Source organism: Nycticebus coucang, chromosome X, assembly GCF_027406575.1.
Source record: "Nycticebus coucang isolate mNycCou1 chromosome X, mNycCou1.pri, whole genome shotgun sequence".
Classification (NCBI taxonomy): Eukaryota; Metazoa; Chordata; class Mammalia; order Primates; family Lorisidae; genus Nycticebus; species Nycticebus coucang.
The window spans coordinates 65,923,302-65,995,390 of NC_069804.1; the positions used below are offsets into that span (position 1 = coordinate 65,923,302).

The window sequence follows — 72,089 nt, forward strand, 5'->3', positions numbered from 1 at the left end:
GGGGATTAATGGGGTTACACCTGCAAGGCAGCTTACAAGGGTTTATGTGAATCCTAGTAAATGTGTAATGTAAAGGTCTCGGCAAAATTACTAAGAAAATGCTATGAAAGCTATGTTAACTAGTGTGATGAAAATGTGTCAAACAATCTATGAACCAAGTGTATGGTGGCCCATGATCATATTAATGTACACAGCTATGATTTAATAATAATAAAAGAAAGGAAAAAGAAAAACAAAACAAAAATAAATAAAATGTGCAATCCAAAAAAAAAATGCTCAACATCACTAACCATCAAGGAAATGCACATTAAAACCACAATAAGATATCGCCTCAATATGATATTTGTTGTGGGTTTGCTGTAGATAGCCTCTATCAGTTTAAGAACTGTCACTTCTACACCAATTTCCTTAAGAGTTCTGATCATGAAGGATGCTGGATATTGTCACAAGCTTTTTCTGCATCAATTGAGAGAATAATATGGTTTTTGTTTTTTAATTTGTTTATTTGCTCAGTTATACTTATAGATTTACATATATTAAACCAGCCTTGAGACCCTGGGGACAAAACCGTCTTGGTCATGATGTATAATTTGTTTGATGTTTTGCTTTATTCTGTTTGTTAAGATCTTGTTGAATATTTTTGCATCTATATTCATTAGTGATATTGGTCTATAATTTTCTTTTCTTGTTGGGTCTTTTCCTGGTTTGGGGGTCAGAGTGATGTTTGCTCCCTAGAGCGTGTTTCGTAGTCTTCCTTCTTTTTCTACATTTTGGACAGGTTGAGAAATATAGGTACTAGTTCCTCTTTAAAGGTTTGGTAAAATACTGAAGTGAAGACTTCTGGTCTGGGGCTTTTCTCTTTAGGTAGATTTCGTATGGTTGATGCTATTTAAGAACTTCATATTGGCCTGTCCAACATTTCCACTCGATTTTGGCTAAGTCTTGGAAGGTCACGTGCTTTGAAGTTTTGGTAAATTTCCTTCAGATTTTCATATTTCTGAGAGTAAAGTTTCTTGTAATATACATTAAGGATTTTTTTAATTTCTGAGGAGTATGTTGTTATTTCGTTTTTGTCGTTTTTGTGTGATGAAATTAGAGGTTTTACTTTTTTTTCTCGTTATGTTAGCCAAATTTTTATCTGTTTTATGGACCTTTTCAAAAAACAAACTTTGATTTATTGATCTCTTGTATAATTCTTTTGTTTTCAATTTCATATAATTGTGGTCTAATTTTGGTTATTTATTATTATTTTTTTTTTACTGGGTTTTGGGTTGGAATGTTCTTCCTTTTCTAGTTGCTTGAGATGTTCCGTTAACTTGGTAACATCATCTTTTTTTGTTCTTTTGAGGAAGACTTGCAGTGCTATAAATTTACCTCTTAGGATGGCCTTTGCAGTATACCAGAGGTTCTGATTATTTGTTTCTTCATTGTTGTTTTGTTCCAAAAATTTGGCAATTTTGTTTTTGATCTCATCTTTAACTCAGCTATCATTGAGCATAAGGTTATTTAACTTCTATGTTTTTGTATGAGTATGCACGTTCCTGTTACTGAGTTCAAGTTTTATTCCATGGTGGTCCAAGAGGATGCAAGGAATAATTTCTATTCCTTTAACTTTACTGAGGTTAGACTTGTGACCTAAGATGTGATTGATTTTGGAGGATGTTCTGTGGGCTGATGAGAAGTATGTGTATTCACTTTGCTTTGGATGAAATGTTCTGTAGATGTCTGCTAAATCCAAATGTTGGATGGTTACATTTAAATCTAAAATTTCTTTGTTCAGATTCTTCTTTTTTTTTTTTCTTTGCTTAGCTTTTTATTGGAGGATCTATCCAACACTGCCAAAGGAATGTTGAAATCTCCTATTATGGAGCTGGATGAAATCAAGTTGCTCATGTCTGTTAGAATTTCTCTCATAAATTGAGGCACATTCTGGTTAGGTGCATAAATATTCATAATTGAAATCTAATTATGTTGAGTATTACTCTAAACAAATATGAAGTGACCTTTCTTATTTTTCCTTAGTTTTGTTGGTTTAAAGGGTATTGTGTCTGCAAATAGAACTGCAACACCTGCTTTTTTCTGATTACCATTTGCCTGAAATATGGACGACCATCCTTTCACCCTGAGTCTATATTTATCTCTTAAGGTAAGATGTGACTCTTGAATGCAGCCAATATCTGGCCTGAGTTTTTATATCCAGTCAGGTAACCTGTGCCTCTTTAGAGGACAGTTTAAGTCATTCACATTAATGGTGAATATTGATAAGTCTGGTAAAATGTTTGGTATCGAGCTTTTCAAAAGTGCAGTGGACATTTTTAATTTTTTCACCACTGTGGAAGGCGGAGTTTGATCCAAAGTTTCTGAGTGAATTTACTTTTGTTGTAGAGAATTGGGCTGGTCATTATGGAGGATAGGTCTGATAATATCCTGATTAGCTGGTTGGTCATGGCAAATTCCTTCAACATATGAATGTCTTTAAAGTATTTAGTTTTTTTTATCATAAATGAAACTCAGTTTAGCTTGATATGGGATCCAGGATGGAAAGTTATTTTGTTTTATGAGATGAAAAGTCGATGATCACCCTCTTCTGTCTTGAAAAGTTTCAGCGGAGAGATCTGCAGTCATTCTGATATTCTTCCCATTGTAGGTAATGGATATCTTACATCTGGCTCCTTTTAGAATTTTCTCCTTCATATTAACTTTAGTGAAGTTAATTATGATATGCCTCAGGGATGTCTTATTGGGATTGAGTCATGCTGGGGTTCCGAAAATGTCTGCTATCTGAATTTCAGAATCTCTAGGCGTGTCTGGAAATTTCTCTTTCATAACTTCATGGAGAAGGGCTACTGTGCCAGGCGAGGCCACTTCGTTGGTTACAGGGATTCCAATGAGGCAGATATTAGCCTTCTTCGAATTATCCCAGAGTAGTCTGAGAGAATGATCTGTTTTTGCTCTCCATTTCTCTTCCTCTTTGAGAGTTTGGGAGTGTTCAAAATCTTTGTCTTCAGTGTCAGAAATTCTTTCTTCTGCTTGCTCCACTCTGCTACTGCTGGATTGTACTGTATTTTTCAATCTTTGAAGGCTGCAAATTCTTGCTTCAGTGCATCAAAATCTTTTGTTGTTTTTTCTTTAAATTCACTAAATTCTTGAGACAACTTTTGCATTTCTCCTCGAATTTCTAATTCTGACTTTTGAATTGCTCCTTAAATTTCTAATTCCAAATTTTCCTCCATTCTATTCATCTTGTTTGCTATCCAAATTCTGAATTCGATTTCTGACATCTCAGCTATCTGTTTATGAATGAGACCTTCAGTTACATCTGTCATATCTTTCCTTGGGGGGGAGGGTTGATCTATTCTGGTTATTCATGTTACCACAATTTTTCTGCTGATTCCACCCCATGGTTATTTTACACTGTTTGACATTTCCCCTGCAACTTTGTCGAGGACCCGTATAGTGCTATTGACTGAGAAACTGGGGACCTTTTTGGTGTGGTGGAGCTAAGTGGTTCTGTCTTGTTTTCTGCTGGTCTCTGTCCGACCCTATTGAAACTGTTACTCTGGGTTAACATCTCAGCTGTGGAGAAATAACATCAATTATGCCACCACACCCCCCTCAGATAATAAGGAAAATTGGAAAAGGAATATCAAATCTTCCTACCATCACACACCTATTGCACCCCTTGAATAATCCTCGTGCGATTGGCTCAGTTCAAAAGGTCGAAATCATTTGTCTGAGTCAGCACCTGTCTCAGGCGGGAGAGTTTAAAATGTCTCTGGCACCTGGATTACAGAGGTCTGGGGACAACTCAAGTATGACTTCCTCCGGAGCTCTGTGAATTCAGGAGGCCCCACCCAGCAAATAGATAAGTCTTGGAAAATTGATGCCTCTTTCCCCACTTTGCACCTCTGTCACACCCAGTCACTGATAACCACATAGGGCTTTAACCCAGTTGCCTTCAGTGAGCAGATACTCCAGCTGTTTGCACCTGCCTGAATCACAAGGAAATCTATATCTGCTCTGCCTCTCTATCCAACAAGAAGTGGTGAGGCCTGACAACCTCGGGTGCTTGATGTAGGCTGGAGGGTGTTCACTCAGTTCCAGCCCTGCCCCTGATTAATGTTACTGAAGGAACAGAACAACTTGTGGGAATTTGTTTCTGTCCCTGCTAAATTCACCTGCAGAAGTGAAGCTATTTTGAGACCCCCAAACCTGCACCTTAGGCCCTGTCTTTGCTCATGCAGGTTTGTATTCGCAGCATGGTTAGGTGTCACTTCTAGCCTCTCGCCTTCTTTTGTCTATAGGCTGACGATCCCCTGAGGGCCAGTTGCATCTTAGGTTCAGCAAAGCAGTCCTCTGGGTTAGCCCCACCTTGGGAATTCCCTGGCTTTGCCTGCCTGTTTTCTAGTCCCCGTACTCCACCCAGGCTGGAACTGCCTCAGGCAAATGCTTTACTCATGGGGCCTGCGTTTCATTGCCAGATCTGTTCCACAGTGTTTGCCACCTGAGAAGATGCCCGAAAAGTCTGGTTGCCCAGGGAGACAGGGAGTGTGGCTTCAGAATATCTGGGGGTGAGCCCTACTGTTGCCAAAAATGGCTACTGCTCTGTGCCTTGGAACACCACCTCTCTGGTGTGGTTCCCCCTCAGCCAACCATCATCTCCTTACTTCCATGCCACAGAATCAGCACTGAACTGCTGCAGTCTAGGCCCTGTCCATAGCCATAGGGAAATCACCCAGGAATCTGGACTCTTGGGAGGAAGGCCTCAGATTGAGAGTGGAGGAGAGTGCTTGGAGCTCAGAATTGTAGGTAGAGATTATATACAGTTTTCTACAGTTATATGCCTGGAAGGAGAATGTCATGGCACCCTAGCAGGGGAGATAGGTCCAGTTTTTAGAGGGTCTCACCCATGAAGTGTAGTGGGAGGACCTTTGAACTCTGCTCGTTTGTTTGTGGGGCACTCTGAGCTGTTCTCATGGGGGAGGGTACTCCTGTCTGCTTGGTTATGAATTTTGTACCTTTTGTTTGTATCCTTGGGGTCACAACTCGCCTCAGTGGGTTTGATGTGCGTTCTTCAATCTTCTCTCTTGGTGAAGCTCTAATCCACCAGGTTACTTGTTAAATTTATGTCCTTTAACTCTCCTTCTGGACAGGAGCCTATTGTGTTTGTCACTCTCCATCTTTCTCTTATACTGAGAATTGACTCTCTCTCCAATTCCTCTTCAAGATACTGCTTCCTATGGTCCGAACAGGTGTCCCTGATTGCGGTTTTGGCCAGCCACCCCTGTCCTAATTTTCAGTTAACACAACAAACAGGGCAGTGGTGGTGAATGCTTGGGGTCCCTGCAGATGCTGCTTCCCCGGTAATGTATTTTTGATGCTGCTTCAATTGCCTAGGGTGTCTTCCTCAAGAAGAATTCTCCCAGGCCAATTTTCTCAAGCATTTTCCCTGCACTCTCTCTAAGAATGTTTGTAGTTTCATGTCTTAAGTTTAAGTCCTTTAACCAGTGAGAGTCAATTTTTGTTAGAGGATAAAGGTGTAGGTCCAGTTTCAGTCTTCTACAAGTTGCCAGCCAATTCGTCCAACACCATTTATTGAATAGAGAATCTCTCCCCCTATTTATATTTTTAATAGGCTTATCAAAATTCAGATGACAATAAGTGTCTAAGTGTCCTTCCTTCCTTCCTTCCTTCCTTCCTTCCTTCCTTCCTTCCTTCCTTCCTTCCTTCCTTCCTTCCTTCCTTCCTTCCTTCAAGACCAAGAGCTGGACCCTCTATTTTTGTGCCAGTACCCCTCTATTTTTGTGCCAGTACCATGCTGTTTTGATCACTATTGATTTATAATATAGTCTAAAGACTAGAAGCGTGATTTCTCCCAATTTGTTTTTATTTTTGAGTAATGTATTGGCTATTTGAGGATCTTTCTATTTTTATATAAAATGAAGTATTAATTTTTCCAGGTCTTTAAAATATGAGACATGTGCTTTAATAGGGATCATGTTAAATCAGTAGATTCCTTTAGATAGTATAGAAATTTTAACAATGTTGGTTCTTGCCAGCAATGAGCATGGCATATTTTTTCAATTTGTTAACATCTTCAGCTATTTCTTTTCTCAGAGTTTCATAGTTTTCTTTATAGAGATCTTTCATGTCCTTAGTTAGATACACTCCCAGATATTTCATCTTCTTTGGCACTATTGTAAAGGGAATAGAATCCTTGATTGTTTTTTTGCCTTGACTAATGTTGATGTATATAAAGGCTACAGATTTATGATAATTTTGTATCCTGCTAAATTAGTATATTCCATGATCACTTCTAGGAGTTTTGTAGTTGATTCCCTGGGGTTTTCCAGATAAATAGTCATATCGTCTGTGAAGAGTGACAGTTTGATCTCCTCTGGTCCTATTTAGATCCCCTTGATTGCCTTCTCTTGTCTGATTGCCATGGCTACAACTTCCATTATAATGCTAAAAAGCAGTGGGGACAGTGGGCACCCTTGCATGGGTCCTGATCTGAGCGGAAATTATTTCAATTATACTCCATTCACTATGATATTGGCTGTGGGTTTGCTGTAGATGGCCTCTATCAATTTATGAAATGTTCCATCTATACCTAATTTCTTAAGCGTTCTGATCAAGAAAGGGTGCTGGATATTGTCAAAAGCTTTTTCTGCATCAATTGAGAGAATCATATGGTCTTTGTTTTTTAACTTTTTTATGTCATGTATTTTTTTTCCTGTATTATGTTTATGGATTTACATATTTTGAACAATCCTTGGGACTCTGGGATGAAACCCACCTGGTTGTGGTTTATAATTTTTTTGATGAGTTGTTGTATTCTGTTTGCTAGGATCTTAATGAATTTATTTGCATCAATATTCATTAGAGATATTGGTCTATAATTTTCTTTTCTTGTTGGATCTTTTCCTGGTTTGGGTATCAGGGTGATATTTGCTTCATAGAATGAGTTGTGAAGTATTCCCTTTTTTTTCTATGTTTTGGAAAATATTAAGTAATATATGTACTAGTCCCTCGTTAAATAATTCTGATGTGAAGCCATCTGGTCCTGGGCTTTGCTTTTCGGGGAGATTTCTTATAGTCGTTGCTAGTTCAGAGCTTGTTATAGGCTTGTTCAACATTTCCACTTCTTTCTGGCTACGTCTAGGAGAGTGGCATGTTTCCAAGTATTGATCTATTTCCTTCAGATTTTCGTACTTCTGAGAGTAGAGTTTTATGTAGTATTCATTAAGGATGTGTTGAATTTCTGAGGAGTCTGTTGTTATTTGGTCTTCATCATTTCTGATTGAGGAAATTAGAGATTTTACTCTTCTACTTCTTGTTAGGTTAGCCAAAGGTTATCTATTTTATTGACCTTTTCAAAAAACCTACTCTTTGATTGGTTGATTTGTTGTATGATTCTTTTCTTTAAAATTTCATTTAGTTCTGCTCAAATTTTTGTTATTTTTTCTCTTCTGTTTGGTTTAGGGTTGGAAAAGTCTTCCTTTATCAGTTGCTTGAAATGTACTATTAAGTTACTGACTTCCTCTCTTTCCATTCTCATGAGGAAGCCTTGCCACACAATAAGGTTTTTTCTTAGGACTGCCTTTACTGTATTCCAGAGGTTCTGATAGTTCATTTCTTCATTATTCTTTTGTTCCAAAAATTTGGTAATTTCCTTCTTAATCTCGTCTATGACCCATCTATCATTCAGCATGTCATTATTTAATTTCCAGGTTTTTGCATGCCTGTGGAGATTCCTGTTTTTACTGAGTTCAACTTTTATTCAGTGGTGGTCTGAGAATATACAAGGATAAGTTTCTATTCTTTTAAATTTTCTGAAGTTAGACTTGTGACCTAAGATGTGATCAATTTTGGAGGATGATCTATGGGCTGATGAGAAGAATGTGTATTCAGTTTTGTGAGAATGAAATGTTCTATAGATGTCTGTTGGATACAAATGTTGAAAGGTTAAGTTAATTCTAAAATTTCTTTGCTTAGCTTCTTTTTTGAGATCTATCCAACACTGTCAGAGGAGTGTTAATGTCTCCAATAATTATTGTGCTGGGGTTCTGAGAATATCCAGAAGAGCTGGTTTAGTTATGGCAAATTTCTTCAACATGTGAATGTCATTAGAGTATTTAATTTCTCCATTATAGATGAAACTCAGTTTATCTGGATACAGGATCCTGGGTAGAAAGTTATTTTGTTTAAGGAGATTAAAGCTCTATGACAACACTCTTCTAGCTTGAAAAGTTTCAGCTGAGAGAACTGCACTCATTCCAATGTTCTTCCCTTTGTATGTAATGGTTTTCTTACATCTTACAGCTTTCAGAATTTTCTCCTTCATATTAACTTCAGTGAAATTAATTATAATCGGTCTATGAGAATTTTTATTTGGTTTGGGTCATGCCACTGTTTTGAAACTGTCTGGTATCTGAATTTCAGAATCTTTGGGAATGTGTGGACAATTGTCTTTAATTATTTCATGAAGCCAAGCATCTGTATCCTTTGCAGGAAGTTTATCACATTCAGGTATTCCTATAAGGCGAATATTAGACCTCTTTGAGTTATCCCAGAGATCTCTGAGAGAATGATTCGTTTTTGTTCTCCATTTTTTCCTCTTTGAGTGTTTGGGAGTGTTCAAAAGCTTTGATTTCAATATCAGAGATCCTTTCTTCTCCCTGCTCCATTCTGTTTCTCAGGGATTCTACTGTATTTTTTAGATCATAGAGGGCTGCAAATTCTTGCTTTCATGTGTCAGTATCTTTGTTCATTTTTCTTTTTCTTTTTTTTTTTTTAATTTTTTTGGCCGGGGCTGGGTTTGAACCCACCACCTCGGGACCAGCGCCCTACTCCTTGAGCCACAGGTGCCGCCCTGTTCATTTTTCTTTAAATTCATTGAAATCTTGAGACATATTTTGAATTTCTGCTTTAAATTCTAATTTCATCATTTCCTCCATTTTGTTGATCTTATTTGTTATCTAAACTCTTAAATTGATTTCTGACATCTCAGCCCTTTTTTGTGAATAGGATCTTTTGCTGTGTCTGCTTTACAAAGAAAACCTGAGCAGACCTGAAAAAATTGATATCTTCTTGCAATATAAGTTGGAAATTTGAGCACCCCTTTGGAAAGTTTGAATAGCTGCTCCAAGAAGAAAACTCAGAAATAAAAACAAAGCAGGAGGAATCATGCTACCAGACCTCAGACTATACTAGAAATTGATAGAGATCAAAACAGTATGGTACTGGCACAAAAACAGAAAAGTAGATGTCTGGAACAGAATAGAGAATCAAGAGATGAATCCAGCTACTTACCATTATCTGATCTTTGACAAGTCAATTAAAAACATTCAGTGAGGAAAAGATTCCCTATTTAACAAGTGGTGCTGTGTGAACTGGCTGGTAACCTGTAGAAGACTGAAACTGGACCCAGACATTTCAACATTAACTAAGATAGACTCTCACTGGATTAAAGATTTAAACTTAAGACATGAAACTATAAAATACTAGAAGAGAGCACAGGGAAAACTTGAATTAATCGGTCTTGGTGAGTATTTTATGAGGAGGACCCCTCGGGCAATTGAGGCAGCTTTAAAAATACACTACTGGGACCTGATCAAACTAAAAACTTTCTGCACAGTCAAGAACAGAGTAGAGGTAGGTCCAGTTTTTAGAGGGTTTCTCCCAAGGAATGTAGTTACAGGACCTTTGAACTCTGCTCGTTTGTTTGTGGGGCACTCCAAGCCGTTCTCATGGGGGAGGGGACTCCTGTTTGCTTGGTGATGGATTTTGTACCTTTTGTTTTTATCCTTGGGGTCACAGATTGCCTCAGCATGGTTGATGTGCGGTCTTCAACCTTCTCTTTTGGTGCAGCTCTAATCCACCAGGTTGCTTGCTAATTTCTGTCCTTTTACTCTCCTTCTGGATGGGAGCCTCTGTGGAAAGCTGGCTTCAGTCAGCCATCTTGTCTCCACCCCCCCAAGAATTTAATTTCATCTCACGGATTTCTATGCAGTTCCAAAAGTCTATGCCCCTATTTTTGTTACAGTACCATGCTGTTTTGATTGATTTGACCTTGTAGTATAGCCTAAAGTCTCCTAGGCTCATGCCCCCAGCTTTGTTTTTATTACTAAGAATGCCTTGGTTATCCTTTTTTTTTTCCACTTCAATACAAAATGAATATTTTTTTCCAAACCTTGAAAGTATGACGTTGGTATTTTAATGGGGATTGCAAGGATTCTGTAGAAAGCTTTGAGAGTTATAGGAATTTTGACAATGTTGATTCTTCCCAGCCACGAGCATGGTGTTATTCATTGGTTAATGTCATCTTCTACTTCTTTTATCAAGGTTTCATAATTTTCTTTACAGAGGTCTTTCACCTCTTTCATTAGGTATATTCGTGGTAATTTTTTTTGAAGGTACTGTGAAGGGAATTTTTTCTCTGATTAGATTCTCAACTTTACTGTTATTGGTATATAAAGGCTACTTAATTGTGAATATTGATTTTATATCTCGAGACATTATGGTATACTTTATCACTTGTAGGAGTCATGTGGCTGAGTCTTTGTTTATCTCTAAGATTATATCATTGGCAAACAGCGAAAGTTTGACCTCCTCAGACTCTACACTGTTTCCCCAAAAGTAAGACAGTGTCTTATTTTAAGGTGTACTCCCAAAGATGGGCTAGGTCTTATTTTCAGGGGCATCTTATATTTCCTGTAATTAGGTCTTATTTTCAAAGGATGTCTTATTTTAGGGGAAACAGGGTATTTGGATCCTCTTCATTTTCTTCTTTTACCTTATTTTATTGGCTAGAAATTCCCGCACTGTTTTGAACAGTAGTGCAGATAGTGGACATTCTTCTCTTGTTCCAGTTCTAAAGTGAAAAAGTTTCAGTTTTACTGCTTCTGTATAACATTAGCTGTGGTTTTTTTGTAGATGGCTTGGTAAAATTAAGAAATGTGCCACCGGAGGTGGAGCAAGATGGCAGCCGAGTAACAGCTTCCTTGCATCTGGGCACCGTGAGTCTGGGGAGATAGGACTCCAGGCATCTCTGGCTGGTGGGATCTGCCTATCATCACTCCTGTGAGGATACAGGGAGTCAGTGAGAGACTTCTAGAGCCCAAGAGGAGATCTAAAACAGTGGAAAAATGGCAAGTGGTCGTGTGTGTTCAATCCGTCTAAACCCACCCGCAACTGTAAGTTCAGTAGCAGTGAGACTGCAAATCAGAAAGGCCTTACCTGTGAACTGTTTTGGTGTCTTTGGACTTGGCACTCAGTTGAACTGCCTTGGGGAGAGCCTGAGTGGGAGTGCGGAGAACTTTGGCCTTTGCCTAGGGCCGCAGTCTGAGACTCTGAGCCAGACGGAGCTAACAGTGTTTGGCTGTGGGTCACAGGGAGCCATTGTGAGCGATCTGCCCTGGGAAGCTCTGCCCTCAGGGTCGCAGAGCTAGAATCGGGTGGGAGCTGGTAACCCAGCGACTGAGTAGCCTAAGGATGGGGTCTGAGCCAGCTTGCAACCCTAACCCTCAGGGTCAAAGAGAGATCGGTTTTGGCACACTGGGTAAGTGGATAGCCACTTCAGCAGTGATTCCAGCGACAAGCACTTTCCTGGGAAAGCTTCTGCTCAGCAAGTTTACAAGTTAAAAGTGCCTTTTAAGTGGGCTGAAGAGAGATTTAGGGTGTCTACCTGCTGGGGTTTGAGAAATCAGCAGCCTCCAGTCGTATCAGAACTGTGATTAAAATCTCATACCCCAGAAGACCACGTGTTTCCAGACAATATTCAATAACATATACATACTGCTTTGTTTTTGGTTGTGTTTTTTTTGTTTTTTTGGTTTCGTTGTTTTTTTTTTGTTATTTTTATGTTGCTGATGTTTTTTTGTTTTTAATTTCAAAATTTTCCACACAGATCCTTTTTCTTTCTCAATTTTTCTAGTTTAATTATAATTTCCCATTGCTGCCTTTTGCCTTTTTCAATAACTAGAACTTCATTTTTGCTAGTGTTTCTACTGCTATTATTTGGTTTTTCTCCCAATTTTATCCCGTAAATTTTCTGTTTGCTTGTTTTGGTTTGATTTATAGCATTTTTGTCTTTCCTCTCTACTTGGTGGAAGTGGGGTACTGTGTCTGATCAGGTTAGCAAAGAGCTGCTGACCTCAAGGGAACCACCCAACTGGGCACCCTAGAAGGTGGGGTTTTTTAAGGTTGTTTCAAGGTACCCTACTGTACACCTATATTGCTCTGTCTCCCTCTTTCTGTGCCTCTCTTCTTTTTTTCAGTATCCTTTTACCCACCCTCTCTCCTTTCTCTATTTTTCTTTTTTTTTCTTATCACTCAGTCCTCCTTTCTTTCATCCCTTTTTTGCTCTTCAACCTTCTCACCCTTCTGGTCCTGTAACCCTTAGTCCACAGGCACGAGAACGTAAAGAGCCAGAGGAAGTGAAAGGAAAATTAGCGCAAGGAAACAAATAAATGAAATCACTCATGAAGAAGAATCAGCAGAAAACTAAAGGCAACATGAAGAACCAGTCAAGAACAACCCCGCCAAGGGACCATGAGGTAGCTTCTGCAGAGGATTCCATCTATAAAGAAATGTTAGGCATGACAGAAAGGGAATTTAGAATACACATGTTGAAAACAATGAAAGAAATGATGGAAACAATGAAGGAAACTGCTAATAAAGTGGAAAATAACCAAAAGGAAATCCAAAAACAGAATCAAATAAGAGATGAACGATATGAAGAATATAAAAAGGATATAGCAGAGCTGAAAGAACTGAAACAGTCAATTAGGGAACTTAAAGATGCAATGGGAAGTATCAGCAACAGGTTAGACCATGCAGAAGAAAGAATTTCAGAGGTAGAAGACAACGTTCTTGAGATAACTCAGATAGTAAAAGAGGCAGAAAAGAATAGAGAGAAAGCAGAACGTTGACTGTCAGAAGTATGGGACTTTATGAAGCGTTCCAACATACGAGTTATAGGAATTCCTGGTTTAACATATGTAAGGCCATAAACGTTATCCAACATTTTAACAGAAGCAGAAACTCAGACCATATGATCCTCTCAATAGATGCAGAAAAAGTATTCAATTCAGCATCCTTTTCTAATTAAAACACTGAAGAGTATAGGCATACGTGGCACATTTCTTAAACTGATCGAAGCTATCTATGACAAACACACAGCTAATATTTTACTGAATGGAGTAAAACTGAAAGCTTTTCCTCTTAGAACTGGATCCAGACAAGGTTGTGCTCTCTCACCATTACTATTCCACATCGTGCTGTAAGTTCTAGACCATACAATTTGGCAAGACATTGAAATAAAGGGAATCCAATCGGGAGCAGAGTAGTTCAATCTCTCCCTCTTTGCTGATGATGTGATCTCATACTTAGAGAACCTCTAAGACTCAACTACAAGACTACTGGAATTCATCAAAAAGTACAGTAATGTCTCCGGATATAAATCAATGTCCACAAGTCAGTAGCCTTTGTATACACCAATAACAGTCAAGATGAGAAGATAATTAAGGACACAACTCCCTTCATCATAGTTTCAAATAAAATGAAATACCTAGGAATATACCTGACAAAGGAGGTGAAGGACCTCATTAAAGAAAATTGTGAAATCCTCAGAAAGGAAATACCAGAGCATATTAACAAATGGTAGAACATACCATGTTCATGGCTGAAAAAAAACAACATTGTTAAAATGTCCATACTTCCCAAAGCAATCTTCCTTTTCAATGCCATTCCATTTAAAATACCAAAATTGTACTTTCAAGATTTGGAAAAAATGATTCTACATTTTGTATGGTACCAGAAAAAAACCCGTATGGCTAAGGCAGCTCTTGATAATAAAAATAAAGCATAGGGCATCACCATACCAGATTTTAGGCTGTATTACAAAGCCATAGTGATCAAGGCAGCATGATACCGGCAATAAAATCGAAAAATAGACACTTAGAATCGAAAAGAAAACCAGGAAATGAACTAACATCTTACAACCACCTAATCTTTGATAAACCAAACAAGAACATATCTTTGGGGAAATATTTTCTATCCAATAAATGGTGATGGGAGAACTGGATATCCACGTGTAAAAGACTGAAACTGGACCCACACCTTTCTCCACTCACAAAAATTGATTCAAGATGGATAAAGAACTTAAATTTAAGGTATGAAACAATAAAAGTCCTCAAAGAAAGCATGGGAAAAACACTGGAAGATATTGGCCTAGGGAAAGACTTCATGAGGAAGACTGCTGTGGCAATCGAAAAACAACAAAAATAAACAAATGGGATTTAGTTCAACTGAAAAGCTTCTGTAAAGCTAAAGAAACAACCTAAACAATGGGAAATGATAATTTCATATTTTGATTCAGACAAAAGCTTGATGAGTAGGACCTATAGAGAACTCAAATTAATCCACGTAAAAAGCCAACAATTCCATATATCTATGGGCAAGAGACATGAATAGAAACTTGTCTAAAGAAGACAGATGAATGGCTAACAAACGTATAAAAAATTGTTCATCATCCCTAATTATTAGATAAATGCAAATCAAAACCAGCCTGGGATACCATCTAACTTCAGCGAGAATGGCTCACATTTCGAAATCTCAAAACTGCAGATGCTGGTATGGATGTGGAGAGAAGGGAACACTTTTACACTGCTGATGGGACTGCAAACTGGTACAAATTTTTTGGAAGGAAGTATGGAGTACCCTCGAAGAACTCAAGCTAGTCTTCCCATTTTATCCTGCAATCTCATTACTAGGCATCTACCCAGGAGGATAAAAATCCTTTTATGATAAGTACACTTGCACTAGACAGTTTATTACAGCTCAATTTACAATCGCCAAAATGTGGAAATTCCCTAAGTGCCCACCAAACTAAGAATGGATTAACAAGCCGTGGTATATGTATACCATGGAATACTATTCAGTCATTTAAAAAGTGGAAACTTTACATCCTTTGTATTAACCTGGTTCGAAGTGGAACACATTATTTTTAGTAAAGCATCACAAGAGTGGAGAAGCATGAATCCTATGTACTCAATTTTGATATGAAGACAATTAATGGCCCTTACATGGTGGGGCTGGGAGAAGGGGAAAGCAGAGAGAAAAAGACAGAGGGAGTGCTTGGGAAAGGAAGAGCAGAGACAGGGAAGGACGGAGGTGGGTGGGGTCTTAATGTGTGCCACACATTTTGGGGGCAAGATACGACTGTAAGAGGGACTTTACCTACCAAATGCAATCAGTGTAAACTTTTTTCTTGTACCCTCAATGAATCCCCAAGAATAAGAAACAAACAGAAAGATACAAAATACCATAAAAAAAAGGCCAGTGGACTTTTGAAAACCTTGACACCCAAAATACTATCAGGCTTATCAATACTCTCAATTAATATGAATGTGTTAAATTGTCCTCTAAAGACACATTGGCTGATTGGATACAAAAACTCAGGCCAGATGTCTGCTGCATATAAGAATCTCATCTTTCTTTAAAGGATAAATATTAACTCAGGGTGAAGGGATGCACATCTTCAATACAGACATACAGAAATCAGAAAAAAATAGGGGTTACAATTGTATTCCAGATACAATAGGCTTTAAACCAAAAAATGTAAGGAAAGATAAGAATGGTCACTTCATATTTGTTAAGGGAAACACTGAACATGGCAAGATTTCAATTATTAACATTTATGCACCCAACCAGAATGCTCCTCAAATTATAACAGGACCCTAGAGACATGAACAATTTGCTATCTTCTAGCACCAAAATGGTTGAAGATTTTATCACTCCTTTGGCAGTGTTGGATAGATCCTCCAGTAAGAAATTAAGTAGAGAAATTTTGGACTTAAACTTGACCATAAAACAGTTGCATTTAACAGAAATCTAGAGAACATTTCATCCTAACAAAACTGAATACACATTCTTCTCATCAGCCCATGGAACATCCTCCAAAAATTGATCACATCTTAGGTCACAAGTCTAACCTCAGAAAATTTAAAAGAATAGACATAATTCCTTGTACTTTCTCAGACAATAATGGAATAAAAATTGAACTTAGTAAAAAGAATTATCTGCATACTCATACAAAAACATGGAAGCTAAATAATCTTATTCTGAATGATAGCTGGGTCACAGATGAGATTAAGAAGGAAATTGCCAAATTTTGGAACAATATGGTAATGAAGACACAAATTACCAGAACCTGTGGAATACTGCAAAGGCAGTCCTAAGAGGAAAATTTATAGTGTGGCAAGCCTTCCTCAAGACAGCAGAAAGAGAGGAAGGCAACAACTTAATGGGACATCTCAAGTAATTGGAAATGGAAGAGCATTCCTACCCCAAACCCAGCAGAAGAAAATAAATAACCAAAATTAGATCAGAATTAAATTAAATTGAAAACAAAAGAATTATACAACAGATAAATGAATCAAAAAGCTGGTTTATTGAAAAGTTTAATAAAATTGATAAATATTTGGCTAACCTAACCAGAAAGAGTAAAGTAAAATCTCTAATATCATCAGTCAGAAATGAGAAATGGTAAATAACAACAGACACCATAGAAATCCAAAAAAACTTTAATGAATACTATAAAAATCTCTATTCTTAAAAATATGAAAATCTGAAAGAAATACACAAATACTTGGAAGCACGTCATCTTCCTAGACTTATCCAGAAAAAATTGAAAATGTTGAACAGACCTATATCAAGTACTGAAATGGCATCAACCATATGAAATCTTCCAAAAAAGCAAAGTCCAGTAACAGATGGATTCACAACAGAATTCTACCAAAGCTTAAAAGAGGACCTAGTACCTATATTACTTAACCTTTTCCAAAACATACATAAAGAAGGAATACTTCCCAACACATTGTATAAAGCAAATATCACCCTTTTCCCCAAACCAGGAAATGACCCAACAAGAAAAGAAAATTATAGACCAATATCTTTAATGCATATAGGTGCACAAATAGTCAATAAGACCCTAGAAAACAGAATCCAGCAACACATCAAACAAATTATACACCATGACCAAGTGGGTTGTATCCCAGGGTCTCAAGGGTGGTTCAATATACATAAGCCTATAAATTTACTACAACACAAAACAAAATAAAAAACAAAGACCATATGGTTTTCTCAATTGATGCAGAAAAAGCTTTTGATAATATCCAGCATCCTTTCATGATCAGAACATTTAAGAAAATAGGTATGGAAGGGATATTTCTTACACTGATAGAGGCCATCTGCAGCAAATCCCCAGCCAATATTGGATTGAATAGAGTAAAATTGAAAAAAAATTCACTCAGATTAGGAGCCAGGCGACATTGCCCATTGCCTCCAGTGCTTTTTAATATTGTAATGGAAGGCTTAGCCATCACAATGAGGCAAGAAAAGGCGATCAATATATCCAAATAAGGTCAGAGGTTATCAAACTTTCACTCTTCACAGATGATATTATCATATACCTGGAAAACCCTAGGGACTCAACGACAAAACTCTTAGAAGTTATCAAGGAATATAGTTGTGTCTCAGGATACAAAATCAATACTCACAAATCAGTAGCTTTTATATATGTCAACAGTATTCAAGCTAAAAAACAGTCAAGGAGTTTTCCGCGCCACTCAGGGAGGGCCCATACGGCATTGTTCTGGATTCTCACCATAACTTAAAGGGAAATTTTCACAATGTCCGGAGCCCTTGATGTCCTGCAAATGAAGGAGAATGTCCTCAAATTCCTTGCAGCAGAAACCCACTTAGGTAGCACCAATCTTGACTTCCAAATGGAACTGTAGATCTATCTACAAAAGGAAAAGTGATGGTATTTACATCATAAATCTGAAAAGGACCTGGGAAAAACTTCTGTTGGCAGCTAGGGCCATTGTTGCCATTGAATACCCTGCTGATGTCAGTGACATATCCTCCAGGAATACTGGCCAACAAGCTGTGCAGAAGTTTGCTGCTGCCACTGGAGCCACTCCTATTGCTGGCTGCTTCACTCCCAGAACCTTTGCTAATCAGATTCAGGCAGCTTTCCGGGAGCCTCATCTTGCAGTGGTTACTGATCCCAGGGCTGATCACCAACCTCTGATAGAGGCATCTTATGTTAACCTGCCTACCATTGCTCTGTGTAACATAGATTCTCCTCTGCGTTATGTGGACATCATCATCCAATGCAACAACAAGGGAGCTCACTTAGTAGGTTTGATGTGGTGGATGCTGGCCTGGGAAGTTCTCCGCATGCGTGGCAACATCTCTCGTGAACATCCGTGGGAGGTCATGCCAGATCTCTATTTCTACAAAGATCCTGAAGAGATTGAAAAGGAAGTGCAGGCTGCTGCTGAGAAAGCTGTGACAAAGGAGGAATTTCAGGGTGAATGGACTGCTCCAGCTCCTGAGTTTATTGCTAGGCAACCAGAGGTTTCAGACTGGTTAGAAGGTGTGAAAGTGCCCTCTGTGCCTATTCAGCAGTTCCCCATTGAATATTGGAGTGCCCAGCCTGCCATTGAAGACTAGCCTACAGCTGCCACTGCTCAGGCCACTGAATGGGTAGGAACAACTACTGAGTGGTCTTAAGCTGTTCTTTCACAAGCTCTTTTTTTTCTTCTTCTTTTTTTATTTTTATTAAATCATAGCTGTGTACATTAATATGATCATGGGCCACCATACACTTGGTTCATAGATCGTTGCACACATTTTCATCACACTAGTTAGCATAGCTTTCATAGCATTTTCTTAGTTATTTAGCTAAGACCTTTACATTCCACATTTACTAGGATTCACCTATACCATTGTAAGATGCACTGCAGGTGTAATCCCATTAATCACCCTCCCTCCACCTACCTCCCCCCTCCTTCCCCTCCCTTTCCCCTTCTCCTTATTCTTAGGTTGTAACTGGGTAATAGCTTTCATGTGAAGGTCCTGCATTAGTTTCATAATAAGGGTGAGTACATTGGGTACTTTTTCTTCCATTTTTGAGACACTTTACTAAGAAGAATATGCTCCAGCTCCATCCATGTAAACATGAAAGAGGTAAAGTCTCCATCTTTTTTTAAGGCTGCATAATATTCCATGGTGTACATATACTACAATTTATTAATCCATTCGTGGATCGATGGGCACTTGGGCTTTTTCCATGACTAGCAATTATGAATTGGGCTGCAATAAACATTCTGGTACAAATATCTTTGTTATGGTGTGATTTTTGGTCTTCTGGGTATATGCCCAGTAGAGGGATTACAGGATTGAATGGCATATCTATTTTTAGATCTCTAAGTGTTCTCCATATCTCTTTCCAAAAGAAATGTATTAATTTGCATTCCCACCAGCAGTGCAAAAGTGTTCCCTTTTCTCCTTTGCGCAGTGGCAGTATCGTAGCCAATGAGGTTTATCCAAGGCGCGATTATTGCTAATTGAAAACTTTTCCACAAGCTCTTAAATAAGGTGGAAATAAAGAAGGAAAATAAACATCAGTTAAAAAAAAAAAAACAATCAAGGACTCTATTTCTTTTACAGTGGTACCAAAGAAGATGAAATTGGTGTGTCCAGATCTCGAAATCCCCCACAAAGACCACCAGGGACCGAGTCCAATGAAAAGCAAAAGGGCCTTTTATTGCAAGTTCAAACTTGGGTTCCCGGAGACTCCGCTGCAATCGGTCCAAGCCAGGAGCCTCAAGCTCCAGAGTAGGGGGTTCTTATGGTCCCATGCAGTGGGTGGGTGTGCACAGCTTGAAAAAAAGGGGGCGCTTCTGCATTGGGTAGGTGGAGGGTCCCTGATTGGTGGGCAGTGGTCTCATGATTTCGGGGAGTTGCCTGGGCTTGTCTGGAAAGTAAAATTTACTGAGTGAAATTTCAGGGAAAGCGAAACTTAACTCTTAAGATGGGGCTGGTCTGGTTCTTTCATTCCCCCCTCTACTTGTAAATTCAAGGGCCCAATCATGGGTCTGGTACTATGTGTGTCATCTCTAGCTTTCTGTCTGAAAGGGGCTGATACTTGCCTCTTAAGATCAGCAGTTGTACGGCTCTTACACGGTCCTATACAAAAGTGATGAGCTTATTGATAATGCAAGGGCCGACAGTCAGGGGTAGGAGTAATAAAACTAGGGGACCAGCCAGGGCTGATATAAGAGTTGTTAGCCGAGGCGGAGCAAGATGGCGGCCGAGTAACAGCTTCCTTGCATTTGGGCACCGTGAGTCTGGGGAGATAGGAATCCAGGCATCTCTGGCTGGTGGGATCTACCTATCATCACCCCTGAGAGGATACAGGGAGTCAGTGAGAGACTTATGGACCCCAAGAGGAGAACTAAAATAGTGGAAAACCGGCAAGTAATCACGTGTGTTCAATCCGTCTAAACCCACCCACAACTGTAAGTTCAGTAGCAGCGAGACTGCAAACCAGAAAGGCCTTACCTGTGAACTGTTTTGGTGTCTTTGGACTTGGCACTCAGTTAAACTGCCTGGGGAGAGCCTGAGAAGGAGTGCGGAGAACTTTGGCCGTTGTCTAGGGCCCCAGTCTGAGCCGCTGAGCCAGACAGAGCTAATAGTGTTTAGCTGTGGGTCACAGGGAGACATTGTGAGCGATCTGCCCCGGCAAGCTCTGCCCTCAGGGTCGCAGAGCTGGAATTGGATGGGAGCTGGTAACCCAGCTACCAAGTAGCCTAAGGGCAGGGTCTGAGCCACCTTGCAGCCCTAACCCTCAGGGGCAGAGTGAGACTGGTTTTGGCACACAGGGTAAGTGGACAGCCACTTCAGCAGTGATTCCAGCGACAAGCACTTTCCTGGGAAAGCTTCTGCTCAGCAAGTGAACAAGTTCAAAGTGCCTTTTAAGTGGGCTGAAGAGAGATGTAAGGTGTCTACCTGCTGGGGTTTGAGAAATCAGCAGCCTCCAGTCGTATCAGAACTGTGATTAACATCTCATACCCCAGAAGACCACTTGTTGCCCAGACAATACTCAACAATATATACATATTGCTTTGTTTTGGTTGTGTTTTTTTTCTGGTTTGTTTTCTTTTTAGTTTATTTTGATGTTGTTGATGTTGTTTTCATTTTTAAGTTCAACCTTTTCCATACAGATCCTTTTTCTTTCTCAATTTTTCTAGTTTAATAGTATTTTCCCATTGCTGCCTTTTTCAATAACTAGAACTTCATTTTTGCTAGAGTTTCTACCACTATTATTTGGTTTTCCACCCAATTTTATTCTGTTAAGTTTTCTGTTTGCTTGTTTTGGTTTGATTTATAGCATTTTTGTCTTTCCTCTCTACTTGGTGGAGGTGGGGTACTGTATCCGATCAGGTTAGGAAAGAGCTGCTGACCTCAAGGGAACGACCCAACTGGGCACCACCAGAAGGTGGGTTTTTCTTAAGGTTGTGTCAAAGTACCCTACTGTACACCTATATTGCTCTGTCACCCTCTTTCTGTGCATCTCAAATTTTTGTCAATATTCCTTTTACCCACCCCATCTCCTTTCTCTTTTTTTCTTTGTTTTTCTTAACACTTGGTCCTCCTTTCTTTTATCCCTTTTTTGCTCTTCAACCTTCTCACCCATCTGGACCTGTAACCCTTAGTCCACAGGCACGAGAACTTAAAGAGCCAGAAGAAGTGAAAGGAAAATTAGGGCAAGGGAACAGATAAAAGAAACCACTCATGAGGAAGAATCAGCAGAAAACTCCAGGCAACAAAAAGAAGCAGTCCAGAACAACCCCGCCAAGAGACCATGAGGTAGCTACTGCAGAGGATTCCACCTATAAAGAAATGCTAGGAATGACCGAAAGGGAATTTAGAATACACATGTTGAAAACAATAAAAGAAATGATGGAAACAATGAAGGAAACTGCTAATAAAGTGGAAAATAACCAAAAGGAAATCCAAAAACAGAATCAAATAAGAGATGAACAATATGAAGAATATAAAAAGGATATAGCAGAGCTGAAGGAACTGAAACAGTCAATTAGGGAACTTAAAGATGCAATGGAAAGTATCAGCAACAGGTTAGACCATGCAGAAGAAAGAATTTCAGAGGTAGAAGACAAAGTTCTTGAGATAACTTAGATAGTAAAAGAGGCAGAAAAGAAGAGAGGGAAAGCAGAACATTCACTGTCAGAATTATGGGACTTTATGAAGCGTTCCAACATATGAGATATAGGATTTCCAGAGGGGGAAGAGGAATGCCCCAGAGGAATGGAAGCCATACTAGAGAATATTATAAAAGAAAATTTCCCAAATATCACAAAAGATTCTGACACAGTGCTTTCAGAGGGATATCGGACCACAGGTCGCCTCAACTCTAACCGAGCTTCACCAAGACACATTGTGATGAACCTGTCAAAGTCAAGACAAAAGAAAAGATTCTGCAAGCTGCCAGGAGTAAGCGCCAGTTGATCTACAGGGGCAAATCCATCAGAGTGACCACAGACTTCTCTAATGATAACTTCCAAGTAAGAAGACAATTGTCATCTACCTTTAATGTACCTAAACAGAACAATTTCCAGCCCAGAATTCTGTACCCTGCTAAGCTAAGCTTCAAAATGGACGGAGAAATCAAATGATTTATGGATATACAAACATTGAGGAAATTCGCCACAACAAGACCAGCTCTATAGGAAATACTTCAACCTGTTCTGCACACTGACCACCACAATGGATCAGCACCAAAGTAAGAACTCAGAAATTAAAGGACAGAACCTAACCTCCACACTGATGCAAAAGATAAAACAAAGCAACGGACTCTCACAAAATGAAACGAATAGAATACTACCACACTTATCACTTATCTCAATAAATGTTAATGGCTTGAATTCCCCACTGAAAGACATAGATTGGCTGACTGGATTAAGAAATACAAGCCATCCATTTGCTGTCTGCAAGAAACACACCTGGCTTAAAAGACAAATTAAAGCTCTGCGTCAAGGGTTGGAAGACAATTTTTTAGGCAAATGGAATTCAGAAGAAAAGAGTAGTTGCAATCTTATTTTCAGATACATGTGGATTTAAAGCAACTAAAGTCAATAAAGACAAAGATGGTCAATTGATACTGGTCAAAGGGAAAAATACAACAAGAAGACGTTTCACTTCTAAATATTTATGCACGCAATTTAAATACTCCCAGATTCTTGAAACAGACTTTACTCAGTCTGAGCAATATGATATCTCATAATACCATCATAACAGGGGACTTCAACACTCCTCTTACATAGTTGGACAGATCCTCTGAACAGAAATTAAACAAAGATATAAGAGATTTAAATGAGACCATAGAACAACTGCGCTTGATAGACGCATATAGAACACCCCACCCCAAAGATAAAAATATACATTCTTCTCATCACCCCATGGAACAGTCTCCAAAATTGATCATCTCCTGGGACACAAAACAAATATCAACAGAATCAAAAGAATTGAAATTTTACCTTGTATCTTCCCAGACCATAAGGCACTAAAGGTGGAACTCAACTCTAACAAAAATGCTCGACCCCACCCTAAGGTATGGAAATTAAACAATCTTCCGTTGAATAACAGATGGGTGCAGGAAGAAATAAAACAGGAAATCATTAACTTCCTTGAGAATAACAACAATAAAGACAGAAGCTACTAAAACCTGTGGGATACTGCAAAAGCACTTTTGAGAGGAAAATTCATCGCTTTAGATGCCTACATTTGAAAAACAGAAAGAGAGCGCAACAACAATCTCACAAGTGATCTTATGGAATTGGAAAAAGAACAATCTAAGCCTAAACTCAGTAGAAGAAAAAAATATCCAAAATCAAATCAAAGATCAATGAAATTGAAAACAAAAGAATCATTCAGAAAATTTATAGAACAAGGAGTTGGTTTTTTGAAAAAAAATAAAGAAAATAGATTAAGCATTGGCCAGACTAACGAGGACTAGAAAAGTAAAATCTCTAGTAACCTCAATGAGAAATGATAAAGGGGAAATAACAACTGATCCCACAGAGATACAAGAGATCATCTCTGAATACTACCTGAAACTCTTTGCCCATAAATTTGACAATGTGAAGAAAATGGATAAATATTTGGAATCACACCCTCTCCCTAGACTCAGCCAGGAAGAAATAGAGCTCCTGAACAGACAAATTTCAAGCACTGAGATCAAAGAAACAATAAAAAATCTTCCAACCGAAAAATGCCATGGTCCAGATTTCTTCACTCCAGAGTTCTATCAAACCTCCAAGGAAGAGCTTATTCCTGTACTGCAGAAATTATTCCAAAAAATTGAGGAAGAAGGAGTCTTCTCCAACACATTCTATGAAGCAAACATCACCCTGATACCAAAACCAGGAAAAGACCCAAACAAAAAGGAGAATTTCAGACCAATCTCACTCATGAATATAGATGCAAAAATTCTCAACAAAATCCTAGCCAATAGATTACAGCTTATCATCAAAAAAGTCATTCATCATGATCAAGTAGGCTTCATCCCAGGGATGAAAGGCTGGTTTAACATACGCAAGTTCATAAACGTTATCCACCATATTAACAGAGGCCAAAATAAAGATCACATGATCCTCTCAATAGATGCAGAAAAAGCATTTGATAAAATCCAGCATCCTTTTCTAATTAGAACACTGAAGAGTATAGTCATAGGTGGCACATTTCTAAAACAGATTGAAGGTATCTATGACAAACCCACAGCCAATATTTTACTGAATGGAGTAAAACTGAAAGCATTTCCTCTTAGAACTAGAACCAGACAAGGTTATCCTCTGTCACCTTTACTATTGAACGTAGTGCTGGGAGTTCTAGCCAATACAATTAGGCAAGTCAAGGAAATAAAGGGAATCCAAATGGGAGCAGAGGAGGTCAAACTCTCCCTCTTTGCTGACGACATGATCTTATACTTAGAGAACCCCCACGCCTCAACCACAAGACACCTAGAAGTCATCAAAAAAATATAGTAATATTTCAGGATATAAAATCAATGTCCACAAGTCAGTAGCCTTTGTATACACCAATAACAGTCAAGATGAGAAGCTAATTAAGGACACAACTCCCTTCACCATAGTCTCAAAGAAAATGAAATACCTAGGAATATACCTAACGAAGGAGGTGAAGGACCTCTATGAAGAATACTATGAAATCCTCAGAAAGGAAATAGCAGAAGATATTAACAAATGGATTAACATACCATGCTCATGGATGGGAAGAATCAACATTGTTAAAATGTCTACACTTCCCAAAGCAATCTACATATTCAATGCCATTCCTATCAAAATACCAACATCGTACTTTCAGGATTTGGAAAAAATGATTCTGCATTTTGTATGGAACCGGAAAAAACCCTGTATAGCTAAGGCAGTTCTTTTTTTTCGTTTGTTTTGTTTTTTTTTTTTACTTTTCTTTTCTTTCTTTCTTTTTTTTTTATTAAATCATAACTGTATACATTGATATGATCATGGGGCATCATACACTTGCTTCATAAACCATTTAACACATTTTTATCACAGTGGTTAAAATAGCCTTTCCGGTGTTATCTCAGTTACTGTGCCAAAACATTTACATTCTACATTTACCAAGTTTCGCAAATACCCCTATAATATGCACCACAGGAGCTGGGGGCATCAGGGTACCAGATTTTAGTCTGTACTCCGAAACCATAGTGGTCAAGATGGCATAGTACTGGCACAAAAACAGAGACATAGACACTTGGAATCGATTTGAAAACCACGAAATGAAACTAACATCTTACAACCACCTAATCTTCGATAAACCAAACAAGAACATACTTTGGGGGAAAGACTCCCCATTCAATAAATGGTGTTGGGAGAACTGGATGTCTACATGTAAAAGACTGAAACTGGACCCACACCTTTCCCCACTCACAAAAATTGATTCAAGATGTATAAAGTACTTAAATTTAAGGCATGAAACAATAAAAATCCTCCAAGAAAGAATAGGAGAAACACTGGAAGATATTGGCCTGGGGAAAGACTTCATGAAGAAGATTGCCATGGCAATTGCAACAACAACAAAAATAAACAGATGGGACTTCATTAAACTGAAAAGCTTCTCTACAGCTAAGGAGACAACAACCAAAGCAAAGAGACAACCTACACAATGGGAAAGGATATTTGCATATTTTCAATCAGACAAAAGCTTGATAACTAGGATCTATAGAGATCTCAAATTAATCCACATGAAAAAATCCAACAATCCCATATATCAATGGGCAAGAGACATGAATAGAACTTTCTCTAAAGATGACAGATGAATGGCTAACAAACATATGAAAACATGTTCCTCATCTCTATATATTAGAGATATGCAAATCAAAACAACCCTGAGATATCATCTAACCCCAGTGAGAATGGCCCACATCACAAAATCTCAAAACTGCAGATGCTGGCGTGGATGTGGAGAGAAGGGAGCACTTTTACACTGCGTGTGGGACTGCAAGCTAGTACAACCTTTCTGGAAGGAAGTATGGAGAAACCTCAAAGCACTCAAGCTAGACCTCCCATTTGATCCTGCAATCCCATTACCGGGCATTTACCCAGAAGGAAAAATATCCTTTTATCATAAGGACACTTGTACTAGATCGTTTATTGAAGCTCAATTTACAATCGCCAAAATGTGGAAACAGCCTAAATGCCCACCAACCCAGGAATGGATTAACAAGCTGTGGTATATGTATACCATGGAATACTATTCAGCCATTAAAAAAAATGGAGACTTTACTTCCTTCATATTTACCTGGATGGAAGTGGAGTACATTATTCTTAGTAATGCATCACAAGAATGGAGAGGGATGAATCGTATGTACTCAATTTTGATACGAGGACAATTATTGACAATTAAGGTTATGGGGGGGAAGCAGATAGATCGACGGAGGGAGGGTGTTGGGGCCTTGGTGTGTGTTACAATTTATGGGGGCAAGACATGATTGCAAGAGGGACTTTACCTAACAATTGCAATCAGTGTAACCTGGCTTATTGTACCCTCATTGAATCCCCAACAATAATTAAAAAAAAAGAGTTGTTAGCCAAGAGAGACTTATACCAGCCTTGGTTATTTTTTCTTCCTTATTTATGCTTGCACAAGCTCTCCTGCACAAGGGCCATTGATTCTTTCATTATTCCTGAGTGATACTTAGAGCAGGCACAACTTTTTTTTTCTTTTACCCAAAGTCTGAAGTTTAATTAAGGAAGTTCCTCGAGGAGTTTTCTCAGGCTTCAGCTGTGAGTTGACCAGCCAGTTCCCAGTATGTGGCTGGAGCAGGGCATGTTGGATGTCTTAAAAGTTACCTTTACTTCTCAAGGGGCAGTGAAGCTTTATTCAGCTAGCTGTGATGACTGCAGGTGAGAATTTTTTTTTTAATTCACTGCCGTGCGTGTGGTCAGGATGATAGTGTAAAGTCCTTTCTACTTTGGTTTGAGGGGGACCAGGTTCTGATTCCAGACCTAAACTTGGTCCCTTGATCTGGAAGTTCTCAAAGGGTGTTTCTGTATATGACTGGATTCCTTGGGGTACCACTGGTCCTTGGTACATGTTGAACTGGCTGCAGGTGACACACTGTAGACTGACAGTTTTGGCCAGTGCTGCCAGGTGGGAGATGTAGAAGTACTTTCCCAGCAACTTCATAAAATACTCCTGTCACCACAGTGGCTCTTAGAATCTGGGCACTGCTATTCGTTCATCTAGCATCTTTATTCATCCTCCCTCTGCTTCCTGGTTCCCCTCCACTGCTAACCATTTCTTCTCCTTCCGGGAGTAGATAAGGGTGAGCTCCGGAACACATGGGGTGAGGGGAGCCACCTGCAACACCTGGTATGGTTGGGATGCAGCTCTTTCTGCCTCAGTACCAAGCCTAGTGTTCCCTTTAGTGATGGTGGAAGCATTTTCTTGATGTCCACAACAGTGCATCGCTGCTATCTCCCAGAGTTTCCATACTGCCTCCAATAACTGAATTATCGCCTGCTGATACTTAATGCTTTTTTTTCCCAGAATTTAATTGTCCCTTCTCCTTGTACAATGTCCTGTGTACTTGGAGAGTCAGAAAAGCATTCAAATTTTTCCGTTGACTTAGTTAAAAGGCTCCAGTCAAGGCAATTAACTCAGCCTTCTGAGACAATGTTCCTTGGGGTGGGGGGCTTAGCCTCTAAAGTCTCTGTTAACGTAACCACTGAATACCCAGCCTGCTGCTCACCTTGTGCCATTATGTAACTGCTTTCATCTACATACAAGTTCCATTCTGCATATGTCCAGTGCTGATCACACAAGTCAGGTCTGCTAGGCTACACATTATTTATAACTTCCATACAGTCATGCTCAGTCTCTCTTCAGTTCAGAGTGTTGCATTAGAGAGCTAAAAATGTCTCTTAGTGTCCATTAAATTGACCGCAGAGTATGGTACTTCCACTCTGAGATCCTGCCCAGAGCCAGCTGATCACCTTTTTGCACAAAGAGAGCAGTAGCAGCTAGAGCCCATAAGCAGGGTGGCTATCTTTTTACCACTCCATTCAACTGCTTAGAGAGGTAAGTTACAGGCCTTGACCAGGACTCAACCAGCTGGTTTAACACACTCACAGCCATTTTATCTCTCTCTCTCTGAGACATACAGAGTAAAGGGCTTGGCTAAGTCTGGCAGTCTAAATGCAGGTGCAGCCATCAGCCTCATCTTTAGCTGGGAGAAGGCAGGTTCCTGTTCTCTTTCCCACTCCAAGGGTTCTCCCTCCTCTCTTTTAGTTGTCTCATACAAGGGCTTAGCTAAGATGGCAAAGTTGGGGACCTAAGGATGACAGAAGTCGACCAAGTCTAAGAATTCCCGAACCTGCTTTCAGCTCTTTGAGGTGTGGAGGCGATTAATGACCTGCCTCTGTTCCATGCCTAGATTCTTTTCCCCTTCCTGAATAGTAAACCCTAGATAACATACTTGCTGCTGGCAGACCTAGGCCTTCTGCTTAGATACTTTATAGCCACATACCTCTAGATGTTATAAAAGACAGTCCATGGCTCGGGCACATCCCTCCTTGGTAGGGTATCCTGAAAGGAAGCTATCAACATATTGGAAGATCACATATTTTAATTCTTCAGCCAGGAATTTCTGGAGGTCACAAGCCAGTGCTTCTTCACAAATCATGGGTGTTTTTAACCTCTGTGGCAACCTGGTCTATATGTACTGTTTCCATGACTGGTCTCTCCCACTGGAAAGCAAACAGCTTCTGGCTTCCCAGAGCCAGCCTTACACTGAAAAAGGCCTCTTTTATGTTCAGACAAGTGGGCCACTTGGCTTCTGCTGGCAGCAGATTCAGCAGAGTAGAATGCAGTGTTTACAGTTATACCATTTACTGGGAAATTTTAGATAACATTTAATACTGCACAAGTTTTCCAGTGTAGCCAATAGGTGACCTTTGTTGAGTCTTAAGGCTTCAGAGTAAATATAACTACTATATATAATTCTATAATCTTTGGCCAGTCTCTTAGTCCCATTCAATAGATTAATTTTGTAAAACAGTTTCATCTCATTATATGAGTACAGACAAGGCTGGGATCTAAATACAGGTGGACAACAGCCTCTTTTTCCTCCTTTTAAACTATTTTTCTCTCCCCAATTTCTCTGTTTATTAAAGGCAAATTATAGTAGAACTAATTTATTTGCTAAAATAAACTGTACCATCAGTATACGGGGTCTGATTATTTGCATAAAGGGTAGTAAGATTAATTAATTATTAGCCATCTAGGCTCTTCTTTCCTTTAAAATTGGCTTTGCTGGAATCTTTTATAAGGAATCTCAGGATGGACTTTTTGAAAGCCTTTCAGAGCCCAGGTTTCATCTGTGCCATTAGATACCTGTATGCATTGGGTAAATCCCTCTTCTCTTGAGCTCCCCAAGCACATTTCAATTCCCAGACCCGTCAGCAAGTGACCTTCGTTACTTACCACAGATAAGGAAATGTTACTGATGGGTATCTGGCCAGTTTTCAAAAGGGCTTTTTTTTTATTGGCCTTATAAAGTCAACCTTAATTCTTTAATGAAGTCTGGACACCTCTGGAAATGCTGTTCCAGCCAAATCCTTGGTAAAATAACCAGTGCCATTATCATGTCCTATTCTAGGGCGGCGCCTGTGGCTCAGCGAGTAGGGCGCCGGCCCCACATGCCGAGGGTGGCGGGTTCAGACCCAGCCCCGGTCAAACTGCAACAACAACAACAAAAAAAATAGCCGGGCGTTGTGGCGGGCGCCTGTGGTCCCAGCTGCTGGGGAGGCTGAGGCAAGAGAATCGCGGAAGCCCAGGAGTTAGAGGTTGCTGTGAGCCGTGTGACGCCACGGCGCTCTACCCGAGGGCGGCACAGTGAGACTCTGTCTCTACAAAAAAAAAAAAAAAAAAAAAACAGATTCTTATTGAACTTATGCAAATGACTGTATTGTCAGAAATTAAGAATACTTACAAATGGCTTTCACATTCCAGAGAAATCAAGGAGAGAGATAAAAAATACATGTTTCAAATTCTGCTCATAAGTACACACATTGCTTGAAAAGCTACAAATAGCTCAAAAGACAGAAAATTATTTCTTGACTTCTGGTAAACAAAAAACAGAAAGAATAAACAATATTTCGAACAAAAAGCCATTATAAAGTAGCCCAGTTCCACGCAACTGATTTCTGTTCTTTTTGAAGTTAAATTAGCAATACTCATAGATAAGTTATCTTTCCAATGAAAGTTCCAAAAATCTGCTTTTAAATCAAAACTACTTTGAGATATCATCTAACTCCAGTGAGACTAGCCTATATCACAAAATCTCAAGACCAGAGATGTTGGTGTGGATGTGGAGAAAAGGGAACACTTCTGCACTGCTGGTGGGAATGCAAATTAATACATTCCTTTTGGAAAGAGATATGGAGAACACTTAGAGATCTAAAAATAGATCTGCCATTCAATCCTGTAATTCCTCTGCTGGGCATATACTCAGAACACCAAAAATCACAATATAACAAAGTTATTTGTACCAGAATGTTTATTGCAGCCCAATTCATAATTGCTAAGTCATGGAAAAAGCCCAAGTGCCCATCGATCCATGAATGGATTAATATATTGTAGTATATGTACACCATGGAATATTATGCAGCCTTAAAGAAAGATGGAGACTTTACCTCTTTCATGTTTACATGGATGGAGCTGGAACATATTCTTCTTAGTAAAGTATCTCAAGAATGGAAAAAAAAGTACCCAATGTACTCAGCCCTACTATGAAACTAATTTGGGGCTCTCACATGAAAGCTGTAACCCAGTTACAACCTAACAATAGGGGGAAGTGGGAAAGGGAGGGGAGGGAGGGGGGTAGTGGGTAAAGGGAGGGGGATTGGTGGTATTATACCTGTGGTGCATCTTACAGGTGTATTGGAGAAACTTGGTAAATGTAGAATGTAAATGTTTTGGCACAGTAACTGAGATAATGCCAGGAAGGCTATGTTAACCATTGTGATGAAAATGTGTCAAATGGTCTATGAAGCGAGTGTGTGATGCCCCATGATCATATCAATGTATACAGTTATGATTTAATAAAAAAATAAAATAAAAAGTAAAAAAAAAATGTTCATAGCATAAAAAAATAAATCAATACAAAATAAAAATCTGCTTTTAGTCCGAAGGTTTTCACTTTCCAAAGACATCAGTAATTTTAATTAGAGAGAATTTGTCAGCCTCTCTTAATATTTCTTTTTAGGATAAACTTTGGACTCATCCAAAGTTTATACTTTTTTTTTTTGATGAAAAATACTTTTTCTTTGATGAATTAAAATTATTACCGACAATATATTTTAGGACAGACTAATGTCTTATACATTAGGACAGACCAATGCTGTATATTATTGGAACATATGTAACTATAACCCACATAAAATTAAGCACCATTTCATATTTGACAATGTTTCTTATATATTTTTAATAAATCAAATAAGTTTAATTTGTTTTCCCATAACTTTCAGTTGTCTTAATATTTCAAGAAGACCAAATTTAAAGTTGTGTTTTTTTTGTCGTTGGCCTGGGCCAAGTTTGAACCCGCCAGTCTCAGTGCATGTAGCCAGCGTTGCAACCACTGCCCTTTAGGCGCCAAGTCCCAGATTTATTTTGGAAGGTTTGTCAAATATCAAAGGCCTAAAATATTTGTTTAAACAAAATTACAATCCAAAAGGTTTTAAAGAAATACATAGTTAACTGGATTACATGTAAATTCCTTCACAAATTCTCTTTTATGAGTTTCATTTAACCTGCACAGACCATCTACAAACATTCTAAACTTTCTTTAACTTTTGCCCTGCCTTTCACTTTCTTACACAACCATTCTGTTTCAGGATAAAATTTATCACACAAGATTATTTCTTTGCACAATGCCATTCTCCTTTCTGTCTAATTTCTCTTACTCTCATAAACTCACTTTCTACAAAACAGGATCCCAGTTTACTATGAAGTCACCCATTCACTCAGCCAAACTGATAATTAGAAGGTTTAAAAGGCAAGAATCTTATCCTTTGACAAAGATTCAGTTTCCCCAACAATTTAAACAACCAAATTATTACATTTTACAAATGAGAGACATTTATGAGATGTAACACTGATACAGGATTTTCCCACTCAGGGCTCGACAGGGAACCTGAGCTTAGACATCAGACTCCCATCTCTAGGCACAAACACACTTTCTGAGGAATAAAGCAGTTCTAAATTTTTTTGGATAACTTCAACTTGAGTAGGGAGCAGACCCCCTAATTTTCTCCCAGGTCAAAGCTGCAAAGACTTAATAACTTTGTCTAAGGTGCAGGGCTGCCTTCATTCATGTGCTAGAATATTTATTCAGTTTGTAAAAATATTTTTCTATTTATATAAATCACTAGTGGGAAAGGGAAAATAATAAAGGTTCTGAGCCTCACCCGGGCCCCGGGATTAGGTGCGCACTGCTTCTGGGGAGCTGTAACACTCGGGAGGCGGGCCTGCCCCATGAAGGGCCGGGGTCCCCGAGCCACTTTCCCTGCTGGGCCTTCTCAGCCATCCTGGGAATAGAATTGCAATGCCTGCTTTTTTCTGCTTTCCATTTGCCTGGAGTATAGATGACCATCCCTTCACCTTGAGTCTATATTTGTCTTTTAATGTAAGATGAAATTCTTGTATGCAGCAGATATCTGGCTTGAGTTTTTGTATCCAGTCAGCCAACCTGTGCCTCTTTAGAGGACCATTTAAACCATTCACATTAATTGAGAATATTTATGAGCCTTTTGAGAGTCCACTGGACATTTTTGATCCTTTGCAACTGTGGAAGTTGGAATTTGATCAAAATTTTCTGGGTGGGTTTACTTTTGTGGTGGAGGATTACGCTGGTCTTTATGGAGGATAAGTCTGAGAATATCCTGGAGAGCTGGTTTAGTTATGGCAAATTTCTTCAACATGTGAATATCATTGAAGTATTTAATTTGTCTGTCATAAATGAAACTCAGTTTAGCTGGGTACAGGATCCTTGGTTGAAAGTTATTTTGGTTAAGGAGATTAAAATTCAATGACCATCCTCTTCTAGCTTGAAAGGTTTCAGCAGAGACATCTGAAGTTATTCTAATATTCTTCCCCTTGTAGGTGATGATTTTCTTTCATCTGGCTGCTTTCAGAATTTTCTCCTTCGTATTAACTTTAGTGAAATTGATTATGAAGTTTCTGGGAGATGTCTTATCTGTTTTGAGTCGTGCTGGAGTTCTGAAACTGTCTGCTATCTGAATTTCAGAATCTCTTGGCATGTCTGGAAAGTCTCCTTCATAATCTCATGGAGAAGAGACTCTGTGCCTTGTGAAGCCACTTCATCACTTTCCGGGATCCCTATAAGACAAATATTAGTTTTCTTTGAATTATCCCAGAGCTCTCTGAGAGAGTGATCTCTTTTTGCCCTCCATTTTCTTGCTCTTTGAGAGTTTGGGAGCATTCAAAAGCTTTGTCTTCAGTGTCAGAAATCCTTTTATCTGCTTGCTCCATTCTGTAACTGAGGGATTGTACTGTGTTTCTCAGATCTTTGAGGGCTGCAAATTCCTGTCTCAATGTGTCAAAAATCTTTGTTCATTTGGTCTTTGAATTTGTTGAATTCTTTAGATATCTTTTGGGTTACTGCTTGGAATTCTGATTTGATCTTATTTGCTATCCAGTTTCTGAATTCAATTTCTGACATTTCAGCTTTTTGATTGTGCATGGGATTTTGTGCTGTGTCTGCCCCATTAATCCTTGGGGGAGTTGATCTACTCTGATTATTCATTTTGCCAAAGTTTTTCTGTTGATTTCACCTCATGATTGTTTTTCACTGTTGCCTCTGACCATCCTCAGATTTGGGGAGGTGTCTCTCCAAGATTAGACCCTGCGGGATCCCTCTATTGTTGCTGGATCTTTGTAGGGAGTGACCCTGTGTCGTTTCTCTAGGGCTGCCCCAGCCAGGGAGTTCTGGTTGTTGAAGCAGCTCCTCAGTGTGACACGCCTGTAATCAGAAACAGAGCAGGAGGTTGTGGTCACAGCTCCGGGAGGACCTGGTGCCCAGTGACTTTGGCACAGAGAGCCCAAGGCTCCAGCAGTCTCTGGCCCGGAGAAGGTTCTTCACAGAGGCAGGGAGGGCTCCAGAGGGCACATGTTTACCAGAGACCCTGGCCAGATGAGCGGGCCAGTGTGGAGGCAGGGACGATTCAGGAGGGAGGATGCATGGTTTCTTGGCTCCCACAGTTCCTGTTCAGGGCATGCAGAAGCCCACTGGGCATGGTTTGCAGGGCTGGGGTCACAGCACAGCTCTAATGGAGGTCCAGGCAGCATCAAGCCCAGGAGTTTGAGGTTGCTATGAGGTGTGATGTGATGGCACTCTACCAAGGGCAACAGCCCAAGGTTCCAGTGTGCCAAAACCGGTCTCACTCTGCCCCTTAGTGTTAAGGCTGTAAGGCAGCTCAGTCTCCGCCTTAAGGCTTTTCAGTCACTGGGTTACTAACTCCCACCCGATCCTTGCTCTGCGACCTTGAGGGTGGAGCTTGTCGGGGCAGTTCTCTCACAATGGCTCCCTGCAGCCCACAACCAAACACTTTTAGTTCCGTCTGGCTCAGTGGCTCAGTCTGGGGCCCTAGACAATGCCCAAAGTTCTCCGCACTCCTGCTCAAGCTCTCCCCAAGGCAGTTCAACTGAGTGCCAAGTCCAAAAACACTGAAACAGTTCACAGGTAAGGCCTTTCTTGTTTGCTGTCTCACTGCTGCTTGTACTTATGGCTGCTGGAGGTATTAGGTCAATAGAACACACCTGATCACTTGCCAGTTTTTCACTGTTTTTGTTCTACTCTTGGGGTCCAGAAGTCCCTTGCTAACTCCCTGTTTCCTCAAAGGGATGATTATAGGCAGATCCCACAAGCCAGAGATGCCTAGAGTCTTATCTACCCATACTCACCTTGCTTAGTTGCAGGGAAGCTGTTACTCGCCCGCCATCCTGCTCCACCCGCTCTTTACCAATTCTCTTAAGCTTTCTGATCATGAAGTGATGCTGGATATTATCAAAAGCTTTTTCTGCACCAATTGAGAGAATGATATAGTCTTTGCTTTTTAATTTGTTTATGTGCTGAATTATATTTATAGATTTATGTATACTGAACTAGCCTTGAGACCCTGGGATAAAACCCACTTGGTCATGGTGTATAATTTGTTTGATGTGTAGCTAGATTTCTTTTGTAGGATCTTGTTGAATATTCTTGTATCAATATTCATTAGTGATAGTGGTCTTTAATTTTCTTTTCTTTTTGGGTCTTTTCCTGGTTTTGGGATCAAGGTGATGTTTGCTTCATAGAATGTGTTGGGTAGTATTCCTTCTTTTTCTATATTTTCGAAATGGTTGAGTAATATATGTACTAGTTCCTCATGAAAGGTTTGTAGAATTTTGTTGTGAAGCCATCTGGTAGTGGGCTGTTCTTTTTCTTGAGATTTTGTATAGTTGATGCTGTTTCAGAACTTGATATAGGCCTGTTCAACATTTCCTCCTGATTCTGGTTAAGTCTTGGAAGGTGGCGTGCTTCCAAGTTTTGGTCAATTTCCTTCGGATTTTCCTATTTCTGAAAATAAAGTTTCTTGAAATATTCATTAAGGATTTTTTGAATTTCTGGCGAGTCTGTTTTATTTTGTATTTATGAGTTCTGATTAATAAAATTAGAGATTTTACTTTTTTCCCCCTGGTTAGGTTAGCCAAAGGTTTATCTGTTTTATTGACCTTTTCAAAAAACCAACTTTTTGATTATTGATCTGTTGTATAATTCTTTTGTTTTGATTTTTATTTAATTGTGCTCTAATTTTGGTTATGTCTTTTCTTCTGCTGTCTTTGTGATTGGAACGTTCTTCCTTTTCCAGTTGCTTGAGATATGTCATTAAGTTGTTAACTTCCTCTTTTACTATTCTCTTGAGGAAGGCTTGTAGTGCTATAAATTTCCCTTTTAGGACTTCCTTTGCAGTATACCAGAGGTTCTGATAATTCGTGTCTTCATTATATTTTTTTTCCAAAAATTTGGTAATTTCCTTCTTAATCTCGTCTATGACCCAGCTGTAATTTAGCATAAGTTATTTAGCTTCCATGTTTTTGTATGAGCATGCAGATTACTGTTGTTACTGAGTTCCACCTTTATTCCATGATGGTCCAGGAAGATGCAAGGAATGATTTCTATTCTTCTAAATTTGTTGAGGTTAGATTTGTGCCCTAAGATGTGATCAGTTTTGGAGTATGTTCCATGGGCTGATGAGAAGAATGTGTATTCAGTTTTGTTAGAATAAAATGTTCTATAGATGTCTGTTAAATCTAAATTGTGAATGGTTAATTTTAAATCTAAAATTTCTATGCTTAACTTCTTATTGGAGCATCTATCCAACACTGGTAAAGGTGTGTTAGAATCTCCCACTACTATGGAGCTGGATGAAATCAAGTTGCCCATGTCTGTTAGAGTTTCTCTTATAAAATGAGGTGCATTTTTGTTGGGTGCATAAATATTAATAATTGAAATCTCATCAAATTGAGTATTGCCTTTAACACATGTGAAGTGATCATCCTTATCCTTCCTAACTCTCGTTGGTTTAAAGCCTATTGTATCTGCAAATAAAATAGCAACATGTGCTTTTTTCTGCTTTCCATTTGCCTGGAACATAGATGACCATCCCTTCACCCTGATGCCATATTTATCTTTTAAGGTAAGATGAGATTTTTGTATGCAGCATATATCTTCCCTGTGTATTTGTATCCAGTCAGCCAGCCTGTGCGTCTTTAGAGAATAAGTTAAGCCACTGATGTTAATTGCAACATTGATAGCCCTGGTAGAATTTTGGGTATCGAGTTTTTCCAAAGACCGGTGGACATTTTTAATCCTTTCACCTCTGTTGAAGTTGAAATTCGATCAAAAGTTTCAGAGTGAGTTTACCCTTGTGGTAGAGGATTGAGCTGGTCATTATGGAGGATATGTTTGAGAATATTCTGGAGAGCTTGTTTAGTTATGGCAAATTTCTTAAACATGTGAATGTCCTTAAAGTATTTTATTTCTCCATCCTAAATGAAACTCAGTTTAGCTGGATATAGGATCCTGGGTTGAAAGTTATTATGTTTTAGGAGATTAAAATTCGATGACCACCCTCTTCTAGCTTGAAAAGTTTCATTAGAGAGATCTGCAGGTAATCTAATATTCTTACCCTGTAGGTAATTTTTTTTTTTTAATGTCTGGCTGCTTTCAGTATTTTCTCCTTCATATTAAATTTTGTGAAGTTAATTATGATGTTCCTGGTGGATGTCTTAATTGGGTTGAGTTGTGCCTGGGTTCTGAAACTGTCTGCTATCTGGATTTCAGAATCTCTTGGCATGTCTGGAAAGTTCTCTTTCACAATATCATGAAGAATAGCCTCTGTGCCTTGCGAAGCTGTTTCATCACCTTCAGGGATCTCTATTAGGTGAATATTGATTTTCTTCAAATTATCCCAGAGGAATGATCTGTTTTTGCTCTCCACTTCTCTTCCTCTTTGAATGTTTGAGAGTGTTCAATAGCTTTATCATTGATATCAGAAATCCTTTTTTCTGCCTGCCACGTTCTGTTACTGAGGGATTCTACTGTATTTCTCATATCTTGGAAGGCTGAAACTCCTTTTCTCAATGTGTCTAAATATTTGGTGATTTTGTCTTCGAATTCATTGAATTATTTAGACATTTTATGAATTACTCCTATAATTTCTAACTCCAACTTCACTTCTGTACTGTTGATCTTGTTTGCTATACAAATTCTAAATTCGATTTTTGACATCTCAGTCATCTGTTTGTGGATGGGATGCTCTATTTTGGGTGATTTGTTATTCCTTGGGGGAGTTGAACTGTTCTGATTATTCATATTGCTAGAGTTTTCCCACTGATACCACCCCATGATTGTCTTTCACTGTTTATCTAGATGAGAATGTAAGGTGAAATTGTATTGGAGACTTCTGGGATTGTTGTTGACCAGCCCTTCACCAAGAAATTGGGACTGGTGACTTCAGCTTTTGCTCTACAATTTTGCAAAATACCTGTAACCGTACTACAGTATGTGACTCTAGAGACCTGCTTGACATAGTGGGGGTAGGTGGCTCTGTCTTGTATTCAGCTGATCTCTGTCCAATCCTAATGAGTCAGTGACTCTGGGTTGAAATCTAAGCTTTGGAGAAATACAAGCAACTAGGACATCCCATCCCCCATAGGTAATACCTGGAAGAGGAAAATCAAACCTTCTCACTATAACAAAACCCACCTTGAAGGGTCTTCGGGTGATTTTTCCAGTTCAAGAGTTCCAAACCAATTGTCCCAAATAGCACCCACTATCTAGCTGGAGAGTTCAAAATGTCTCCAGCAACTAGATATTAGGAGACTACTGCTAGCTCAAGTGTGGCTTGAGCACCTTTCATGCTCCAAGGAGTCAGAAAGGCCCATCCAGTAGAAGGTTTTGTGCAAGGGGATTGATGCCTCTTTCCCCACCTTGCTCACTTGTCACCACTAAGGTCACCCCAGTCCCTGGTAGCCCCACTGGCAGTCTCTTTTAACCCAGTTTCTGTGGCCAAGTTCTGTTCAATAAGCAATTGTGCCAGGGCTATGTGCCTTCCAAAGTCAAAGTAAGGTCACTGCATCCTGCTCGTGGTTACCACCCTCTGCCACAATCCAGCAGGGGAAGCTGAAGCCTGCCTGCCTCAGGCACTCATTGGCAGTTGAAGAATGTTTTACTTGAACTCAATCTAAACCTGAGGATATCCAGACAGCAAAATAATTTCTCCCTTAACCACCATACTTTTGTAGCCACTGTTCTATAGCTCTGGTATCCCTATAGGGCAAGGTCTGGTTCCCTCTGGCAAACCTCAGAGTTGGGGAGATGACTCTCAAAATTAGACCACAGCAGGATCACTCTATTAATGCTGCTATTGGGTGGGAGGTGTCTCCACTTGGGTTCGTGCACCTCAGCAGTTTCTGAGTTTCTACCCATATTACAGAGGCCCAAGCCACCGCTCACTGATGAGATACACTTTCTCAGGGCTGGGTCAGTAACCTTTCCCTCTATGTCTTTATGTACTGTTACTGGATTCACAGATACAGCTCAGCTGCACTGCCTCCTTCTATGCAATGCCCAGTCCTAGCCAAGAAGTGCAGACATTCTGGTCTCTGCATGGGTTGGACTTCTAGACTGCCATGCTTCGGGGAAAGGTAGAGTGGAAGTTCAAGGTGTCAAGGAAAATATTTTTTCAAGCTTCCTGCCAGACAAGGGAATTCTGGGCTCACAGCAGGGGCTCTCTGGAAAAGGAGTCCCAGCTTCCAGCAATTCTCTCCAGTGGGGTGAGGGAGGAGAACTTCAGTTCATCGCTCACTAGTAGAGATCCCACAGTAAGCAAGCAACTCTCTTAGGGGAGGGGATGGACACACATCTTCCTTGGGATAAGATCTGTACTGAAATTTGTTTCCTTGGAGTTGAAACTTGCCTCAACAGGGAAGACATGCAATTTTTTATCTCTTCTTCCAGCTTGGCTTACCTCCTTCAGCTTTGTCATATTCTTTTTGGCCGTTTTCTCTCCCTCTGGACTGGAGCTACTGTTGAAAGCTGGCTCCAGTCAGCCGCCGCCCCCCATTCCCCCTTGCTCTTATTGAATGTGGAAATTGATGTTAGGGACAGTAGCCAACCTGATGATGAAGGAGAGTTGGGCTAAACATCCATCCCATCCGCCTTCATACTCCACCTCTTATTGAATATTTTTGCATCAATATTCATTAGAGATATTGATCTGTAATTTTCTTTTCTTGTTGGGTCTTTTCCTGGTTTGGGTATCAAGGGAGCATTCCATATTTTATATAAAATCAGCATATGGTACCCAATAAATGTTTTAATGTATACATGATCTCTGTGTTTACGACTTATTTTTAAAGTGTTAACAAAAAAGAAAGACAAAGATAGACTCTTCATAATTGTCAAAGAAACAATACCAACAAAAGGCATCTCAATACTAAACATTTACATGCCTAACTTAAATGCTCCCGTATTTATGAAACAGACCTTCAGGGGTCTGAGCAATATGATATTGTATAACATCTTAATAGTTGCGGACTTCAATACCTCTCTGACAAAGTGTACAGATCCTCTAACCAGAACCTAAACAAAGATACAAAGGACTTAAACGTGACCTTAGAACGAGTGTGATTAGTAGACCTATATAGAACACACCATCCCAAAGCAACTTTTTTCTCATAATCTCATGGCACATACTCCAAAATAGATCACATCCTACTATACAAATCAAACCTCAGCAAAATTGAATGAATACATATTATACCATGTCTCTTCGCAGACCAAAAAGCTCAACTTCAACAATAATTTTCATCCCCACACAATGTCTTGAAACTAAACAACTTTATGCTAATGACAGTTGGGTCCAGGAAAAGATTAAAGAGGAACTTGTTAATTTCCTCAAACATAACAACAATGAAGACACAAGTTACCAAAACCTCTTGGATACAGGAAAAGCAGTCCTGAGAGGAACATTTCTTGTGCTAGATGATTACCTTTGAAAAACAGAATGTGAACACATCATCACACTCACAAACCATCTGAAGGACTTGGAAAAAGAAGATCAAGCATACCCTAAACCCAGCAGAAGAAACAAAACAGCCAAAATTAAATCAGAGATTAATGAAATTGAAAACAAAAACAAATTCAGAAAATTAACAAAAGTTGGTATTTAGAAAAAGTAATAAAATAGATATGCCTTTGGCAAGACTCTACACCAAGAAATTTGACAATGTAGAGGAAATGGATCAATACTTACAATCATACCCTACCCCTACTCTTTTTTTTATTATTTATTTATTTTTTATTGTTGGGGATTCATTGAGGGTACAATAAGCCACTTACACTCATTACAATTGTTAGGTAAAGTCCATCTTGCAATCATGTCTTCCCCCATAAAGTGTGACACACACTAAGGCCCCACCCCCCTCCCCATCCCTCTTTCTGCTTCCCCCCCATAACCTTAACTGTCATTAATTGTCCTCATATCAAGATTGAGTACATAGGATTCATGCTTCTCCATTCATGTGATGCTTTACTAAGAATAATGTCTTCCACTTCCATCCAGGTTAATACGAAGGATGTAAAGTCTCCATTATTTTTAATGGCTGAATAGTATTCCATGGTATACATATACCACAGCTTGTTAATCCATTCCTGGGTTGGTGGGCATTTAGGCTGTTTCCACATTTTGGCGATTGTAAATTGAGCTGCAATAAACAGTCTAGTACAAGTATCCTTATGATAAAAGGATTTTTTTCCTTCTGGGTAGATGCCCAGTAATGGGATTGCAGGATCGAATGGGAGGTCTAGGTTGAGTGCTTTGAGGTTTCTCCATACTTCCTTCCAGAAGGGTTGTACTAGTTTGCAGTCCCACCAGCAGTGTAAAAGTGTTCCCTTCTCTCCACATCCACGCCAGCATCTGCAGTTTTGAGATTTTGTGATGTGGGCCATTCTCACTGGGGTTAGATGATATCTCAGGGATGTTTTGATTTGCATTTCTCTAATATATAGAGATGATGAACATTTTTTCATGTGTTTGTTAGCCATTCGTCTGTCGTCTTTAGAGAAAGTTCTATTCATGTCTCTTGCCCATTGATATAAGGGATTGCTGGCTTTTTTCATGTGGATTAATTTGAGTTCTCTATAGATCCTGGTTATCAAGCTTTTGTCTGATTGAAAATATGCAAATATCCTTTCCCATTGTGTGGGTTGTCTCTTTGCTTTGGTTATTGTGTCCTTAGCTGTACAGAAGCTTATCAGTTTAATGAAGTTCCATTTGTTTATTTTTGTTGTTGTTGCAATTGCCATGGCAGTCTTCTTCATGAAGTCTTCCCCCAGGCCAATATCTTCCAGTGTTTTTCCTATGCATTCTTTGAGGATTTTTATTGTTTCATGCCTTAAATTTAAGTCCTTTATCCATCTTGAGTCAATTTTTGTGAGTGGGGAAAGGTGTGGGTCCGGTTTCAGTCTTTTACATGTAGACATCCAGTTCTCCCAACACCATTTATTGAATAGGGAGTCTTTCCCCCAAGGTAAGTTCTTGTTTGGTTTATCAAAGATTAGGTGGTTGTAAGATGTTAGTTTCATTTCTTGGTGTTCAATTCGATTCCAAGTGTCTATGTCTCTGTTTTTGTGCCAGTACCATGCTGTCTTGACCACTATGGCTTTGTAGTACAGACTAAAATCTGGTGTGCTGATGCCCCCAGCTTTTTTTTTGTTACAGAGAACTGCCTTAGCTATGCGGGATTTCTTCCGGTTCCATACAAAACGCAGAATCATTTTTTCCAAATCTTGAAAGTACAATGTAGGTACTTTGATAGGAAAGGCATTGAATAGGTAGATTGCTTTGGGAAGTATAGACATTTTAACAATGTTGATTCTTCCCATCCATGAGCATGGTATGTTCTTCCATTTGTTAATATCCTCTGCTATTTCCTTTCTGAGGAGTTCATAGTTTTCTTTATAGAGGTCCTTCACCTCCTTCGTTAGGTATATTCCTAGGTATTTCATTTTCTTTGAAACTATGGTGAAGGGAGTTGTGTCCTTAATTAGCTTCTCATCTTGACTGTTATTGGTGTATACAAAGGCTACTGACTTGTGGACATTGATTTTATATCCTGAAACATCACTGTATTTTTGGATGACTTCTAGGAGTCTTGTGTTTGAGTCTTTGGGGTTCTCTAAGTATAAGATCATGTCGTCAGCAAAGAGGGAGAGTTTGACCTCCTCTGCACCCATTTGGATTCCCTTTATTTCCTTGTCTTGCCTAATTGTATTGGCTAGAACTTCCAGCACTAGGTTGAATAGTAAAGGTGACAGAGGACAACCTTGTCTGGTTCCAGTTCTAAGAGGAAAAGCTTTCAGTTTTACTCCATTCAGTAAAATATTGGCTGTGGGTTTGTCATAGATAGCTTCAATCAGTTTTAGAAATGTGCCACCTATGCCTATACTCTTCAGTGTTCTAATTAGAAAAGGATGCTGGATTTTATCAAATGCTTTTTCTGCATCTATTGAGAGGATCATGTGATCTTTATTTTTGCCTCTGTTAATATGGTGGATAACGTTTGTGGACTTGCGTATGTTAAACCAGCCTTGAATCCCTGGGATGAAGCCTACTTGATCATGATGAATGACTTTTTTGATGATAAGCTGTAATCTATTGGCTAGGATTTTGTTGAGAATTTTTGCGTCTATGTTCATGAGTGAGATTGGTCTGAAATTCTCCTTTTTGTTTGGGTCTTTTCCTGGTTTTGGTATCAGGGTGATGTTTGCTTCATAGAATGTGTTGGGGAAGATTCCTTCTTCCTCAGTTTTTTGGAATAATTTCTGCAGTACAGGAATAAGCTCTTCCTTGAAGGTTTGATAGAATTCTGGAGTGAAGCCATCTGGACCAGGGCATTTTTTAGTTGGAAGCTTTTTTTTGTTCCTTTGATCTCAGTGCTTGAAATTGGTCTGTTCAGGAGCTCTATTTCTTCCTGACTAAGTCTAGGGAGAGGATGTGATTCCAAATATTGATCCATTTCCTTCACATTGTCAAATTTCTGGGCATAGAGTTTCTGGTAGTATTCAGAGATGATCTCTTGTATCTCTGTGGGATCAGTTGTTATTTCCACTTTATCGTTTCTAATTGAGGTTAGTAGAGATTTTACTTTTCTAGTCCTCGTTAGTCTGGCCAACGCTTTATCTATTTTATTTATTTTTTCAAAAAACCAACTCCTTGTTTCATTAATTTTCTGAATGATTCTTTTTTTTTCAATTTCATTGATCTCTGATTGGATTTTGGATATTTCTTTTCTTCTACTGAGTTTAGGCTTAGATTGTTCTTTTTTTCCAATTCCATAAGATCTCTTGTGAGATTGTTGATGTGTTCTCTTTCTGTTTTTCGAATGTAGGCATCTAAAGCGATGAATTTTCCTCTCAAAACAGCTTTTGCAGTATCCCACAGGTTTTGGTAGCTTGTGTCTTCATTGTTGTTATGCTCAAGGAAGTTAATGATTTCCTGTTTTATTTCTTCCTGCACCCATCTGTTATTCAACAGAAGATTGTTTAATTTCCATGCCTTTGGGTGGGGTCGAGCATTTTTGTTAGAGTTGAGTTCCACCTTTAGTGCCTTATGATCTGAAAAGATACAAGGTAAAATTTCAATTCTTTTGATTCTGTTGATATTTGTTTTGTGTCCCAGGATATGATCAATTTTGGAGAATGTTCCATGGGGTGATGAGAAGAATGTATATTCTTTGTCTTTGGGGTGGAGTGTTCTATATGTGTCTATCAAGCATAGTTGTTCTAGAGTCTCATTTAAATCTCTTATATCTTTGTTTAATTTCTGTTTAGAGGATCTGTGCAGCTCTGTAAGAGGTGTGTTAAAGTCCCCTGTTATGATGGTATTATCAGATATCATATTGCTCAGACTGAGTAAGGTCTGCTTCAAGAATCTGGGAGCATTTAAATTGGGTGTATAAATATTTAGAATTGAAATGTCTTCTTGTTGTAGTTTTCCCTTGACCAATATAAAGTGACCATCTTTGTCTTTTTTGACTTTAGTTGCTTTTAATCCACATGTATCTGAAAATAAGATTGCAACTCCTCTTTTCTTCTGAATTCCATTTGCCTGAAAAATTGTCTTCCAACCCTTGACTCGGAGCTTTAATTTGTCTTTTGAAGCCAGGTGTGTTTCTTGCAGACAGCAAATGGATGGCTTGTGTTTTTTAATCCAGTCAGCCAATCTATGTCTCTTCAGTGGGGAATTCAAGCCATTAACATTTATGGAGATAATTGATAAGTGTGGTAGTATTCTATTCGTCTTATTTGGTGAAAGTCCATTGCTTAGTTTTATCTTTTGCATCAGTGTGGAGGTTAGGTTCTGTCCTTTGATTTCTGAGTTCTTACTTTGCTGCTGATCCATCGTGGTGGTCAGTGTGCAGAACAGGTTGAAGTATTTCCTGTAGAGCTGGTCTTGTTGTGGCGAATTTCCTCAATGTTTGTATATCCGTAAATGATTTGATTTCTCCGTCAATTCTGAAGCTTAGCTTAGCAGGGTACAGAATTCTGGGCTGGAAATTGTTCTGTTTAAGTAGGTTAAAGTTAGATGACCATTGTCTTCTTGCTTGGAAAGTTTCATTAGAGAAGTCTGCGGTCACTCTGATGGATTTGCCCCTGTAGGTCAACTGGTGCTTACTCCTGGCAGCTTGCAGAATCTTTTCTTTTGTCTTGACTTTGGACAGGTTCATCACAATGTGTCTTGGAGAAGCTCGGTTAGAGTTGAGGCAACCTGGGGTCCGATATCCCTCTGAAAGCAGTGTGTCAGAATCTTTGGTGATATTTGGGAAATTTTCTTTTATAATATTCTCTAGTATGGCTTCCATTCCTCTGGGGCATTCTTCTTCCCCTTCTGGAATTCCTATAATTCGTATGTTCGAACGCTTCATAAAGTCCCATAATTCTGACAGTGAATGTTCTGCTTTCTCTCTCTTCTTTTCTGCCTCTTTTACTATCTGAGTTATCTCAAAAACTTTGTCTTCTACCTCTGAAATTCTTTCTTCTGCATGGTCTAACCTGTTGCTGATACTTTCCATTGCATCTTTAAGTTCCCTGATTGACTGTTTCATTTCCTTCATCTCTGCTATATCCTTTTTATATTCTTCATATCGTTCATCTCTGATTTGATTCTGTTTTTGGATTTCCTTTTGGTTATTTTCCACTTTATTAGCAGTTTCCTTCATTGTTTCCATCATTTATTTCATTGTTTTTAACATGTGTATTCTAAATTCCCTTTCTGTCATTCCTAACATTTCTGTATAGGTGGAATCCTCTGCAGTAGCTACCTCATGGTCCCTTGGCGGGGTTGTTCTCAACTGGTCCTTCATGTTGCCTTTATTTTTCTGCTGATTCTTCCTCATGAGTAATTTCTTTTATCTGTTTCCTTGCCCTAATTTTTCTTTCACTTCCTCTTGCTCTTTAAGTTCTTTTGCCTGTGGACTAAGGGTTACAGGAGCAGAAGGGTGAGAAGGTTGAGGAGCAAAAAAGGGATGAAAGAAAGGAGGACCTAGTGATAAGAAATAAAAGAAAGATAGAGAAAGGAGGGGGGTGGGTATAAGGAATACTGACAAAAAGAAGAGAGGTATTGAAAGAGGGAGACAGGGCAATATTGATGTACAGTAGGGTACTTTGACACAACCTTAAAAAAACCCATCTTCTTGGGATGCCCAGTTGGGTGGTTCCCTTGAGGTCAGCAGCTCTTTGCTAACCTTATCAGACACAGTACCCCACCTCCACCAAGTAGAAGAAAGACAAAAATGCTATAAATCAAACCAAAACAAGCAAACAGAAAACTTTATGGTGATACAATTGGGTGAAAAACCAAATGATAGGGGTAGAAACACTAGCAAAAATGAAGTTGTAGTTATTAAAAAAGGCAGCAATGGGAAATTATAATTGAACTAGAAAAATTGAGAAAGAAAAAGGGATCTGTATGGAAAAGATTGAAATTGAAAAACAAGAGAACATCAACAATGTCAAAATAAACAAACAAAAAAAGCCCAACCAAACAAAAAAAGAGAAAAAAATACACAACCAAAAACAAAGCAGTTTGTATATGTTATTGAATATTGTCTGGGCAACACGTGGTCTTCTGGGGTGTGAGATTTTAGTCACAGTTCTGATACGACTGGAGGCTGCTGATTTCTCAAACCCCAGCTGGTAGACTCCCTAAATCTCTCTTCAGCCCACTTAAAAGGCACTTTGAACTTGTAAATTTGCTGAGCAGAAGCTTTCCCAGCTTTCTCGCTGGAATCACTGCTGAAGTGGCTATCCACTTACCCAGTGTGCCAAAACCGGTCTCACTCTGCCCCTGAGGGTTAGGGCTGCAAGGCGGCTCAGACCCCACCCTTAGGCTACTTGGTTGCTGGGTTAGAAGCTCCCACCCGTTTCTAGCTCTGCGACCCTGAGGGCGGAGATTGCCGGGGCAGATCACTGGCAATGGTTCCGTGTGACCCACCGCCAAACACTATTAGCTCCGTCTGGCTCAGCGGCTCTGACTGGGGCCCTAGACAATGGCCAAAGTTCTCCACACTCCCGCTCAGGCCTTCCCTAGGGCAATTCAATTCAGTGCCAAGTCCAAGGACATCAAAACATTTCACAGGTAAGGCCTTTCTGGTTTGCAGTCTCTCTGCTACTGAACTTACAGTTGTGGGCAGGTTTAGACGGATTGAACACACGCGACCACTTGCCGGTTTTCCACTGTTTTAGTCCTCCTCTTGGGGTCCAGAAGTCTCTCGCTGACTCCCTGTATCCTCATAGGAGTGATGCTAGGCAGTTCCCACCAGCCAGAGATGCCTGGAGTCCTATCTCCCCAGATTCACGGTGCCCAGATGCAAGGAAGCTGTTACTCGGCTGCCATCTTGCTCCGCCTTCCTCCCCCTACTCTTAATCAAGAAGAAATAGATCTCCTGAACAGACCAATTTCAAGTCCTGAGATCAAAGAAACAATATAAAAATTCCCAGCAAAAAAATGCCCTGGTACAGATAGATTCACATCAGAATTCTATCAATCTTCAATGAAGAGCTTACTACCATACTGCAGAAACTATCCACAAAAATTGAGGAGGAAAGAATCTTCCCTAACACATTGTATAACGCAAACATCACCATGACACAAAAACCAGGAAAAGATTAAATCTAAAAGGAGAACTGCAGATCAATTTCATTTATGAATATAGATGCAAAAATTCTCAACAAAATCCTAGGCAATATATTACAGCTTATTATTAAAAAATTCATACACCATGATCATGTAGGTTTCATCCCAGGGATACAAGACCGATTTAACATATGTACATCCGTGAACGTAATTCACAATACCAACAGAAGTACAAAGACCTTATGATCCTCTCCATAGATGCAGAGAAAGCACTCAGTAAAATTCAACATTTCCTTCTAATTTGAACTCTGAAGAATATAGACACTAGTGACATATTTCTTAAACTGATCGAAGCCATCTATGACAAACCCACAGATAATGTAACACTAAATGGAGTAAAACTGTGAGCTTTCCCACTCAGATCTGGAACAAGACAAGGTTGTCCTCTATCACCACTGATCTTCAACAAAGGGCTAGAAGTTCTAGCCAATACAATCAGGCAATAGAAGGAAATAAGGAGTATTCAAATTGGTTCAGAGGAAGTGAAACTCTCCCTCTTTGCAGATGATATGATCTTATACTCAGAGAACTCCAAAGACTCAACCACAAGACTCTTGGAAGTCATCAAAAAACACAGTAATGTCTCAGGATGTAAAATCAATATCCACAAATCAGAAGCCACTGTATCTGCCAATAAAAAACAAGATGAGAAGGTAATCAAGGGAAAAATTCTCTTCTCAATAGCTTCAAATAAAATAAAATACCTAGGAATATACCTCACAAAATAGATTAAGGACCTCTATAAAGAAAACTACTAACCCATAAGAAAAGAAATAGCAGAAGATATTAACAATTGGAAGAATACACCATACTCTTGGCTGATAATCAGCATTGTTAAAATGTCTAAACTTCCCAAAGGAATCTACAGATTCGATGCCAACCCTGTTAAAATACTAACATCATACTTTCAAGACTTGGACAAAATAATTCTGCATTTTTCATACAATAAGAAAAACCCCATATAGCCAAGGCAATTCTTAGTAATAAAAACAAAGCCGGGGTCATCAGCCTACCAGACTTTAAGCTGTACTACAAGGCCCTAGTCATTAAAACAGCATGATATTGGCACAAAATAGAGACATAGACATCTGCAACCAAACAGAAAACAAGGAGATAAAACTAACATCTTACAGCCACCTAAACTTTGATAAAGCAATCAAGAACATACACTGGGGGAAATAATCCCTATTCAATAAATGGTGCTGGTACAACTTGATATCGTCATGTATATTCTTCTTAGTAAAGTATCTCAAGAATGGAAGAAAAAGTACTCAATGTACTCAGCCCTACTATGAAATTAATTTAGGGCTTTCACATGAAAGCTATGACCCAGTTACAACATAAGAATAAGGGGAAGGGAGAAAGGGAGGGGAGGGAGGGGGAAGGTGGGTGGAGGGAGGGGGATTGGTGGGATTACACCTGCAGTGCATCTTACAGGGGTGCATGTGAAACTTGGTAGATGTGGAATGTTGATGTCTTAGCACAATAACTGGGAGAATGCCAGGAAGGCTGTGTTGAACCAGTGTGATGAAAATGTGTCAAACGGTATATGAAGCTAGTGTATGATGCCCCATGATCATATCAATGTACACAGTTATGATTTAAAAAAAAAAACAGAAAAAAATAAAAGACTGAAAGTGGACCTGCACTTTTATCCACTCAAAAAATTGATTCAAGACAAAAATAGACCTAAATGCAAGGCATGAACTAATAAAAATCATGAAAGAAATTGTGGGGAAAACAGTTGAAGCTATCTATCAACCTGGGGAAAGGCTTTATGAGGAAGAATTTCATGATAATTGTAATGACAGCAAAGATAAACAAATGGGATTTAATTAAACTAAAAAGTTTCTGTACAGCTAAGGAGAGACCAATCAAAGCAAATAGACAACCTACACAATGGGAAAGGATATTTGCACATTTTGAGTCAGACAAAAGCTTAATAACTAGGATCTACAGAGAACTCAAATTAATCAACATGAAAAGAGCCAACAATCCCTTATACCACTGGGAAAGAGAGATGAATAGAACCTTCTCTAAGGAAGACAGACCAATGAGTAACGAGCATCTGAGAAAATTCTCATCACCATTAATTATTAGACAATTGCAAATCAAAACCACCCTGAGATATTATCCAATCCCAGTAAGAATGGCCCAAATCACAAAGTCTCAAAACTACAGATGTTGGTGCAGATGTGTAGAGAAGGGAGCACTTTTACACTGCTGGTGGGACTGCAAACTAATACAACCTTTTTGGGAGACAGATTGGAGAACCCTCAAAGAACTCAAATGAGACCTCCCATTTGATCCTGCAATCCCATTACTGCGCATCTACCCAGAGGGGGGAAAAAATCCCTTTACCATAGGATACATGCACTGGACTGTTTATCATAGCTCAATTTACAATCTCCAAAACGTGGAAACAGCCTAAATGCCCACCAAATCATGATTGGATTAACAAGCAGTTGTATCTTGGTGCCTGTGGCTCAAGTGGCTAAGGCACCAGACACATACACTGGAGCTGGCAGGTTCAAATCCAGCCCGAGACCGCCAAAAAACTATGACGGCTGCAACCAGAAAATAGCAGAGCATTGTGGTGGGCGGTTGTAGTCCCAGCTACTTGGGAGGTGGAGGCAGAAGAATCGTTTGAGCCCAGGAGTTGGAGGTTGCTGTGAACTGTGAAGCCACAGCACTCTATCCAGGGTGAAAGCTTGAGGCTCTGTCTCAAAAAGAAAAAAAATATATATATATATACCATAGAATACTACTCAGCCACTAAAAAATACGGAGACTTTACATCTTTTGTATTAACCTAGATGGAAGTGGAACAGATCATTCTTAGCAAAGTTTCTCCATTCTCACAACAATGGAGAAACAAGAATCCAATGTACTCAACTCTGATATGAGGACAATTAATGACCTAACACGTGGTGGAGGGGGTTGGGGATGGAGAGAGCTGAGAAAGGGAAGGAAGGAGGGAGTGGCAGGCTCACAGGGCATAGTTCACCTTTTGGGGGCAGAACATTATTATAAGATGGTCTTTATTTAACACAAGCAATCAATGTAACCTGGTGCCATGTACCCTCAATGAATCACCACCACCACCACCACCAACAACAACAACAAATGATAAAAGAATACAGCTGTGTATCAGAATACAAAATCAATACTTCCAAATCAGTAACTTTTATATATGTCAACAATAATCAAGCTGAAACTTTAGTTAAGGACTCTATTCCTTTTACCATAGGGCCAAGAGATGAAAAATCTTGGGATGATGGCAGACAGGACAGATGTATAGCCCATCTCTCCCAAGCCACTGGGTGAGAGGAAAGGCGGTCTGGACCTTCCCTGTGTGTGGATTATTGGAGTGGACAGACAGCTGGAGACGCCCAGCGAACTGGCGGTTTGCTATATATGAGGGGTAAATTTAAAATCACAAACTCTGTTGTAGAGATTCTTCCCTGCTCAGCCATGCCGGCCAGCAGGCCCCTCCCCCACGGAGGTCAGCAGCTTGTAAATGCTGACAAAATCCAATTGACAAGTAATTAATCCTGAATTGAGGGAGGCATCCGAAAGGAGAGCCACTCAAAACCACAGGGAGCTGGGCAAACTGTTGGACAATTGAAGGGAAGGGATCCTACCCGGGAAACAGACATTTTGAACTACCCAAAAGGGCGGGCACCTTTCCCCCAGGTGTTGGAGGGGGCTGGCGGTTCAGGCTGCCCAGTGAACTGGCAGACGCCCATCCAAAACTCTGAACCATAAAACTCAGAATAAATTCCCCGAGCACTCCAATCACGGGAACCGGCTTGAAGCCTAGGACCCGGCTTTGGCTTCTGGAGCCACGAAGCAACTGAAGCCACAGACTGGCTTTAGCTGCTGAAGCCCCGGGAACCAGCTACAGGAGATACCGCGAACTGAACACCACTCCCCTTATGGCCAATGGCAGTCACCAGTTTGCGGGGGAACCTGGGAACAGAGTGGAGAGACTTAGGAAGCGTGGACACACCTGCACTGACTGGGAAGGTCAGTTGCAAGTGCTGTCCAGAGGAGAGCAGCCGAGTTTGCACCATTCTTAGGCAACAAACTTTTACGAAACTCCTAAATGGCGATTGGCGTGGAAGGTGGTTATCATGGTAGCGGTATAAACTGTAAACCAGGTATAAGTCTCGAAACCACTCACAGCGCCACCTGGTGTCCAGAAAGTATATTGCAGTTGATCCCTACAGCAGATATATAGATATTTATAGGTATATTTCTACCACAAGAATATTTTTGAAGTTGGTGCCTTTCTTTTTTTGTTTTGTTTTGTTTTGCTTTTTTTTTTGGTTTTCATGGAGGTTTTTTGGGGTTTTTTGCTGTTGTTTTCTTTTTGTCTGATTTTTCCTCACCATTTTCTTAGAGATTTCGATAATTTTTTATTATGACATTTTATATAGATACATTTTTTATTTCTATGTCTTCTAATTTTGATTTCTTCTTTCTTGTCACTTAACATTCCTTCTAACAACACTTTTTTCTCTCTTTTTTTCTTTTCTTTCAATTATTTTATGATTATCACTATTTTTATTGCAGTTGTTCTTATATTGCTGTTGTCGTGGCTATTGCTTGTATGTTTATGTGTTTCCGTCTGTCTCTGTATCTATGGGCCCATGTGCCTGGTAATGTTTGTATCTGTTTATTTGTTCATTTGGTCTCAATGAGCTTGGTGTTATGACTGGCAACCCTGAGCTCCTAATGCCCCCCTCCACTCTCACTCTGTGATCTGGAGACCTGCCCCCTCAGGAGTCCAGATTCTTGGGTGAACTCTCAAGAGGTGTAGACAGGACCTGGACTGCAGCTGGTCAGTGCTGACTCTGTAGCAAAGGAGCGAGAAGACAACGGTCGGCTGAGAGGGAATTACACTGGAGCAGTGTTGCCCCGAGCTGCAGAACAACAACCGTCTTCAGCAATAACAAGGCCCACCCCCAGATATCCCACAGCCTGTCCTCCTGTCTTCCTGGGCAACCAGATGAGGCCGAGCATCTTCTCAGATGGCAACCACCATGGAACAGACCTGGGACTGAAACACAGACCCGGTGAGTAAAGGGTTTTCCTGAGACGGTACCGACCTGGGTGGAACACGGGGACTAGAAAACACACCCGCCGAGCCGCAAAACTCCTAGGGTGGGGCTGATCCAGAGAACCACTCTACTGAGCCTAAGATGCACCAGGCCCTTAGGGGATCACCAGCCTATAGACAAAGGAGGCCAAGAGGCTACAGCTAACAACTGATCATGCTGGGAATACAAACCCGCAGGACTAAAGACAGGGCCTGAGACACAGGTTCTGGGAACTCAAATCAGCCTCTCCTCTGCAGAGGAATCTGGCAAGGTCAGAAACAAACTCCCACAGGGTTGTTCCCTTCACCCAGCAACATAAACTAAGGGTGGGGTTGGAACTGAGTGAACACCTCCAGCCTCCATCAAGTGCCCAAGGTTGACAGGCCACACCACTCCCTACTGGATAAAGACAGAGAAGAGCAGCCTAGTCGAGCAGACACAGACTACCCTGTGACTTAGGCAGGTGCAAACCCCTGGAGTATCGTCTTACTGCAGACAACTGGCTGGGTCACAGCCCTGTGCGGCTAGCAGCGACTGAGTGTGACAGAGCTGCAAGGTGGGGAAGGAGGCATCAATCTTCTCAGACTGATCTATTTACTGGTGGCTCTTCCTGACTCCACGCAGCACTGGAGCAAGCCATTTTAGAGCAGTCACCAGACTCCTGTGATCCAGTTCCCGGGGACCTCTTGAACTCTTCCACCCGAGGCAGCTGCCGAGTGAGAGAATTGACTTGGACCTTTTGAACTGAGTCACTCACCTGGGGACTATCCAGGTGGTGCCCTGGGTGTGTGGTTGTAGGAAGGTTTGATTTTCCTTTTCCATTTGTTGCCTGTTGTGGGTGCGGTGACTTAATTGCTGGTATTTCTCCACAGCTGAGACTTCCACCCAGAGTAACTGTTTCACTAGGGTCACATAGAAACCAGCTGAAAACAAGTCAGAACCACATAGCCACTCTACACCAAACAGGGCACCAGTTTCTCAGGCCACAGCACTATACGGGTCCTCGACAAAACACCAGAGGAAAATCAAAGGGAGTAAAACAATCATGGGGTGGAATCAGCGGAAAAACTCAGGTAACATGAATAACCAGAATAGATCAACCCCCCCAAGGAAAGATACGGCAGATGTAATTGAAGATCCCATTCACAAACAACTGGCTGAGATGTCAGAAATCGAATTCAGAATTTGGATGGCAAACAAGATTAACAAAATGGAATTAGGAATTCATGTAGAAATTCAAAAGCTGTCTCAAGAATTTAATGAATTTAAAGACAAAACCACAAAAGACTTAGACACACTGAAACAAGAATTTGCAGCACTGAAAGATATGAAAAATACAGTGGAATCCCTTACCAACAGAATGGACCATGCAGAAGAAAGGATCTCCGACATCGAAGATAAAGCCTTTGAATGCTCCCAAACTCTCAAAGAGGAAGAGAAATGGAGAGCAAAAAATGGATCACTCACTCAGACAGCTGTGGAATAACTCGAGAAGGCAAATATCCATCTCATAGGAATTCCTGAATCAGATGAAGTGGCCTCACTGAGCGCAGAGGCCCTTCTGCATGAAATTATGAAAGAGAATTTTCCAGACATGCCTAGAGAACCTGAAATTGAGATAGCAGATGGCTTCAGAACCCCAGCAGGACTCACCACCAATAAGACATCCCCCAGGCATATCAGAATTAACTTCATTAAAGTTAATACGAAGGAGAAAATTCTCAAAGCGGACAGGTGAAAGAAATCTATTACCTTCAAAGGAAAGAACATCGGAAGGACTGCAGATCTCTCTGCTGAAACTTTTCAAGCCAGAAGAGGGTGGTCATCAATGTTTAATCTCCTCAAGCAAAATAACTTTCAACCCCGGATCTTGTACCCAGCTAAACTGAGTTTCATTTACGACGGACAAATTAAATACTTTAATGACATACATATGCTAAAGAAATTTGCCATAACCAAACCAGCTCTCAGGATATTCTCAGACATATCCTCCATAGTAACCAACCCAATCTTCTACTACAAAAGTAAACTCACTCAGAAACTTCTGATCAAACTCCAACTTCCACAATGGCAAAGGATTAAAAATGCCCACTGGACATTCAAAAAACTCAATACTCCAAATTTCACCAAACTTATCAATACTCTCCATTAATGTGAATGGCTTAAACTGCCCTCTAAAGAGACACAGGTTAGCTGACTGGATACAAAAACTCAGGCCAGACATTTGTTACATACAAGAGTCACATTTTAACTTAAAAGACAAATACAGACTCAGGGTGAAAGGATGGTCATCCATATTTCAGGCAAATGGTAACCAGAAAAAAGCAGGAGTTGCAATTTTATTTGCGGACACAATAGGCTTTAAACCAACAAAAGTAAGGAAGGACAAAAATGGTCACTTCATATTTGTTAAGGGTAAGACTCAATATGATGAGATTTCAATTATTAATATCTATGCACCCAACCAGAATGCACCTCAATTTATAATAGAAACTGTAACAGACAAGAGCAACTTAATTTCCTCCAACTCTATCATAGTCGGAGATTTTAACACTCCTTTAGCAGTGACGGATCGATCCTCCCACAAAGCTGAGTAAAGAAATTCTAGATTTAATTCTAACCATCCAGCATTTACATTTAGCAGACATCTACAGAAAATTTTATCCCAACAAAACTGAATACACATACTTCTCATCAGCCCAAGGAACTTACTCCAGAATCAATCACATCTTAGGTAACAAGTCTAACCTCAGCAAATTTAAAGGAATAGAAATTATTCTATGCATCTTCTCGGACCATCATGGAATAAAACTTGAGATGAGTAACAACAGGAATCTGCATACACATACAAAAACATGGAAGTTAAATAACCTTATGCTGAATGATAGCTGGGTCAGAGATGAGATAAAGAAGGAAACTGGCAATTTTCTGGAACAAAAGGACAATGTAGACATGAACTATCAGAACCTCTGTGACGCAGCATAGGCAGTTCTAATAGGGAAATTTATAGCACTGCAAGCCTTCCTCAGGAGAACGGAAAGAGAGGAAGTAAGCAACGTAATGGGACATCTCAAGAGACTGGAAATGGAAGAACACTCCAACCCCAAATCCAGTAAAAGAAAAGAAATAACCAAAATCAGAGCAGAACTAAATGAAATTGAAAACAAAAGAATAATACAACAGATCAATAAATCAAAAAGCTGGTTTTTTGAAAAGGTAAAAAAAAATAGATAAAAGGAATGTATTAATTTGCATTCCCACCAGCAGTGCAAAAGTGTTTCCTTTTCTCCACATCCACGCCAACATCTCTGGTCTTGGGATTTTGTGATATTGGCTAGTCTCACTGGAGTTAGATGATATCTCAAAGCAGTTTTGATTTGCATTTCTCTGATGATTAAAGATGATGAGCATTTTTTCATAAGTCTGAAGGCCGTGCACCTGTCTTCTTCAGAGAAGTTTCTCTTCAAGTCCCTTGCCCAGCCTGCAATAGGATCCCTTGTTCTTTTCTTGCTAATGCGTTTGAGTTCTCTGTGGATTTTTCTTAGTAAAGTGTCTGAAAAATGGAAGAAAAAGTACCCAATGCACTCACCCTTATTATGAAACTAATGTAGGACCTTCACATGAAAGCTGTAACCCAGTTATAACCTAAGAATAGGGAGAAAGGGAAAAGGGTGGGGAGTGAGCGTGGAGGGAGGGGGAGGGAGGGGTAAGGAGGGGGATTAATGGGATTACACCTGCGGTGCATCTTACAAGGGTATATGTGAATCCTATTAAATTTGGAATGTAAAGGTCTTAGCAAAATAAGTAAGAAAATGCTACAAAAGCTGTGTTAACTAATGTGATGAAAATGTGTCAAACGATCTATGAACCAAGTGTATGGAGCCCCACGATCATACTAATGTACACAGCTATGGTTTAATATAAATAAAAAAATAAAAAAAAATAGATAAACCTTTGGACAACCTAATCAGGAAAAAAAGAGTAAAATCTCTAATCTCATCAATCAGAAATAACAATGACGAAATAACAACAGACTCCTCAGAAATCCAAAAAATCCTTAATGAATATTACAAGAAACTTTACTCTCAGAAATACGAAAATCTGAAGGAAATTGACCGTTACTTGGAAGCACGCCACCTTCCAAGACTTAATCAAAAACAGGTGGAAATGTTGAACAGGCGCATATCAAGTTTAGAAATAACAACCATACAAAATCTCCCCAAAAGAAAAGCCCGGGACCGGATGGTTTCATGTCAGAATTCTACCAAAAGGGTAAAGAGGAATTAGTACCTATACTACTCAACCTGTTCCAAAAGGTAGAAAAAGAAGGAAGACTACCCAACACATTCTATGAAGCAAACATCACCCTGATCCCCAAACCAGGAAAAGACCCAACAAGAAAAGAAAATTATAGACCAATATCTCTAATGAATATAGATGCAAAAATTTTCAACAAGATTCTAACTAACAGAATCCAGCAACATATCAAACAAATCATAAATCATGACCAAGTCAGTTTTATCCCAGGGTCTCAAGGCTGGTTCAATATACATAAATCTATGAATGTAATACAGCACATAAACAAATAAAAAACAAAGACCATATGATTCTCTCAATCGATGCAGAAAAAGCTTTTGATAACATCCAACATCCATTCATGATCAGAACACTTAAGAAAATTGGTATAGAAGGGACATTTCTTAAACTGATAGAGGCCATCTACAGCAAACCCACAGCCAATATCATACTGAATGGAGTTAAATTGGAATCATTTCCACTTAGATCTGGAAGCAGACAAGGCTGCCCATCATCTCTATTGCTCTTTAACATTGTAATGGAAGTTTTAGCCACTGCAATTAGGGAAGAAAAGGCGATCAAGGGTATCCACATAGGGTCAGAAGAGATCGAACTTTCGCTCTTCGCAGATGATATGATTGTACATCTGGAAAATACTAGGGACTCTACTACAAAACTCTTAGAAGTGATTAAGGAATACAGCAATGTCTCAACTTACAAAATCAACATTCATAAATCGGTAGCCTTTATATATACCAAAAATAGTCAAGTTGAAAAAACATTTAGGGACTCTTTCCCATTCAAAGTAGTGCCAAAGAAGATGAAATACTTGGGAGTTTATCTAACAAAGGACGTGAAAGGTCTATATAAAGAGAACTATGAAACTCTAAGAAAAGACATAGCTGAGAATGTAAACAAATGGAAAAATATACCATGCTCATGGTTGGGAAGAATTAACATTGTTAAAATATACATACTACCCAAAGTAATATATAATTTCAACGCAATCCTCATTAAAGCTCCACTGTCATACTTTAAAGATCTTGAAAAAATAATACTTCGTTTTATATGGAATCAGAAAAAACCTCGAATAGCTAAGACATTACTCAAAAATAAAAACAAAGCAGGAGGAATCACGCTACCAAACCTCAGACTATACTACAAATCGATAGTGATCAAAACAACATGGTACTGGCACAAAAACAGAGAAGTAGATGTCTGGAACAGAATAGAGAACTAAGAGATGAATCCAGCTACTTACCATTATTTAATCTTTGACAAGCCAATTAAAAACATTCATTGGGGAAAAGATTCCCTATTTAACAAATGGTGCTGGGTGAACTGGCTGGCAACCTGTAGAAGACTGAAACTGGACCCACACCTCTCACCATCAACGAAGAATAACTCTCACTGGATTAAAGATTTAAACCTAAGAAATGAAACTATAAAAATACTAGAAGAGAATGTAGGGAAAACCCTTGAAGAAATTGGGTTGGGCGAGTTTTTTATGTGAAGGACCCCCCGGGCCATTGAAGCTGCTTCAAATATACACTACTGGGACTTGATCAAACTAAAAAGCTTCTGCACAGACAAGAACAAAGTAAGTAAAGCAAGCAAACAGCCCTCAGAATGGGAGAAGATATTTGCAGGTTATGTCTCCGACAAAGGTTTAATAACCAGAATCCACAGAGAACTCAAACGCATTAGCAAGAAAAAAACAAGAGATCCCATCGCAGGCTGGGCAAGGGACTTGAAGAGAAACTTCTCTGAAGAAGACAGGCGCACGGCCTTCAGACATATGAAAAAATGCTCATCATCTTTAATCATCAGAGAAATGCAAATCAAAACTACTTTGAGATATCATCTAACTCCAGTGAGACTAGCCTATATCACAAAATCCCAAGACCAGAGATGTTGGCGTGGATGTGGAGAAAAGGGAACACTTTTGCACTGCTGGTTGGAATGCAAATTAATACATTCCTTTTGGAAAGAGATATGGAGAACACTTAGAAATCTAAAAATAGATCTACCATTCAATCCTGTAATCCCCCTACTGGGCATATACCCAGAAGACCAAACATCACACCATAACAAAGATATTTGTATCAGAATATTTATTGCAGCCCTTTTCATAATTGCTAAGTCATGGAAAAAGCCCAAGTGCCCATCGATCCACGAATGGATTAATAAATTGTGGTATATGTACACCATGGAATATTATGCAGCCTTAAAAAACGATGGAGACTTTACCTCTTTCATGTTTACATGGGTGGGGCTGGAACATATTCTTCTTAGTAAAGTGTCTCAAGAATGGAAGAAAAAGTACCCAATGTACTCACCTTATTATGAAACTAATGTAGGACCTTCACATGAAAGCTATAACCCAGTTACTAGCTAACATTAGGGAGAAAGTGTAAAGGGAGGGGTGGGAGGGGGGAGGAAGGGGGAAAGAGGGGAATTAATGGGATTACCCCTGCGGTGCATCTTACAAGGTTATAGGTGAATCCTAGTAAATGTGGAATGGAAAGGTCTTAGCAAAATAACTAAGAAAATGCTACAAAAGCTGTGTTAACTAATGTGATGAAAATGTGTCAAACGATGTATGAACCAAGTGTATTGTTCCCCACGATCATACTAATGTACACAGCTATGGTTTAATAAAAATAAATAAATAAAAAAATAAAAGAAAGATCTTGGAATTTACTTAGCAAAATATGTGAAATATCTCTATAAAGAGAATTATGAAACTCTAAGAAATAGCTGCAGATTTTGACAAATGGAAAAACATACCATGCTCATGGCTAGGAAGAAAAGAAGAATAAACAATGTTAAAATGTCCATACTACCCAAAGCAATTTACAGATTGAATGCAACCTCTATTAAAACACCAATGTCATACTTTAAAGAGCATGAAAAAATAGTACTTTGATTTATTTGAAATCAGAAAGAAAACCCTCAAATAGCCAATATATTACTCAGAAATAAAAACAAATCAGAAGATATCACATTACCAGACTTCAGGCTATACTATAAATCTATAATGATCAAAACACCTTGGTTCTGGCACAAAAATAAAGAGGTAGATTTACGAAACAGAATCAAGAGCCCATAGATTAACCCAGCCACTTATCGTCATTTGATCTTTGTTTTATTTATTTATATATATATTTATTTATTTATTTTTATTGTTGGGGATTCATTGAGGGTACAATAAGCCAGGTTACACTGATTGCAATTGTTAGGTAAAGTCCCTCTTGCAATCATGTCTTGCCCCCATAAAGTGTGACACACACCAAGGCCCCACCACCCTCCCTCCTTCCCTCTTTCTGCTTCCCCCCAAATAACCATAATTGTCATTAATTGTCCTCATATCAAAATTGAGTACATAGGATTAATGCTTCTCCATTCTTGTGATGCTTTACTAGGAATAATGTCTTCCACGTCCATCCAGGTTAATACGAAGGATGTAAAGTCTCCATTTTTTTTTAATGGCTGAATAGTATTCCATGGTATACATATACCACAGCTTGTTAATCTATTCCTGGGTTGGTGGGCATTTAGGCTGTTTCCACATTTTGGCGATTGTAAATTGAGCTGCAATAAACAGTCTAGTACAAGTGTCCTTATGATAAAAGGATATTTTTCCTTCTGGGTAAATGCCCAGTAATGGGATTGCAGGATCAAATGGGAGGTCTAGCTTGAGTGCTTTGAGGTTTCTCCATACTTCCTTCCAGAAAGGTTGTACTAGTTTGCTTCTCTAGTATTTATTTATTTATTTATTTATTTTTATTAAATCGTAGCTGTGATCTTTGATAAGCTTGTCAAAAACATTCACTGGAGAAAAGATTCCCTATTTAACAAATGGTGCTGGGTGAACTATTTGGGGGCCTGTAGCAGAATCAAACTGGACCCTCATCTCTCACCAGTAACAAAAATTGATTCTCACTGGATAAAATATTTAAACTTAGGACATGAAACTATAAAAATACTAGAAGAAAGTGCAGGGAAAATGTTTGAAAATTGGTCTAGGAGTATATTTTACGAGCAGGACCCCCCTGGTAATTGAAGCAACACCAAAAATATATTACTGGGATCTTGTCAAACTAAAAAGCTTCTGCACAGCCATGAGCACAGTTAATAAAGCAAATAGACAGCTTACGGCATGGGAGAAGATTTTCGCAGGGTACCCACACAGAACTCAAATGAGTCAATACGAAAAGAACAAATAACCTCATGTCTATGTGGGCAAGAGACTTAAACAGACACTGCTTTGAAGAAGACAGGTGCATGGCCTACCAAAACATGAAAAAATGGACATCATCTTTAATCATCAGAGAAATGCAAATCAAAATCATTTTGATAGCCTGGAATTGTGGTGGGCACCTGTAGTCTCAGCTACTTGGGAGGCTGAGCCAAGAGAATCACCTAACTTTAAGAGCTGGAGGTTGCTGTGATCTGTGATGCCATGGCACTCTACCGAGGGTGACAAAATGAGGCTCTGTCTTTTAAAAAAAGTAATAATAATAAAATAAAAATAAAAAATAGAATGAAAAAAATCATTTCGAGATATCCTCTAACTCCAGTAGGATTAGCCCACATAACAAAATAACAAAACTATAGATGTTGGTGTGGATGCAGAGAGAAGGGAATACTGCTTCTACGCTGCTGGTGAGAATGCAAGCTAATACGGCCTATTTGGAAAGAAGTTTGGAGAATACTCAAGAAATTAAAAGTAAACCTACACTTTGTTCCTGCAATTCCTCTACTAGGTATATACCCAGATGATCAAAATACATTTTACAACTAAGATATTTGCACCAGAATGTTTATCGCAGCCTAATTCATAATTGCCAAGTCATGGAAGCAGCCTGAGTGCCCATCAACCCATGAATAGATTAACAAATTGTGGTATATGTATACCATAGAATATTATGCATCCATAAAGAAAAAAAAAGATCAAGAGTTCACATCTTTTATGTTTACCTGTATGGAGCTGGAACATATTCTTCTTGGTAAATTATCTCAATAATGGAAAAAATAAGTATCCACTGTACTCAACACTACTGTGAAATCAATATATAATCACCTACACATTCGTACAAAGGGTAAAACATAACTATAGTCCAGTAAAAAGGAGGGAAGAGGAGGTAGAGGGTAGCGGAGGGATGAGGCTGCAAGGATGGAGTATATTTGGTGGGATCACACCTAATGTGCATAATAAAATGGTACATTTCAAAACTGTTAAGAATAGAGTATAAATGTCTTACCACAACAGATAAGTACATGAGGAGATGGTTATGTTATTTTTATTTATTTATTTATTTTTATTTTTGGTTTTTGGCCGGGGCCAGGTTTGAACCGGCCACCTCTGGCATATGGGACCGGCGCCCTACTCCTTGAGCCACAGGCGCCGCCCGGAGATGGTTATGTTAATCATTTTGATGTGAGCATTCCACACTGTATATCAAATCAGTACATTGAACCCCATAAATGCATTAATGTACATGCTTATGATTTAATGAAGAAAAAAATAATAAGAATAAAAAATGTGGGTGGCACCTGTGGCTCAGTGAGTAGGGCGCTGGCCCCTTATACCAAGGGTGGCAGGTTTGAACCCGGCCACAGCCAAACTGCAATAACAACAACAACAACAACAACAAAAAGCCAAGCATTGTTATGGGAGCCTGTACTCCCAGCTACTTGGGAGGCTGAGGCAAGAGAATTGCCTAAGCCCAAGAGCTGGAGGTTGCTGTTAGCCGTGAGGCCATGGCACTCTATCAAGAGTGACAAAGTGAGACTCTGTCTCAAAAAAAAAAAAAAAAGTAAGAAAATATCATGCTCTTGGTTGTGAAGAATCAACATTCTTACAATGTCTACACTACACAAATTATAGTACAGATTCAATGCAATCCCCACTAAAATACTAACATCATACTCTGGAAAAGTGGAAAAAATAGTTGCTCATTTTGTATGGAACCAGAAAAAAATCTGTATAGCTAACACAATTTTGATAATTCCAACAATTCCAACAAAGCTGGAAACATCACTTTACTGGACTGTAGGTTATATTAAAAGTCATAGTGGGAGGGAGGGGCAAGATGAACGACTGGAGGCAGCCTCCGACACAAGCTCTTGTCCAGAGGGAGGGATAACGTCCAGAAAGTACCCAATTAAGCTGAAGACTGGGAGCAGAGCCAAGACAGAAGAGTGTTAACTGAAGGTCACTTATGCTGAGGCAAGCTGGGACTACAAGAGCCAACTTCAGGTACAAAATTCATCCGAGAGGACAAGCGTCCCTCCCCTCCCCCCAAAAAGCTTTTTTTTTTTCCTTTTCCTCTTTGTTTGCTCCTGTAGGTATTCTACAGGCCAGCAGTGAACTGAGGACCTCTTGCCTCACCCCATGGGTGAGAGCTGTAGAAAGTGGGGACTACTTCCCCAGAAAGAATCTACTGTGACTCTGAACACACTCTTGCCAGGCAGAAAAATTGAACTAACGTTTTCCCTGCCATTCTAAACTTCCAGTCCACCCTTTCCCCCCCTCACCTGATGAACCAGAAGCCTAAACACTGCAGAGACTGTGGGAGGAGGCCCATGAGCAGGGCCACCTCCTCCCTGTCTGCTGTACAAAGTGCCCTGTCCCCCCACCATCCAGAGCTTGCTAGAGCCCCATGTCCCGAGCCCTGCCCCTGGTGCCCTCCCAGCCTCTGTGCTGCATGGAGCCAGTGACTGCTAGAGCCACGTGTACCACACCCTGCCCCCAGTGCCCTCCTTGCCTCTGAGCCAAGAACCCTCCTTGCCAGAGACTGCTAGAGCCGGGCATCCCGTGCCCTGCCCACCCTGCACCCACCCTGCCTCCTCGTAGCGCCCCCACCTGGTGCACCAGGCAATGCCAGATTCATATGCAGCATCCCCTGCTCTGCTGCTAGATGCATGTGCCCCATGCTCCTGGAACTGCTCCTACAGCCAGAACTTCCCAGAAGTGGCAATCACAGAGGAGCTGCACAGGATCACTTCCCACAAAGATCCAGCAATGATAGAGTGATCCTGCCAGGGCCTAATTGTGGAGAGACACCGGCCCAACTCTGATGACTGCCAGAGGAAACCAGAACACACTCTGTAGGGATACTAGCGCTGCAGAGTGGCAAGGGCAAAGGCATGGTGGCTGAGGGAGAAAAGCATTTGCTGACTTCTAACCCTCGGGATTAGACTGAGTCCAAGTGGATCACTTACCAGTGGCTATTGAGTACCCGTGGCAGGCAGGCCTCAGCTCCCCCAGCTGGCTGGTAGCAGAGGGTAGTGGCCGGACTGCGGGGGCATTGACCATCCTTTGACTCTGACAGGTGCTAAGCACATCTGCTTATTGGAAGGAGCAGGACTGCAGTCCTATTGGGTCACCAGTGATGGGTGTAAAAGAGGAGCAAAGTGGAAAATGAGACTCAGCTCCCAGGTCCAGCTCTGCTACCAGGCAGGCCTTTCTGACTTCATAGAGCACCTGAGCGATCCAAATCTGAGCAGACAGTAGACCTCTGCCATCTAGTTGCTAGAGGTCTTTCAAACACTCCCGCTTGAGAGTTTGTACTGAGTGGGTCAATTGGTTTGGAACCCTTAACCTGGGCCAATTACCCAAGGATGCTCTTGGGTGGCACCCAGGTTGTGTAGTAACAGGAAGGGTTGATTTTCCTCTTCCAGTTGTTGTTCATGGAGGGTGGGGTGTCTTAGTTGCTTGTATTTCTCCACAGCTAAGACTTCACCAGAGACATTGATCCACTAGGATCAGACAAGAACCAGCTGAATACAAGACAGAGCCACCTAACAAAACCACACCAAGCAGGTTTCCTCAGTCTCATACTGTAATATTGTATGTGATCTTTGCAAAGTTAAAGGGGAAAAAGCTGCAGTCATCAGTCCCAGATCCTTAACAAAGGGATGGTTAACCACAACTCCAGGAACTCCCAAATCAATTCCACTTTACCTGCCCACCTAGCCAACGGTGAAAACAATCATGTGGCAGAATCAACAGAAAAATTCTGGCAACAAGAATAATCAGAGTAGATCAACTCCCCCAAGGAATGGTAAAGCACACACAGAACAAGATCCCATTCATAAATAAATGGCTGAGTTGTCAGAAATCGAGTTCAGACTTTGGATAGCAAATAAGATCAACAAAATGGAGGAAAACATGAAACTAGAAATTAAAGCAGTAATTCAAATGGTGTCTCAAGAATGCAATGAATTCAAACACAAAATGACCAAAGATTTTGACACATTGAAGCAAGAATTTGCAGCCCTCAAAAATCTGAAAAATGAAGTAGAATACCTCAGTAACAGAATGGAAAAGGCAGAAGAAAGGATCTAGGACATTGAAGACAAAGATTTTGAATGCTCCCAAATGCTCAAGAGGAAAAAAAAGTGGAGAACAAAAATGGATTATTTTCTCAGAGAGCTCTTGGATAATTTAATGAGATCTAACATTTGCATTGTAGGAATACCTGAAGGTGATGAGTTACCAGTGAAGTATACAGATGCTTAACTTCATGAAATAATCAAAAAGAATTTTCCACACAGGGCAAGAGATTCTGAAATTCAGATAGCAGTGAATTTTTTCGGAACATTGGCATGACTCAACCCAAATATAAATTCTCATAGACACATAATAATTAACTTCAACAAGGTTAATATGAAGGAGAAGATTCTTCAAGCTGTAAGACGTAAGAAAACAATAATGTACAAGGGGAAGAATATTACAATGACTGCACATCTCTCTGATGAAAGCTCATCGACCTTTAATCTCCTTAAACAAAATAACTTTCAACCCAGGATCCTGTATCCAGCTTAACTGAGTTTCATCTATGATGGAGAAATTAAATACTTTAATGACATTCATATGTTGAAGAAATTTGTCATAACTAAACCAGCTCTCCAGGATATTCTCAGACCTATTCTCCAAAATGAACAACACAATTCTCCACCACCAAAGTAAAACCACGCAGAAACTTTTGATCAAATCCCAAATTCCATAGTGGTAAAAGGATTAAAAATGTCCACTGGAAGTTTGAAAAACTCCATACCCAAAACTCTATCTGGATTATCAGTACTCTCAATTAACGTGAATGGCTTAAATTGCCCTCAAAAGAGACACAAGTGGGCTGACTGGATACAAAAACTAAGACAAGACACCTGATGCATTCAAGAATCTCTCCTTACATTAAAAGATAAATATGGACTCAGGGTGAAGGGATGGTCGTCTATAATTCAGGCAAATGGAAAAATCAGAGAAAAAGCAGATGTTTCAATTGTATTCACAGATACAATAGGGCAAACCAATAAAAGTAAAGAAAGAAAATAATGGTCACTTCTTTTTAAGGACAACACTCAACATGATGAGATTTCAATTATCAACATCTATGCACCCAACCGGAATGCACCTCAATTTATAAGACAAACTCTAACTGACATGAGCAACTTGATTTCCCCCAGCACCATAATTGTCAGAGACTTTAGCACTCCTTTGGCAGTGTTGGATAGATCCTCAAAGGAGAAGCTAAGCAAAGAAATTTTAGAATTAAACTTAACCATTCAACATTTGCATCTAAAAGACACCTACAGAACATTTCATCCTAACAAAACTGAATACACATTCTTCTCATCAGCCCACGAATCACCCTCCAAATTTGATCACATCTTAGGTCACAAGTCTAACCTCAGCAAATGTAAAACAATAGAAATTATTCCTTGTATTCTCTCGGACCATCATGGAATAAAAGTTGAACACAGTAACAACAGGAATCTGCATACACATACAAAAACATGGAAACTATATAACTTCATGCTGAATGATAGCTGGGTTATAGATGAGATCAAGAAGGACATTACCAAGTGTTTTGGAACAAAGCAATAATGAAGACACGAACTATCAGAACCTCTGGGATACTGCAAAGGCATTCCTAAGAGGGATATTTATAGTGTTGCAAGCCTTCCTCAAAAGAATGGAAAAAGAGGAAGTCAACAACTTAATGGGACATCTCAAGCAATTGGAAAAGGAAGAACTTTCCAACCCTAAACCCAACAGAAGAAAAGAAATAACTAAAATTAGAGCAGAACTAAATGAAATTGAAAACAAAAGAATCATAAAACAGATCAACCAATCAAAGAGTTTGTTTTTTGAAAAGATCGATAAAATAGATAAAGCTTTTGCTAACCTAACCATAAGTAGAAGAGTAAAATCCCTAATTTCATCAGTCAGAATTGATAAAGGCCAAATAACAACAGACTCCTCAGAAATTCAAAAAATCCTTAATGAATACTACATAAAACGCTACTCCCAGAAGTATGAAAATCTGAAGGAAATAGATCAATAATTGGAAACATGCCACCATCGTAGAATTATCCAGAAAGAAGTGGAAATGTTGAACAAGCCTATAACAAGTTCTGAAATAGCATCAAATATAAGAAATATCCCCAAAAGAAAAGCCTGGGACCAGATGGCTTCACATCAGAATTCTACCAAACCTTTAAAAAGGAAATAGTACCTATATTACTTAATCTTTTTCAAAACATACGAAAACTTGGAATACTTCCCAACACATTCTATGAAGCAAATCTCACCCTTATGCTCAAACCAGGAAAAGACGCAACAAGAAAAGAAAATTATAGACCAATATCTCTAATGAATATTGATGCAAAAATATTCAACAAGATCCTAGCAAGCAGAATCCAAAAACACATCAAAAAAATTATACACCATGGCCAGGTGGGTTTCATTAGTGTCCCACGGATTGTTCAATATACATAAACCCATAAATATAATACATCATATAAACAAATTAAAAAACAAAGACCATATAATTCTCTCAATTGATGCAGAAAAAGCTTTTGACAATACCCAGCATCCTTTTTTGATCAGAACACTTAAGAAAATAGGTATAGAAGGAACATTTCTTAAACTGATAGAGGCCATCTACAGCAAACCCACAGCCAATATCATAGTGAATGGAGTAAAATTGAAATAATTTCCACTCAGATCAGGAGCCAGGCAAGGATGCTCACTGTCTCCACTGCTTTTAAACATTGCAATGGAAGTCTTAGCCACCACAATCAGACAAGAGAAGGCAATCAAGCGGATTCAAATAGGACCAGAGGAGATCAAACTGTCACTCTTCACAGACGATATGAATATATATATCTGGAAAATCCCAGGGAATCAACTACAAAACTCCTACAAGTGATCAAGGAATATAGTAACATCTCAGGATACAAAATTAACACTCATAAATCTATAGCATTTATATATACAAATAATAGTCAAGGGGAAAAAACAATCAAGGACTCTATTTAGTTTACAATAGTGGCAAAGAAGATGAAATATCTGGGAGTGTATCTAACTAAGGACGTGAAAGGTCTCTATAAAGAGAACTATGAAACTCTGAGAAAAGAAATCGCTGAAGAAGTTAACAAATGGAAAAATATACCATGCTCATGGCTGGGATGATTCAACAATGTCAAAATGTCTATATTACCTAAAGCAATTGACAGATCTAACGTGACCCCTATTAAAGCACCTCTGTCATACTTTAAAGACCTGGAAAACTTAGAACTTTGCTTTATATGGAAATAGAAAAAAACTAGAATATCAAAACTACTCAGAAATAAAAACTAATCATGAGGAATCACACTTCCAGACTTCAGACTATACTATGAATCAATAGTGATCAAAACAGTATAGTACTGGCACAAAAATAGAGAGGTAGATTTATGGAACCGAATTGGAGACCAAGAGGTGAACCCAGACACTTATTGTCATTTCATTTTCGATAAGCCTGTTAAAAATATAAACTAGGGGAAAGATTTCTTATTCAATAAATGGTACTGGATGAATTGGCTGGCAACTTGTAGAAGACTGAAACTGGACCCACACCTTTCTGTTCTAACAAAAATTGACTCTTATTGGTTAAAGGACTTAAAGTTAAGACATGAAACTATAATTATGCTTAGAGAGAGTGCAGGGGAAATGCTTGAAAAAATTGTCCTGGGAGAACACTTCATGAGGAAGACACCCCGGGCAATTGAAGCAACATCAAAAATACATTACTGGGATCTGATCAAATTAAAAAGCTTCTGCACTGCCAAGAACACACCAAGTAAAGCAAGTAGACAGCCCTCAGAATGGGAGAAGATTTTTGCAAGTTATATTTCCGACAAAGGTCTAATAACCAGAATCCACAGAGAAATAAAACTTATTACTAAGCAAAAAAAAAAAAAAAAAAAGTGATCCCATTTCATTGTGGGCAAGAGACATGAACAGAAACTTCACTGAAGAAGACAGGCACATGGCCTACAGACACGTGAAAAAATGCTCATCATCTTTAATAATCAGAGAAATGCAAACCAAAACTACTCTGAGCTACCATCTAACTCCAGTAAGGCTAGCCTACATCATAAAATCCCAAAACAACGGATGTTGGCATGGATGTGGAGAAAAGGGAACACTTCTGCACTGTTGGTGGGAATGCAGGCTAGTATGCTGCTTTTGGAAGAAAGTTTGGAGAACACTCAGGGATCTAAATGTAGACCTGCCATTTGATCCTGCAATTCCTCTACTACGTGTATATCCAAAGGACCAAAAATAATTTGGCCATAAAATATTTGCACCAGATTGTTCATTGCAGCTCACTTCATAATTGTCAAGTCATGGAAGAAGCCCAAGTGTCCATTGACCCATGAATGGATTAGAAAATTATGGTATATGTAAACCATGGAATACTATGCAGTATTAGAAAAAATGGAGACTTTATATCTTTTGTGTTTACATGGATGGAGCTGGAAAATATTCTTCTTAGTAAAGTATCTCAGGAATGGAAAAAATATATCCAATGTACTCAGTACCACTGTGAAACCAATTTAGAATCACTCACACTTGCATATGAAGAGTGAAACACAACTATAGCCTAGGATGAAGGAGGAAAGGGGAGGGATAGGGTAGGGTGTGGGGGTTGGTTGATGGAGTGTTAGTAGGGGGACCACAACTATGGAGCACAATGCAAATACAAGTTCCATCTATCGGGGGTAGAACACAAATGTCTTAATGCTGTCATTGGGAAAATGAGTGAAAGCTATGTTGATTAGTAGGATGTAAGTTCCAATTTGTACAAATAATCAACACATTGAACCCCATAATGGCATAAATCTATTTATGATCAATGTACAAATGACTTAATAAAAATTAAAAAATAATAAAAAATAATAGTCATAGTGATCAAAACAGCATGGTATTGGCACAAAAATAGAGACATTGAAACATGAGACAGAATTGAAAACCAAGAAGTGAAACCAGTCTCTTATTTCCATCTCATCTTTGAGAAACCAAACAAAACCATACACTGGGGAAAAGAATCTGTATTCAATGAATGGGGTAGGGAGAACTAGATAACCACATGTAAAGTACTGAAATGATGCACACCATTCACCACTTACAAAAATTGACTCAAGATAGGTAAGGGATTTAAATCTAAGACATGAAATGGTAAAAGTCCTAGAGGAAATTGTGGGAAAAACACTTGATAATGTCTGACTGGGAAAAGATTTTATGAATAAGACTACAGCGCCAATCCCAACAACAACAATAAAGAAATGGGACTTAATTAAACTTAAAAGCTTCTGCATAGCTAAGGACACAACAATTAAGGCAAATAGACAACGTTCAGGATTGGGAAAGATACTTGCATGTTATGAATCTGACTAAATGTTGATAACTAGAATCTACAGGAAACTCAAATTAATCAACAAATAAAGAGCAAACAATCTATTTACCACTGGGCAAGAGACACAAATAACCTTCTTTGAGGAAGACAGATGAATGGCTAACAACCATTTGAAAAAATGTTCATCATCCATGATCATCAGAGAAGCTCAAATTATAACCACTCTAAGTTATCACCTAACCCTAGTGAGAAGAGCCCACATCACAAAGTCCCAAAATTGTGGAAGCTGGTGCAGATGTGGAAAGAAGGGAAAACTTTAACATTTTGGTGGGACTAAAAACCTAATATAGCCTCTTTGGAAGAAGTATAGAGACTCCTCCAAGAACTCAGATTAGATCTCCCATTTTATCTCTAAATACTATTGCTAGGCAACTACCCAGAAGGAAAAAGAAATCATTTTATCATAAGGACGTTTCCACTAGATTGTTTATTGTAGCTAAATTTACAATCACCAAGATGTGGAAATAACCTTAATTCCCACTAACCCAGGAATGAATTACCTGGCATATGTATGTATATGTTATTTTACACACACACACACACACACAGACGTATACACACACACACACACACACACACCATGGAATACTATTCAGCCATATAAAGGATGGAGACTTTACATCTTTTGTGTTAACCTGGATGGAGTTGAAGCACACTCTTCTTAGCAAAGTAGCATAAGAAAGGAAAAGCAA

At 39.4% G+C, this 72,089-nt stretch overlaps 2 pseudogenes; both read left to right on the forward strand.

Annotated features, from left to right (window-relative positions):
• Positions 1-17,696: 17,696 nt before the first annotated feature.
• On the forward strand, positions 17,697-18,585 carry LOC128578092 (40S ribosomal protein SA-like; annotated as a pseudogene).
• Positions 18,586-19,360: 775 nt separating this feature from the next.
• LOC128578597 (uncharacterized) lies at positions 19,361-19,476 on the forward strand (annotated as a pseudogene).
• The last annotated feature ends 52,613 nt before the right edge of the window (positions 19,477-72,089 follow it).